This window comes from Phocoena phocoena, chromosome 17 (assembly GCF_963924675.1).
Source record: "Phocoena phocoena chromosome 17, mPhoPho1.1, whole genome shotgun sequence".
Lineage (NCBI taxonomy): Eukaryota > Metazoa > Chordata > Mammalia > Artiodactyla > Phocoenidae > Phocoena > Phocoena phocoena.
In genome coordinates this window covers 34,569,368-34,641,456 of record NC_089235.1, presented here as the reverse complement: position 1 = coordinate 34,641,456, position 72,089 = coordinate 34,569,368, and the positions used below count along the sequence as shown (strand labels likewise).

At 37.0% G+C, this 72,089-nt stretch overlaps 1 protein-coding gene across 1 annotated transcript; it reads right to left on the bottom strand.

The window, feature by feature from the left end:
• Positions 1-40,503: 40,503 nt before the first annotated feature.
• LOC136137093 (receptor-interacting serine/threonine-protein kinase 2) lies at positions 40,504-70,353 on the bottom strand. Its single transcript, XM_065895426.1, has 11 exons — positions 70,181-70,353; positions 65,372-65,525; positions 62,578-62,733; positions 54,568-54,725; positions 53,438-53,487; positions 52,436-52,597; positions 47,992-48,077; positions 44,552-44,659; positions 43,348-43,441; positions 41,626-41,781; positions 40,504-40,841 (listed from the first exon to the last, which is right to left on the bottom strand). The coding sequence occupies exons 1-11, from the start codon at positions 70,351-70,353 to the stop codon at positions 40,504-40,506; spliced, it is 1,635 nt and encodes a 544-aa protein (XP_065751498.1).
• Between the last annotated feature and the right edge of the window lie 1,736 nt (positions 70,354-72,089).

The window sequence follows — 72,089 nt, the reverse complement described above, 5'->3', positions numbered from 1 at the left end:
TTAGTTTGCAGAACAGCTTTCTGATTGCCCACCATTATTCTAGTCAGCTGTAGGCCAGCTAAGGTGGCCAATCAGGGATCTGAAGTAAACAGACAGATGGGAATTTCAAGTACTTTGGGGAAGCGGGTGTGTATTACCATAGATTTTTATTTTTATTTTTATTGCTGTACGCGGGCCTCTCACTGTTGCGGCCTCTCCCGTTGCAGAGCACAGGCTCCGGACGCGCAGGCTCAGCGGCCATGGCTCACGGGCCCAGCCGCTCCGCGGCATGTGAGATCCTCCCGAACGAGGCACAAACCCGCATCCCCTGCATCGGCAGGCGGACTCTCAACCACGGCGCCACCAGGGAAGCCCTACTATAGATTTTTCACAGCCTGTTTTGCTGTGCTCATTAGTTGGTTTCTTTCCCTTTGGATTCATTTGTATATCACTTTTCCACATTTGTACTTTCCTTTGCAGTTATCCTGACCAACAACTATGTGCAGTATGTGACATTACAGAGCTGCTTTCCCACAACCTGGAAAAGATTGACTCTTATTAGAGTCCATTTCAAAAGGGCCACATTCATGCATAACGAGTGAAAGACAAACTTGGCTAAACAGAGTCCCTATTTTAGCATTTGAAATCCCTGAACTAGGTTTATGATAAAAACAAGACCAAGAGGTAATCAAAAAGGCTTGGCTGTTGTTCATTAGTGCCACTGAATATAAGAAGCTATTAATTTCCCTTGGCTTTGAAAACATCAACAGACCACAGTGATTTGATTTCTAACCTGGATGCCATAATGACTGATGAGTTCAGTTCACTGAAACAAGACAAGGACACTATAATAAAGATTAACCCTGAACATGGCCAAGGACCTTATTACCAAATGTCTGGGGTAGGGAAGTGGAGTCAGGGAGAAAAAGAAAAAAAAAAAAAAAGACTTTTAGCACTAATCTTGAGGTACAGAGATGTGGAATAAAATGGAATGGACTTGGTGTTACCTAAGAAACTGACAATTTGTACAGATTATATCAAACTTTGTCCTGTGATTAAGATCCCTGTGGTTTGTGTAGAGAATTACCCATGAACTCTTAAGTTAGCTAATAAAAACCTGAAAGAAAAATAATTAATATATTCATCAAACATGTTTACAAACATTTCTCTAGATTCAGTTCTCCTCATATACCTAATGCTAAATTTGTAAAGGTTGATTAAGGCACTGTACTGAGGCCTAATATTAGGTCTCAAAATATTTTTCTTCCTTCTTTTTTTCTTGTTTTTACAGGGAGTTAGAGTATCTATAAATGTGTGGCAGTTTGGGAATCAGACCTAGGGATATCTAATCTGGAGTGTTACCAAAGGTGGAAATAAAAGGTTAAAAAAGAATAAAAGAGTAAAATCAGATTATATATTAGGATATTGTGGACACAATCAATCCCAACACAAGTCTTACTAGACAAACTTCTCAGATGAATTTGTTGTAGACACAATCTTAGCTCATGGAGCACATATTGGAGCAGTCAACTCAGGCCCCTTGAAAACCATTCATGTTACAGATATAGTAGCATAAACATAATTGAAATTTTTCTGTCTGGTCCCTAACCTTGGCTATGAGCAGGTTAGACCAGGAAATCCTATACCTATTTTTGTGGCTCCATCTTAACTTGCCATAGAGAATGAGAACCACTACTATTGATGTTGCCTGTTCTGCATTGTATGGTCTTTAACTGATAAGTATGACAGTAATTATATTTCCTTCTGATCTGTAGTTAGTGCAACAACAATAGTGGAGAATGAACTTTGATTACGATGACAAACTTTGTTGTAAACTTTCATGTATTAATTTACTTAATTCTCACAATGCTCCCATATTATTTCCCTCATTTTTTTCTAGCAACGAATCTGGCACAGAGAGGTGCAAATTGATCATAGTTATCCTTATGAAAAATATCTCAATTAAGGCAAAGAGCAGTGGACCATTTCAAATTTACCACAGCAACAGCGTCACTAGCTAGGAAAGAAGGCATACCTAGAATGACATAATAAGCCACATTTGTCAGCAAATAAATGATGGTCACGATAGGCACAGACACAGAAATGGCCAATGGTAGATTCCTTAAAAAAATGTAAAAGACATTTTACTGTTTGAACATTCAAAAAAGAACCCAGGATTATAAGAATTGCATCCAAATAGAAGATTTTCTTGTTGGTAGAGGTGGTGATTCTCCTCAGAGTTTAGGACACTTTCTCCAAGATATCTTTTCTCTCTCTTTCTCTATAATCCATTAAAAAACTCTCATCCTGAAATAAACTGATGTGGTCCTTCTTTTGAAAAAGTCAAGTATATTCACTTTTCCTATAGCATATTTACAGCTACAGAAAAGTCATTAAGCTTCGCATCATAGAAAATACATTTCATATCCTTGCTAGGTGATGAAAGAAGAAATTCTGAGGCATTTACAGTGCGCCAGGCAAGATTTTTGCCCTCATAATCTGAACCCAATGTTATGGCTGTGAACATGTCTCATAGGTGGCACAAAGGAATTAAGGTTGCTAATCAGGTGAGTTTCAGAAAAAGATATTACCTTGGGTTATTTGGAGGAGAGTCAGGAGAGAATGAATGTGTGAGAGGGATTCTACTTGTCCTTGCTGGCTTTGAACGTGGAAGAAGGGAACCATGAACCGAGGAGGTAGGCAGACCTTAGAAGCTGGGAACAACCCTTAGCTGACAGCAGCACAAAATGGGGACTTCAGTCCTACAGCTTCTAGGAACTGCATTCTGGTAATAAGCTAAATGGGCAAGTAAGTGAATTCTTCCCAAGAGGCTCTAGAAAGGAATACATTGGCTACATTTTAAATCCATGAGATCTGTGTCAGGTTTCTGACCTACAAACATATAATAAGCAAGCAAACAAACAAATAAATAAAAATATATATTAGGGCTTCCCTAGTGGCGCAGTGGTTGAGAGTCCGCCTGCCGATGCAGGGGACACGGGTTCGTGCCCCGGTCCGGGAAGATCCCATGTGCGGCGGAGCGGCTGGGCCCGTGAGCCATGGCCGCTGAGCCTGTGCGTCCGGAGCCTGTGCTCTGCAATGGGAGAGCCCACAACAGTGAGAGACCCGCGTATGGCAAAAAAGAAAAAAAAAAAAAAAAAAAAAAATATATATATATATATAATAAATAAAGTTTGCTTTTCTATGGTATACTATGCCCAAGTAGTGCCATAGAAATTGTTGAGGAGGAAGAAATTTTCCTCTACCCTTGTAGGTTCTTCTGGCTGGTCTAAGAATTAAACTGACCTGAGACAGATTAGCAGGAAGAATCAAACAAAATTTTAATAACATGTTTATGTGGGAGAGACCCAGGAAAACTGACTGAATCACCCATATTGCCAAAGACCTCATCTTAAATACTATCTTCAGCTAAAGACAAAAGAGGATTTTGGGGGTAGTGGTTTGGAACTTCAAAGGAGAAGAAGGCAATTGACATGGAGGTGGAAAAATAAATCCTTGGTAAATAAATATTTGCTGAACCATGCAGAGAAAATGGGACACAGAATACATGCTGATCTCTAGGCCTTGTCTACTCTCTCCCACCAAATCTAGTTCTGTTCTGGGAACAGAACCTCTACCTAGAACTTCAGGCAGCTAATGAGGGAGGTTAAAAAAAAAAAAAAAAGACTCCCCAAGTCTTCTGTTTCTTTAAAAAAAAAATCAGCCTAAAATAATCCATTTTGGGGTAGGAAATTTTGCTTTTCTACAAAATCAGCATGGTTATATCTCAAAAAATGTATGTTGAGAGAAAGCCTCAAATTGCAAATGTATATATTATGAAATGATACTTCTATGGATATACTCATATGAAATAAGATTTTTTTTTAAATGCACGGGACAATTAATATTTGCCTCAGACTAGTTTTTTACTCTGGGAAGAAAAAGGTGGAGGTGATGGGAGGGAGGTAAAGAGATGGGGATTTAGTTCTATTTATAGTATTTTATTTCTTTAAAAATGTCTGAAACAAATATGGTGCCTAGTATGTGTGGTACATGGAGCCTTTATTATATTCTGTACATTTTAGATATATCATAATTTGAAAAAAAGCAAGTTTGCTGGGAGGTATTAACATATCTAAAGAATAAACCAATTAGAATGGTGACAGAGGGTCAGAGAAGCAACCGTTGCAGTCTCCACTCCGGTATTTCTTGGATGAGACAGTACTCAAGTGTAAAGCCTTGATTATGTTTTCTCTGTTGGATCAGAAACCCTTTATTCTGTGTTCTTTTGCTTATAATTCATGTTTCAGCACAGATCTGACTATTGGAAAAGAATATGTTACTCAAAAATCATAGAAGCCCAGTGACATTTCTATTTCTCATCCTTAATGAATAAATTGGTAATGCATTCTCATTTTATTTAAGTCTTAGAATCTGTGTGTACCCATCTGATGGATGGATCCACTCTCAGCTTAATGCCAAGATCCATGTATGATTTTATAAAACTGAACATAGAACCTGAAATTCAATATGGTAATATAAAAACACTGTGTCAGGCCATTTGGGAAATAGCCAACTGGCCTTCTCCTGGCCATACTCTCAGTTCAACTTGTGTCAGTTTTTTTCTAATTTCCATATCGTGTTTAGTGAAGATTTTTCACCCTACCTAAGGCCTGACTGTTTTTTGTAGACCTGTACATTATGGACACTTGTTTATGTTTTGGTTTTTTCCTTTTATCCCTAATCTGATCTCTCCTTAAGGGCAAGAATGCTTCTTTTAAGTTTTCTTTTTCTCCTCTAAGAGTTAAATACATGTTTGTTGAAAAAATAATTTTGTGAAGGTTTTGGTTTAATTTGGGGGTATCCGAGTTTTGGGTGGTACTCATTTTCATGACTTAAGAGTACATTAATAATAAATAAAACAGCTACTACAATCGGGATGTTTTTAAAAAGTGGGTATCTTACAAAAGTAGCAAGCTCATAAGAAAAGGTATATTCATTACACAATGGTATTAATATTGACTTTAGACCTATAAATCCCAATTCTGAAATGCTCTTTCATTGAATTTTTGATATTGGTAGATCCTTAAAAATTCCACCTCAGGATCACTCTCATTTAATGGCTGAGAAAACTGAAACTTGGCATAGTTTCAGTAATTTTCTCAAGTGGCTCTCAACTACTAGAGTCAGATTAGAACCTAGGGCTCCTAACTTGCTATTATAGTGCCTTTTCCATAGTCTGTTACTATGGTGATTTTTTCATACATATCTAAGATTTCGAAGACTTGCATTCAAGATGGTGAGGCAGCTTCTCAAGGACAGGCACATGTCCTCTTGGTCTTTGTATAGCTAATAATGCTGAGCGTTGTGCCAAGGCTGGAACCAGCATTTGTCAAATGAAAGGTTTAATGATTGTCTTTCCTGGGTAACCTTGAGAAAATCACTTCATCTTCCCAGTTCTCATTTCCTGATCTGTAATGGGTTAACAACACTTGCCTTACTTATTCTACAGGTTGTTTATTTTTTAGCAGATATTTATGTTTGTTTATTAAGAAAATTATTATAGTGTTTCAAAATGGTAACTTTATTATGATATATATACATATATATCATAATTACCATTTAGGAAAATATATTTATATACATTGAAAACACATATACGCATTGCTTTATTTAATATATTTTTCAGTTACTATTTTAAGGCTTTATATGTATAAATTATTTATGTATTTATATACCTGTGTATGTCTAAATATATATGTATAAAAGTATATTGTTAAATCTTTTACTGCAAATCATTACATACAGGTACATAAGGAGTAAAGGAGTATTTTTAGATCTTGGGGTTTTTTTGTTTTGTTTTGCTTTGTTTTATTTTTCTGTAAAATGACTAAGCTATTTTAAGCCCCAAATCGTAGAAATTCTTTTTGGTCACAGACAACTGTTGATGCTTTTTGACATTCTCTCAAATCATGTTTTAACAGATTCCTTTTACTTTTGAAAGAAAATTTGTTTTAATAATCATTGTTAATTGTGTATTTTGACAATGTTGCCTGTAAATATTTATCTTTAAAATATTTATGACATAACTTGTCTACTTAAGTAAATATTCTTGATTTTGCCTATCCCAAATATAGACCTTACAGTCAGAATAATAAAAAAAAACCTGTTAATGATGTATTTTATGAATAAACTAGATTTCCTAAAATGTCTATTAGGTAACACAGGCAGATTTTGATGATTAAATGAGAAAATTATGCTGAAAAAGCTACTGAACAGTTAGATGAATTTACTTTTTTGTGGTCAGTACATTTCATAGTGACTACATCTGAGACTCCATAATATTTTCTTTGAACTGTGATATTAGTTAACTTAAAGCCTACAGAACATTCTAGCTTAGTCTCTAAGAATTACATAGCTGGTTAATATTCACGTAATATAGTAGTTAATATCCATTTAACTACTCTGTGAGTATTTAGTGGTTGTTTATTTACTTACATATGCCTAGCTTCTGATTTTACCTTTAAAAATGAAATAGCCACCCACAAATATAATTAAGATGAGGCTCAAGACCTTTGCATACGTGGAGATATCCTGCACCCTGGGGCCCCACTTCACAGTCATGCAGTAACAAATATTAAGGTGTCTGTAGAGAAAACTAATATAGTGACTGAAATACAGCATTATCCTAATTGCCTCACAGGAAGAAGTTCTTGCAAGAATCCGTTCAGGAAGAACTCTCAATAAGATAAAAGTCCGTTGCTTAAAAAACAAAAATCCTGTACTTAAGAAAATGAAGCTACTTTCTACCGATGAAGAAATAGATGTTACATAGCAGTTTATACACTATTTTTATTTTTTCTACCCTTCCTTACCTTATGATTCGAGAGACTTGTTGAGTTCTGAAAATGATCCTAAAGTATGTATAGAGTTAGGTCCCAATGTCTGATCTGGATCTACCAGTCTTCTCTTCTACTTATGTGGAAAAAATTAAGTCCACCCTGTCGCACAACTCCAGGCACACCATTAACATGGAATACATCTCTCATTTTCCTATCCTTCTACTTTTGCTTATGATGTTTTTTGCACATGAAATGCTCTATTGCATATGCCCTTATATTTCTGTTTGTCAAAATCCAAACTTTCAAAGTATGTCTTGATAGTCACCTTCTCTAAGAAACTTTTTCTGATCCCTAATTCAAATGTGAGCTCTCTCATCTTCGAAATATTATAGCACATGTTTATACTTTTCTGATGGAATGTCATTTTTGATTATGCTTTTATATGTATTTCATACTCTCAGTATAATATAAGCTAATTGAGCAAGATTTTATTTCTATGTCCCCACAGTTTTTAACATACAGAAGATTCATAACTGAATGGAACAGAACAGAATCAACTATAATTATATAGTTATAGTTTAACTATAAACTGTCAGTAGGTGATGAACCTGAAGTTACCAGTTATTTTTGATAGAATTTATATGTAAAATTGATATGAAATAAATGAATGCAAATTTCAGGGAGATAAAAACCTTAAGTTAAAAAATTTAATATTGGTTATACAGCAGAAACTAACACACATTGTAAAGCAATTACATGCCAATAAAGATGTTAAAAAAATTAATATTATCAGAACAACAAATGGCCACTTTCCACAAATAGACTGGCCCTCGGCTAAATTTGAAACATTAGGGACTTCCCTGGTGGTCCAATGGTTAAGAATCTGCCTTCCAATGCAGGTGACATGGGTTTGATCCCTGGTCAGGGAATTAAGATCCCATGTGCCGCTGGGCAAATAAGCCCGCATGCCGAAACTAGAGAGAAGCTCCCATGCCACAATGAAGAGTCAGCACACCACAACGAAAGATTACCAAAAGAAAGATTACCAAAAGAAAGATTAGCAAAGTCAGATGAGACAGTAAATCCGTGAAATGTTTCCAAGATATATGCATAGCTTGCCCTGACTTCTGGATGGATGATCCCAACTACGCATAACATAAAGCCCCAAACAGTAAAAAAAAAAAAAGTCCAACGATGACCCAAATAATCAGAGAAAGCCCAGCGGAGGCATTATACATAAGGACCCTCTTGTGGGAATACAAATGTGCCTGAACCAACCATATGCTCCACTATGAGACAGATGCCATTCAGTACAGTAAAGTTCTGTTTCATTTGGACTTTTTCTTCTTGGTGAGACATGTTTACCACAGCATATAGAAAAATGACCAGCCATTTTGTGCTGGAATCACACCTGTGGGTTGATGAGGGGGAGAAAAATATGCTATTCATAAGATGGTACAAGAAGATGGCAAAAACAGTTCTTGGCAACTGTTCTATCTCCAAAATATATCTTGACTCTGCCACTTCTCTCCATGTTCACTGCCAAGACCTTTGTCCAAGTCACACAGGCCCCCACCTGAACTATTGTACTGTAATAGCCTTCTAACTAGTCTCACTTCCTTCATTCTTAATTCCTTAAAAATCTGTATCTGCATGTAGTAGCCTGTGTGATTTTTAAAAATTCAAATCATTACATGACTACTCTTCTAAAAACTCTCCATAAAGTTCCCTTTGCATTTGAGATTATATGCACACACTCCCTCCCATGGCCTATACTGGGGCCCAGAGTAGGCCACCCCAAAATATGTCTCAATGGCCTGTTGGTTATTTTGAATTAAAGTTATTTAGAAAACGGCTGATGCAGGAGGAGCACTTTGACCCTCTTCTCTGTCTCCCTGAAAGCAGGAAATAGATCTCTCATGTGAAAAGTTTTCTCCCTGCATCTGGAGATGGAATCCCTTATCACCAGAGATCAAGGAATTCAGGGCAGAGAAGCCTGTATAAACAAATCTTTTTACTTCTTTACTAATTTGCTACCCAAGCACAAACTTTACTTAAATTCCTTACTAATTAAGCACTTAAAGCCTAAGTTTCATTGTCCTCATAAATTCATTGTTTCTTTTTCTGAAACATATAAATGCTGCCTGCTTTGGTCACTTCTTTTGTCCCATTTCTATGAGACCTCTGTGCACTTGATTAAAATTTGTTTCTTTTCTTATGCTTTCTTGTGTCAATTTTATTATTGTTTATTATTCTGCCACAAGAACTCAGGAGGGGCAGAAGGGGAAATTTCCACCTCCTTGACACTTGTAAAGCCCTGTATGACCTTGTTCCCCACTACTCCATCTCGTATACTGTTTCAGTCACACAGACCTCCTTCCCATTGCTCAGAAAAAGCCATGCTCTTTCCATCTCAGAGATTTTGCATTTCTTGTTCTCCTAGACTAAATGGTTATATCCTAGCAAGGCTAGTTCCTGCTTCTCATTTAGGATTCAATTTTGATGGCACCTCTTTATTAATTACTCTTTTTAAAGTAAGTCTCCCCTGCTAACTCACTATTACCACTTCCTCTTGGTCATTAAATCTCTTATAACAATCTGTAATTATTTAATACATTTATTTTGTTTGTTGTCTTTTTGCCCCACTATAAAGTAAGCACCCTAAGGACAGATATTACATCTCTCCTTATTACCATTGATACTACAGGACCTAGTAATAAATAACTGAATAAATATCTCTTGATAAATAATACTAATACCCTCACTTCACATCAAATCTTGTGTTATTTGGCTTGATTTTTCAGCACAGTAAATTTAATATGAATTTTCCAACATCTGCACATTTTCACCATGCTGTGTTTATATAGACAATACATATTCATCTCTTTTGATAATGGACTAAAGAATTTGTAAAATTGTCCAGAAAACTGATGATACGTGAATACATGAACATTTTAATTTGTACTGAGGTGGGAGATAGATGGGCCCCTGGGTGAGCAGCTGGAGTCTGTTCCTTATGGACTGATACTCCAAGATGAAGATAGGAGAGGCTGAGACCTGCCCAGATAAGAGATGAGAGACCACATATTCCTCATTGTCGAAGTCAAGGAGACCTTCCCAACTAAAAAGCTCTTTGGAGGTCAAAAGGGGAGTGATGTCAAGCTACCCATAGGCCTCTTCGCTGGAATCCATCTTGGCTAAGAGATGTGGGCACTCACGGGAGTGTTACCGAGTCCAAGCTTGCTCTGCTCGCCATACGACAGGCCAGTTAATCAGAGATGAAGTGTTGAGGCAAGGAATACGACTTTATTCAGAAAGACCGAGAAGATGGCAGACTAATGTCTCAAAGTAACCATCTTATCAGGGTTTGGATGCCAGTTTCTTTTATAGCACAGAGAAAGGGAGGAGATGAGGAAGTAAACTAAAAAGGTCATAAATTTTGCAAATATCATCTGGAATGGCCAACCTCGGGGATGGGATGTGTTAATTTCTTCTTTCTTGCAGCCATCTACAGGTGGACAGAGTCCTGATGTTACCCTGAAGAAAGCCACTTTGGTTTAACGTTCAGGTAGAGGCACAGGGCTCCCCGAGGCAGGCCATTATATATATAGACAGTATCCTTTTAGTGAACAAAAGCAGCAGAAAGCAAAGGTTAAAGTAAAAGAAAGAGATCCAATATATAGTCAGATTTAGCTCTTCCCTGTAACAGGAGGGTCCTGAGGTGTACCAAATACGAACTCAGAACCAGGCAAATCAAAATGATTGGCCAAAGGAAACCCAGGAGTAATGCCCCATATAAGTGATTTAAACTACCACGAGGGTGCGACTCTTTCTCTGAGTCTGCCCATGTGTCTATCCACACATACTGTACTCTTTTTACTCCTAATTAACACTTTACCTGTTTCACTACTTTTATATTTGTGGGAATTCTTTTCTGCAAAGCCAAAGGGCCAGGGCCTTGTCACTGACCACTGGTCTAGTAGCTAGGATTTGGAGCTCTCATTGCCAGGGTCTGACCTCAATCTCTGGCTGGGAGCCAAAACCCTGCTTTAAGCCACTGCAGGCCAAGGCACCCGAGATCAGTACTATTGTCTGATGAGTAATATTATTTTCGGTTTGAACATACAATATGCTTTTAATTTCATGTCCTGTGCAAGTTTACCTTTTTAATAATAATACTATGCTATTTACTCATGGTCAGCTTAAATAGTGTTAGAAATCTTTCTTCTTAAACACCATAGTTTTCTATTACAAAGAAAATATCTGTTCATTATAGAAGCAAACTTAAATACAGATAGTTTAGAAGCTTAAACAAAATAACTATAATCTCAACACATAGCGATTATTGTTATTAATCTTTACAAGTGTTCTAAGTACCTATGTAATTTATAAATTTTGAATTGCAGTGTAGAAATTTTAGGAAACACAATTTTCACTAACTGTATTATCACATTGTAATGACATTAAATATTTTTCTATAATTCCATGTTAATGATATATACATATTCTATTATGAAGAAATGCCATAATTTATTTAACAGTATTCAAGAAATAGCAATTTGAGCAGGTTTGCGGCAGGCATTCTGATAGGCTCATTGACAGCCACTGTGAATAAGACGTAATTCTTGTCCCCAAAAGTTAAAAGTCTAGTGGAGAACACAGACCAAGAGCTAGGTAATTGCTAGACAATGAGCTAAAACTGTGAAAGAGGTTGGTTTATTTGTTCCCTATTTATGTTATAACAATAAAAATTTATTCTTTTTCAGTTCTGGAGGCCAGAAGTCCAAAATCAGTTTCACTGGGCTAAAGTCCAGTTATCAGCGGAACTGGTCCCTTCTGGAGGTGCTGAGGTGAGAATCAGTTTCCTTTCCTTTTCCAATTCTAGAGCTGTATTCTTTGCATTTCCTGGCATTCTTTGAATTTCCTTCATTCTCCTTCCTCCATTTTAGAGCTAGCAGCATAGCATCTTCAAATCTGTCTCTGCTTCCTTGGTCACATATTCTCTTTCTTCTGTAGTAAAATCTCCCTCTTCTTCCCTATTTAAGGACACTTGTGATTACATTTAAGGCCATCTCCAAAATCCAAGATAATCTCCCTACCTCAAGATCCTCAATGTAATCACGTTTGCAAAGTCCCTTTTGTCATTTGAGGTAACATTCACACGTTCCAGGGATTACGATCTGGATATCTTTGGCAGCTATTATTCAACAGTGGGTAAAGAGAGCTAGGGGAGCACATGGCAAAAGACTTACACCTAGGGTCACGGAAAGCTGGGTGCAGTGGTAGATGCCAAAGGTGAGAGTTTTCAAAAAAGTCTAGATTAGCCAGTAAAGGGGAAGAGAAGAATGGTCTTTTTTTTTTTTTAGAACACCTTTATTGGAGTATAATTGCTTTAAAATGGTGTGTTAGTTTCTGCTGTATATCAAAGTGAATCAGCTATACATATACATATATGTCCATATCTCCTACCTCCTGTGTCTCCCTCCCACCCTCCCTATCCCACCCCTCTAGGTGGTCACAAGCACCAAGCCTGATCTCCCTGTGCCATGCGGCTGCTTCCCACTAGCTATTTCACATTTGGTAGTGTATATATGTCTTACTCCTCCACCATCTTGAAGGACCCCCCAGAATGGTCTTATTAAAGTAAAAAAATAAGAAAAAGCTGAGGACCAGAGGACAGCTGGCATTTATGGAACTGTTGATAATTCGGGTGGATCAAGTTGAACAAGAAGAATTTGGAGGGATGAGAGGAAGGAAAGGAAAGCAGAAGCCAGAATTTGAAGAGCTTGTATCCTGAGGTAATGGAAAGCCAACAAAGTGTTTTCAAAGGTGGAGGGACAGACCTAGCTTGTGCTCTAGAAAGATACCTCTGGTTTCAGTTTGGAAAATATATTGGGGAAGAAGCAATCATTCATGTATTCAATATTCAACAAATAATTTTTCAAACTACTAGGAGATGGTAGGCCCTAAAATACTTATGAGTCAGACATGGTTCCCACCTAAGTGTATGAAATCTATTTAGTGGAGGCAAAGCAAAAGATAATATATAGTTAAACAAAATGTTTACAGTTTGAGAAATGGTTCAAAAGGAATACATGCGGTGATTTAAGAGAGCTTAACTGGGAACCGTACTTTATATATGGTGCATAGGGAAGGCCTTTCTGAGGAGATGAGAGATGAGCTAAGATTGAAAGAGTGAGAAGATGCCAGAAGATTCCTGTCAAGAAAGGCACTATTTGTGAAAGAAAGAGAAAGGATGCCAGTGAACCCCAGTAGAGCCAGCAAGAAGGCTGTGTTACATGAGAGCAGAGAGATCAGCACACTCAGCCCTTGTAGATTTTTTTTCTAAGCATAATGAAAAATCATTGTGTGTTTTAAGTCAGAGGGTGACTTGGATGTGTTTACTTTTTAAATATCAGATGAGTATATAAAGAGATGCAGTTGATCTGAAGTATGATAATGAAACGGGGATGGAAAAAGTTGTCAGATTGAAAATATATCTTTGGAGATAGAGTTGACAAGACATGATTAGTTGGATATGAATGATGGGGAGTTCAAGAGTAGAGGGAGGAGAAGGCAAGGGAGAAGAATAAAGCTCAACTTGATAGATGGTGGTATTATTTGCTGAGATATGAAACATAAGAAGGAAAGCAAGCTTGGGGTATGTGTTGCAGTGAGGAATGAAAAGGTCAGTTTTAGAATGTGGAGTTTTCTGAGGAACATTCAAGTGGGTGGGCCTAGTATGAAGCAAATCTGGAGTTTAGGAGAAAGGGCTGACTTTGCGAGTCATTGAGGTCTAGATGACAATTAAGACCATAGGGGGGGATGAGGTAGAACAGAGAAAGGGTATAGAATAAGAAGGTAACAAGGCCTAGACTGAATTGAGTAAGAACTTGACAAGGAGAGGACCAAATGTAGCAGGAAAACTAGGGACGTGTGGTGTCACAAAAGGGAAGAGAACCATTCATAAAGGAGAGAACGGTCAGCCACAGCAAATAGGAGAAGGACTGAAAAACTTCCCCTGGACTTAGTAACTCAGAGGATGTGTTAGTGTTTTTTGGCAAGAGAAATTTCAGGGGAGTGGTTCAGACAGAAACCAGATTAACTGGGCTGAGGAGTGAAAAGAGAATGGCTAGGGAGGTGCAAAAATGAGAATTGCTATAAACAGTTCTTTTAAGAAGTCTGGCCATAATTAACTTAAGCTATTGGTGGGAGTGTTAATTGATACAAACTCTTAGGAGGGAATTTGCCAATATTTACTAACACTTAAAATGTTCCTATTCTATGATCCAAGTAGTTCAATTTCTGGACATAATATTTACTTATAAAAGTACAAAAGTAAATATACCTTTTCACATTGTTTCCAAGAGCAGAAAGTTGGAAAAATTAAAATGTCCTTCAATAGGGAATAGAATAAATATTGGTACATTGCATAATGGAATATCATACAGTGGTTTAAAATAATGATGTAAATTTATAAGTACTGATATAAAAATGTTTAAGAAGTAAGTTTCAGAACAGGATACGTAAGCGGTTTATGGAAAAACAAAATCTGGAAATCTAATACTAGACTGTGAATTGTGGTTATTTTGGTGGGGGTTAGTGATCATGTGTACTTTCACTTTGTATACTGTATATAACTGTAATTTTTATGTTATTACTTTAGAAAACAGAGGGGGAAAAAAAAGAAATCTGGCTGTAATGGAAAGAGGAAGGAGAAAGAGAGAGGTAGATGGAAAGAGGTAGATTAAAAAAACATGAGAAAGTCCTGAGCCGGTTTAATTACTACTGGAAGGAGCCTGAAGAGGTGAGTGGTTGGAGTGGCATGAGAGGAAAAACAGCACTCCAACAAGCTGGAGGAGAAATGGAGAAACAAAAAAATTAGTCTTAGAAGGAGGAAGTGCCTCTGTTAGCATAATAAGAAAGTAAGAAGACAAAAAAAAAAAAAGAGAGAACAAAAATTGTGGTTTCCATTCAACAAAGAATTGTGTGGTTCCTACCTAGTAGCATAGAGGATCATTTAATGATATCCTCTATTATTTGATATTTTTATGTTTCACACTTTTTGTTGTTTTAGGCCAGCATTTCTCAAAGTATGACAATGAGACTCCCTGTGACCCTTTCAGGGGGTCAGACATATTTTCATTATAATTCTAAGATGTTATTGCATTTCTTACTCTCACAGAGGAGATTTCCAGAAGCTACATGATATGTGATTTTGCAACTGATTGGATACATATATGGGAACCCAGCACTCTTCTATTTATCTTCTTTAAACATTAAAACATTTGCAGAAATGTAAAACAATGTCGCTCTTCTCATCAATTATTTTTCATTTTGGAAAATATAATTATTTTTCATTAAGAAGTAATGGGCATATTATTGTTATTTTAAAATGATTTTATTCCTCAGTTTTAATTTCCACTATAGCAAATACTATGGATAGATATAATGCCATATAAGCAAAAGGTCTTTGACTCCTCAATAATTTTTAGACAATGCCTCAGTGAACGTCATTGTGGCTTAATCTTCACACACCTATGATTATTACCTTAGAGTGATTCTTGGATGTTGAATTACTGGGTCAAAAAATGCGCAAAAGCCTAAGGAGACAAGTTTAAGTGTAATGTGTTATTCTGGATGAGATCATGGAGCAGAAAATGGACATTAGGTAAAAACTAAAGGAATCTGAATCAACTGTAGACTTTAGTTAATAATAATATATCAATGTAGGTTCATTAATTGTAACAAATGTATCATACTAATATCAGATGTTAATAATAGGGAAAACTGAGTACAGGATATTTGGGATTCTATGTACTATTTTCTCATATTTTCTAGAAATCATAAACTATAGTAAAAAATAAAGCCTATTTTTTAAAATGGAGTATATTAGGGCCATAGGGCTGGCACTAACACATTGCCAAAAACTTGGTGGTTTAGGAACAAAACAGAAATTTATTCTTTCATAGGTCTGGAGCCCAGAAGTCCAAAATTATGTTGTCCACAAGACCACATTTCCTCCAAAGGCTATTGGGGAGAATCCTTCTTTGCTTCTCCCAGGTTTTGGTGGCTCCTGGCATCCTTGGCTTATGCGTACATCACTCCAGTTTCTGCTTATATCTTCATATAGCCTTCTCCTCTTCCATCTGTGTCTTCTCTTACCTTTTATAAGGACACCTTGTCATTGGATTTAGGGCCCATCGAGTCAATCTAGGATGGCCTCATCTCAACTTTCTTAATTTAATGACATCTTCAAAGATCTTTTTTCAAAAAAAGGTCACTTGAACAGATTCCAGGGGTTAGGTCTTCAACATATCTTTTTTTTTAAGTCCACCACTTGGCAAAATTCATGAAGCAATAATAATAATAAAAAAGAGCATTCTAGTCAAAAGCTGGGGAATAATGCAAAAATAATAATTTTGGTTTTAAAAGGTACAGTCTGGGTCCTTCTTTCTGAATGTACTTTGCCAGCTGGGCTCTTTGCCTCTGAAGACCACTCTGAAATTGAGATCACACAGCGTGTGATATGCATGTAAAAGATCTAGGAAGGGTGAGTGGGCTGTCAGGGATTAAAAAGACTAAAGAGACTTGTGCGTGCGTCTGTCTTGTTTCCTGATGTACCTATATGCTAAGTCCTTGAACAGTGACTGGCACACAGAGGATTTCAGTAAATTTTGTTTAATGACTCAATGATGTGTCTGCCACCCTTTGGCATATATATCCCTACATTTATCTATCTATCTATCTATCTATCATCATCATTTTTTACTGTCCTGTATGTTTGTATTTTCCTCTACAACTAGAATATAGGTAACTTGAGAACACAGGTCCACACTGTAATTCTTTCCAGGCTGCATAGTCCCAACACATAAATTTCTACACAAGAGGCCTAATAAAGATGAATTAATTCTGATACCACCAATGACTGATTTATCTGTGAGTCTTGCTCATAGTTGGTATTCCCCTTTTGGTTGGGATGACATTTATTTTAGTGTAAAATAATACAATGTTGGGTTTCATTATAGCAGCTGCTCAAATGTGTCATCAAAGATTTTGCAAATGAAAGAAGAATCTATTTAGTAACAGAAAGGGTTCAAGAGCTGATTAAGTAGGTCAGGTGGTTCTGCTGTTTGATTCAGCAGAATTCTTCCTAGAATCTGCAAATTAATATCTGGGTGACCTAGGGAAAATCACTTACACTTCCATAACCTCTCCTAATCTCAATTTCCTCATCTATATTGTAGGGATAATCGTAGTACTACATTCCTGGTGTTTTCAGAATTAATGATATTTGCTAAAACATTTGATAATGTAAGCTTTGTAAAGAGTAAGCAGTCAAAAAAAATTAGCTGCTATGTTATTCTTAACCATTCCAGTTGAAAAGACCATCTCTCTGCTAATTATCTCTCTCACATTTAAATCTCTGGTCTGGTGCTCTTTCATGCTTTCTAGACAACGGCTTACTTGATATCTCCAAGTGGCTGTCCAAAGTCTTCTCAAATTTATTATATCTGAAACAGATCTCTTTATTCCATTTCCCCAAACCAAGCATTAACCAAAACCAAATCAAATCAAAACAAAATTTCTTCCTATTCTCTTTCCTATCTACTCAACTACTTAGGTTCAAAACCTAGTAGTAATCCTTAATTCTTCCCTTCCCTCATATATAATCCATCACTAAATTTTATTGGTTCTAACTCTAAAATGCATATTGAATCTATTCATCTCTCTGTCTAAACTGTCCCACTCTAGTCAAGGATTTCTGAGGGGAGGCTCATTCTTGCCTCTCCCCTCCTCCACAATCCACTCTTCACCGAGCCATCAGTGGGCATAAATTTTTCCTTAAAACTCTTCAGCCATTTTCCATCATGTTTAGAATAAAATTAAACTCCTAAATACACTTCACGTTCTGGACTGTATTTATCCTCCGACTATCTCATACCACCCTTCTCCATATTGCCCCCAGCTCTTCTTTTTGCCTGGAAAGCTCTTCCTCCACTCATCAGCATGGCTGGCTCATTCTCCTCCATAGTATTTCATTGTGAAGTGCCACTTGCTAAGAGATGTGTTTCCTACCACCCCGAGCAAATTAATTTTTTCCACCTCACACTCAAATTCTTTCTCACGAGACCTTGTTCATTTAATCTTTCACTCTGTTTGTAATCTGTAATTGTCTTTTGTTTGTTTGTTTGTTTGCTAGATCATTGTTTCACTCAGCCAGGAAAAAGTAATTTTTTTGAGGTAAGGTCTTCCTCAAAATGACATTATTTGTACATCGTGAAATAAGTAGCCCAGTTTCCTTGCTTTCAAAAATGCCTAATTTTGTTTAATTAGTGTCAAGACAAATACAGATATTTTTAAAAGGCTTAATTCTCCCTGTTGAAGATATTTTCCTCCTCTCATTTTTTTTTTTTTTGACTCAGAACATTTACTTTAGAAAACAGTATTGTAAACATTTTCTCGTCTCTTTCAAATGTACATAAATCCTTTTGGAGACTAAATAGGCCTTTGGTAACTATATAACCCAGAAATGTTTTTCTGAAGACCGGGGTGGGGGGGCATCTCTTAGAAATGTAATCATCAAAGAAGACTGTGCCCCATTTCTTAGTTTCTGTGAAAGGGTCAGGGCCTAACTTGGGAGAGGGGGGACACAGGGCTCCAAGTTGCAAAACTATCTTGTATCATAAGATATGAAAAGTTTATTGTTCCTTTGGAAATTAGCTAACACAACTAACAGAGAATTAGCTAACACAGAAGTTCACCCCAATTTGACCAGGTGGGTCTAGGATGAAATATATATGACAAACAGTGCTGGCAAGTTCTCTTACTTGAGAACTAGTTATTGTTTATCTTGAGGAGGTACATGAATAGGTTGTATCTGCTTGGCTACATAGAAGGGTAACATTTATTTTTATCTTTTAGAGAGCTGACTGTGATGCCTATCACATTGTAATTTAATGCTTATTCAATAACTATACTTTTATTTCTCTATTTCCTTTGTGGAAGAGAACTTCTGGGCAGGGAAAATATTTTGTTTTTAATTATATTTTCCCAACATCAGTAGTAAATATACTTCAAGTTTAAAGAAAAATTTAATTGTTAAGTGCTTAATAAAGTAATATCACTATGGCAAATAAAATTTCTAGTTAACTGATTTTTTAAAATTCGAATTGTCTTTAGTGGTCATACAATACACTCAGGGCAATTTTCAGTGTTCTAACCAATTTTCTTTTCTTTTTGCATTCTTTGATGGAAAATGCCTGTGCAGGTCTAGCTCCTTGATTTCATTTGTGAATCATTAAAATAAGCAAAAATTATTCATAATATCATTAGCAAAAATTGCTTTTGAATTAGTGACAAAATAAGCCTTCTAAGGTAGTTCTCTTTAAAGAGCATATTTACTAGCAAATAGATTAATACAGATATAGCTGACATTCTCCACATTTGCTTTCATCACAGAAATATGTTAGACAGTTGGTTTTCTTCATTTAACCCAGTGTAATTCTCTTTACACAATGACTGTGGCAAGAATGATAATATGACTCCTAATGGAGAAAAGGGAAGTAATCTAAAAGAAGTTTCATGTTGATCAATGCTCAGGAAATAGCATACTTCAGATAGACATTACTTTAGGAATAAAGTAACTGGGTTATCTCTTAGTACTTTGAAATACCTTGTAGGGAGGAAGGAAAAACTTTTCCTCGATCTTCTTAGGGTCCCTGGCTGGGTCTGAACATTAAACTGACAAGACAGTTTAACAGGAGAAAAGTATATAAATTCTACTAATTTTTTACATATACATGTGAACCTTCACAAGAGAATGAGGAAGTGAGCAAAACAGGGAGGTTTCATACCTTTTAGACAAAAAATAAATTTGTGAAGAAGTGACAATACAAAGGGGTTTGGGTTAGGGGTAGTAAATGATGAAGAGAGATAAGGGTTAGTTTAACAATATGTGTTTGTACAGATTTCTTGGCCCTAAATTCCCTGTCTCTGGTGAGAAGCTCTTCCTTCCTCCTTATACAGAGAGGGTACATTTCACATGGGAGTTTTATGACCTGTTTTAGCAAAGAAGGGTGAGGAGGCCTTCAGAGTGACCTTCTGCTGTTTTCTCAAACTCCTTCAGCTTAAGATATTTTATATGCCAAGATGCTATATTTTAGAGTAATGTGTCCTGTACCCCATCAGCCTAAATACAGAAGGCTTTGAAGTCTGCATCTCCTGCAGGTTCAGAATCACAAACCTGGTTTTTTCCTCCAAGTACAATATTTCTGGAGGGGAAAATACTCCCTGGAATTATGCTGTCAAAGACTGAGAAGGACCTGTAATAGAGGACATTTCTTCCCTGGCAATTCTATTTACTCCTAAAACTGTTACCGATATGAAAGATGAAACATTTCTTTCTTCAAAAAGCCTTTTCCCCAATAAGCTTGTGTATCAGGAGTGAATTTGTCTATTACACTTAGGAACAAGATGCATCTATTTATGTTTCTAAATTAATTAAACCGACTCAGGCCCTTACCTGATAGGGTTGGTGGGAATTCTGAATCTTACTCTTTCTTCAGGATCCTAAAATTTATGCCCAACCTGGCAGGCAGAATAGGGAGAATGCTCATCCTCCAAAGACCATACCTTTAACCCATGGTACTCACTGTCCTTCCACTTGCTCTTTCTGCTATATGCTGGTGCTATTGGGTACTGGTCCTGCCTGACCCGGGCAAGCCCAACTATCCATTGCTATCCACTCTCCTGCCCCAAACCCCCATCCTGCTTCCTCTGGAGTACTGTGCTTGCAAGGGTCCAGTCTTTTCAACCCAAGAAAACTTCCCAAACCACCATCTACCCTCAGAGCATCAGGAAAGCTGCTGCTCAATTAGAGCTGCTTTAGGACCTTCATAGGCTTCTCCATACATAAAAACTATTTTAAAATGTATATTTTACAACTGCTTGTATTAGTTTTTGTTATAGTCATTTTTTTTCCTCCTAATTTTAAAAGAAATTAAATTTAAAACATTTTCATGGGCCTTAGGCTCTGAGCCTTTTGCGCTTAACAGATAAGTGGGCCAGGCTCCCAGGACTAGTTTCCACCTTCCTCCCTTAGGGTAGATTCAGCTCCATTGCTCATAATAAGCCTAAAATTCTAAACTGTTAATGCACTTCTGGGAATAGAAGAAATTTAGAATTTTGAGTCATTTAACCTTTGTAGGGGGCCTGGGTGAAATATCTCTCCTTTGTTTGTGATAAGGTTATCCCCTCAATAATAGAGAAAATTTTTCAACCTTTTATTCCCCTTACTCCTTTAAACTTTGTGCCATTCTACTAAGGGGCAGAGGTGGAAACAAGGGTGGTGGTCATCCTGCCAGTTAGGGCCTTTCTTAGTGAGTGCATCCTTTTTTTCAACACTTTGAGTGTTGTAAACTACTTGGAGAATGCCTCAGAAACAAATATGAGGGAGGGAGGGTAAGGTGAGAGAGCTCAGTGATCTTAGTGAGGGGAAGAGACTTCAAACAGGAAATGAAAAGTACTTGCTGCTATTCTGTTCATAAGTTCCCTTAGGGTTTCTGAATATCTGCAAAAAGGAATCAACCAAAGGTGATGGAAGTTGGAACTTTGGACTGGTTATCCACCATAACAAACTACCTAGGTCAGTAGTTGAATAAGAAGTGGTACAGGGCTTCCCTGGTGGCGCAGTGGTTGAGAGTCCGCCTGCCGATGCAGGGGACACGGGTTCATGCCCCGGTCCAGGAAGATCCCACATGCCACAGAGCAGCTGGGCCCATGAGCCATGGCCACTGAGCCTGCGTGTCCGGAGCCTGTGCTCCTCAACGGGAGAGGCCACAGCAGTGAGAGGCCCGTGTACCGCAAAAAAAAATAAAAAATAAAATTAAAATAAGTGGTACAGTTTTCATGAATGAACAGTTTCTGGATTATTATTTTGAGGATCCTAGTTTAAAATTTTTCTAGTTGTTTCCATTTCATAGTAAATTCTAGTTTTAAAGATATATCCACTCAAATCTCTCTAAGAGTATTATTTATACTTATTTTTAAATTGTCTTCTGTTTAGCCTTTAATTTTCTTAATTTTTTTTAGATAAATTAAACTTGGGGATTCTTTATACAGTTGGTATCCTTAAATTGTGAGATTTTGGTGGCCATAATGTCTTGCACCTATATTTTATAAGCAGGGCCTGAGCAATACCATATTGTTTCTATGAAAGGAGAGGAGACATGTCTCTTTTAATATTTTAATGTACTCCTTGCCAATAAAAAAAAAGTGTGCTTACATTGAAATACACATTTATTTATTTAGTTTTAGCTGCTTTGAGTCTTCATTGCTGTGCACGGGCTGTCTCTAGTTGCGGCGAGCGGGGGCTACTCTTCTTTGCAGTGTGCAGGCTTCTCACTGCAGTGGCTTCTCTTGTTGCGGAGCACGGGCTCTAGCTGTGCGGGCTTCAGTAGTTGTGGTGATCTTGGAGAGGCAGCAATAAGTGGTGGCATGAAGTGACATCTTAATTCCCTGCCCAGGAACTGAACCTGGATAGCCTGGATGAAAACCAGGAATCCTAGCCACCACACCCCCTGGCTTTTGCCCCCAGTGAAAAATGCATTACTCACGGAGGCAAAGCTGTAGAAACAGGTACAAAGTTTATTATTAGAGACATAGCACAACAACAAGTGGGAGAGCACACAAAGAAACTGTTTGTTTAGTTAAGATAGAAGCAAGGCAGAGATGCACACCTGGAGAGAAAGTGTGTGGGCATCCTCCCTAATGAGGAGGAGTGCAGCAAACAGGCAGTTAAGTCATTTATATAGGGCAGTTCTTCCCGGTCTCTGTTTACCTTTGGCCAGTTATCTGGTTTCTTTTTCCACACCTGACCTACCTTAGGACCCTCCCCAACATGTGTGCGCAACATTTTTCCAAGATGGATTACAACCCAGAGGCGTATGGGATGGCCTTAGCATCACATATTATGGGGTGGTGCCCCCTCCTTTTTGGCCCCCAAGGAACCTTTCTGCAGATGTGCAATGTTTCCCTTGCCCCAAGGATGGGAAATGTATGACCTCTTGATCTTTGAACAGCGTTTACCCTCTCTCTGTCCCTGCCATAAAAGTGTCCAGTGTCCGGTTATCTACCCTATTCCTGTTGTTGTTTCTTATATCGAAGTGCAAAGCTCGAAATATAGACAGGAGTCTGGTCATAAATATGTAGTCTGGAGCCCGTTTGTCTCTTTCTTCAGGAAATGTAAACAGGGAGCTGGTAATGAATGTCCAGCCTGGAGCTCATCTTCTTCTCACCCCAGGAGGTGTGAACAGGAGGCCAGTTGTAAATGCCTAGCCTGGAGCCCATTTGTCTCTTGCCTCAGTGGCACGCAGGCTCAGTAGTTGTGGCTTGTGGGCTCTAGAGCGCAGGCTCAGTAGTTGTGGCGCATGGGCTTAGTTGCTCCGTGGCATGTGGGATCTTCCTGGACCAGGGCTTGAACCCGTGTCCCCTCCATTGGCAGGTGGATTCTTAACCACTGCACCACCAGAGAAGTCCCTAAATACACATTTTAGATTGAAAAAACAAGCCAATACTTTTTAAAAACTGACCTGGACATAGAAATTATTTTGATTAAACTTGTAGATTTCATATTCTTTATGATAAATAATATGTAAACACTAAAAGTATTTCAATTATGCTCATTAGTGACTATATGAATGGGTGTACCTAAATAGTGATGATTAATTGATCTTTGTCAAGTTAATGGGAGGAAGCCTGTGGCATTTTCCAGACTTTGGCCCAGAATCACTCAACATTTTAGTTAGTAAAATGAAAAGTTGATGGATAAAATTACCAAGAGCAACTTTGTGAAATTTGTGGATGAAAAGCTGGGAGATTCCAGATTTAGGAATCAAAACTATATTGAATGACTGGAACTAGGGATGAAGTTAGAAAAATTAATTTAAGAGAGATAAAGGCAAATTGTTATATATGGGCCTAAAAACCCAAATAGAAATAAGGCAAAATAGCATAGATATAAAAAGACAAAGGATTTTTAGGTAATAGTTAAATATCAATTCAGCAATGAAATGTGACTGCTAAAAATAGGTTTTTAGTATATTAGCTATAAGGGAAGAGATATCCCAACCGTGCCAGTAAGACCTAACTAGATTAGGAGCACTGTGTACAGTTATGGGTACCATACTTTAAGAGGAATAGAGATCATGCCTCTTCTTAAATAGCCATTGAAGGAAAGAGGGATTATGTTGAAGCAGGAAAAAAAAAAGTCATCAGGAACAGAAGTTGCTTGGAAACATATAAAGGGCTGTCATATGGAAGAGAGATTAGATTTATTCCATAATCTTAAATAACAAAATTCAGCTGAGTAAATTTTAAAGCTCTAATTGGTTTTATTAAATGATTCATAAGCCAGGCAGCATCTTATCTAGTGACTAGAGAGGGGCTCCAAAGGGCTACAGAAAGGGAAAGGTTTTTAAAGGTAGGACAAGGAAGTCATAAACAAACAAACAAAAGGATTGTTTTGGGTGAGGTCATTTTCCTTTTGGGAACAAAAAGGGTCTATGTGGCAGATTACCTCACTGGTGCTGACCAGATTATTCCATATTGACCAGTTAAGATTACATTCCTAGAGAAGGCTGAAACTGCAATTAGTTTAGGTATTAAGCCCCAGTTTGTTGATGTGAGCCTGGGTCAAGTGACTCCATTTTGGGCCTGTGGTTTTCTTTTTAACAATACTGTTCCAAGGTTTGGACCAATAGATACATACAACAGGGAAATAGATTTTTTAAATCAGTGTAAGTGTTGGTGTCATCGAAAAAAAATTAATCAACAGTCAATCTAAGAAAGAAATGGATAACTTTATTCTAGTCAAGCTGAAGATTATAACCTGGGAGACAGTCTTTCAGAAAGCTCTGAGGATTGTTCTGTCCATTAGAGGTGAAAGCACAGTTATATAAGCTTTTGAGACAACAAAGTAACATACTGACAGTTTACATAGGCCAACAAGGCAAATAGTGGATCATCATGACCCCTTACAGGATTGAGAAAGGAATGTTATCTTCTAAGGAGTTACCTTGCTGGCCCCAGGAAGATATTGCTTGTTTTTGGCAAGCAGGCATTCCTGTGTCTTCTAAGGAGATCTAGTTAATGTATAATGCAGATGTACAATGCACACTGCAGAGGAGGGAGTAGTGGCTTAAAAAAGGCAGAGAGAGAATTTTATGTCAAAATTTTCTTGTCCTGCCTTAACAACAATTTTATTTCATATAGGAAAGAACTATCTGATAGAATGGTCTGGAGATGAAATACATTGCCTCGATAGGTAATAAGGTCCCCCATCATCAATGAAAGTTTTTATTCATGATACATGTGTACTTAACATCTTCACTGTAGAGGAATTTGAGGAATATCTGAGGCATAATTTTTCCTTTCAACCTTAGAAAATCGTTAATTCTGACACCAAACTTAAAATGATTAAGGACAAAATTGGTAACAAGAGTAGAGGCACTTGTAGAATAATTTTTCAGGAAAAGGATTAGAAGGGAAGAACAGATCAAGTAAAGGAATTTTATTTTTAAGGAAAATCCGGGTTTTGGGGGAAAAAAAAAGGTCCAGTGGAGAGTGAGAGAAATGGCAGGATGTAGTGTGGGAAGTAGGCTCTATGAAAGATGGGAAGTGCAATTTTAGAGAAGAAACACATTTCTGAAACCAATGAGTTGCTTGTGAGAATGGATAAACATGGAAATTTTCGGATTCTCCTGTTCTCCCAATTGGTCCTAATTTTTCTTCATAAATTAGGAAATTAAGTATTTGACTGAGGAGGCTGAGGGTGGGCAGAGGATTAATGACAAAGGAGGGAAATATAAACCACCTCTTACTGCTTGGTACTGCTGATTCAACACCCTAATCTTTCATAATTATGCCAATTTCTTTAGTATAACTTTCAGCATAATTTAGTCTTGCATTTTGTGTTGTCCCACATCAGCTCTGCTTTTCTGCTGTCATAATTTGTTTGTCCCTTCTGAAGTTCTTCCTTAAAGGGCTGAGTTGTAGATTCTAATCCACTGATCTGATTATCATGTTTAACGTGAAGTGATCTTTCCAAAATGCAAAATATAACTAAAATTGTTTTAGGAATTCAAGATGGATGAAAAAGAAAGTAAAAATTTTAAGTTAAACCTCAGTTCTGAGATTACATTCTGAAGACAAGTGTGGCAATCAGACATAAGGAAAACAGATCTGTGATCCAAAGAGAAATTAGTTTATGCACAATTCTATCCTGTTTCTTTTTAAAAATTTCTTTTTATTGAAGTATAGTTGATCTACAATATTGTGTTACTTTCAGGTTTACAGCAAAGTGATTCAGATATATATATATATATATTTATATATAAATATATATATATACATTTTTGATTATTTTCCATTATAGGTTATTACAAGATATTGAATATAGCTCCCTGTGCTATACAGTAAATCCTTGTGGTTTATTTTATATATGGTATTGTGTGTCTGTTAATCCCATACTCCTAATTTATCTCTCCTCTGCTTCCCCTTTGGTAACCATAAATTTGTTTTCTATGCCTGTGAGTCTGTTTCTGTTTTGTAAATAAGTTCATTTGCATGATTTTTTAGATTCCACTTATAAGTGATATCATATACTATTATTTATCTTCTTCTGTCTGGTTTACTTCACTTAGTATGATAATCTCTAGGTCCATCCATGTTGCTGCAAATGGCATTATTTCATTCTTTTTATAAGTAATATTTCACCATATATATGCCACATCTTCTTTATCCACTCATCTGTTGATGGACACTTAAGTTGTTTCCATGTCTTGGCTATTGTAAATAGTGCTGCTATGAACATTGGGGTGCATGTATCTTTTTGATTTAGAGTTCTTGTTTTTTCCAGATATATGCCCAGGAGTGGGATTGCTGGATCATATGTAACTCTATTTTTAGTTTTTTAAGGAACCTCCATACTGTTTTCCATAGTGGCTACACCAATTTACATTCCCACCAACAGTGTAGGAGGGTTCTCTTTTTTTCCACATCCCCTCCAGCATTTATTATTTGTAGACTTTTTGATGATGGCCATTCTGACCTGTGTGAGGTGGTACCTCATTGTAGTCTTGATTTGCATTTCTTTAGTAATTAGTGATGTTGTGCTTCTTTTCATGTGCCTGATGGACCTCTGTACATCTTCTTTGGCGAAATGTCTATTTAGGTCTTCTGCCCCTGTTTTGATTGGGTTGTTTGTTTTTTTTATTGAGTCGTATGAGCTGTTTGCATATATTGGAAATTAAGCCCTTGTCGGTCACACAATTTGCAAATATTTTCTCCCAACCCATAGGCTTTCTCTTCGTTTTGTTTATGGTTTCCTTTGCTGTGCAAAAGCTTGTAAGTTTGATTAGGTCCCATTTGTTTCTTTTTGCTTTTATTTCTTTTGCTTTGGGAGACTGACCTAAGAAAATATTGCTACAATTTATGTCAGAGAATGTTTTGCCTATGTTCTCTTCTAGTAGTTTTACAGTGTCATGTCTTATATTTAAGTCTTTAAGCCATTTTGAGTTTATTTTTGTATATGGTTTGAGGGAGTGCTCTTACTTCATTGATTTGCATGTGACTGTCCAGCTTTCCCAACACCACTTGCTGCAGAGACTGTCTTTTCTTCATTGTGTATTCTTGCCTTCTTTGTCAAATATTAACTGACTGTAGGCGTGTGTGTTTATTTCTGGGCTCTCTATTCTGTTCCATTGACCCATATGTCTGTTTTTGTGCCAATACCATGCTGTTTTGATTACTGTAGTTTTGTAGTATTGTTTGAAGTGTGAAAAGGTTATGCTTTCAGCTTTGTTCTTTTTCCTCAAAATTACTTTTACAATTCTGGGTTTTTTGTGGTTCCATATAAGTTCTAGTATAATTTGTTCTAGTTCTGTGAAAAATATCATGGGTAATTTGATAGGGATCACATTAAATCTGTATATTGCTTTGGGTAGTATGGCCATTTAAACTATATTAATTCTTCCAATCCAAGAACATGGCATATCTTTCCATTTGCTTGAATCATCTTTAATTTCCTTTATTAATGTTTTGTAGTTCTCAGTGTATAAGCCTTTCACCTCCTTGGTTAGGTTTATTCTTAGGTATTTTATTTTTTGATGAATTGTTGAGATTTTCCCCTTTCCTATAGATTCTTACTTTTTTCTATTTAGAGAAGACCATTCAATATTTCCTTTAGGATAGGTATAGTATTGCTTTATTCTTTGAGTTTTTGCCTCTCTGAGAAACTCTTTATGTCTCCTTCTATCCTAAATGATAATCTTGCTGGATAGAGCTTGCTGGTATTCTAGGTTGCAGATTTTTCCCTTTTAAGACTTTGAATATATTTTGCCACTTCCTTCTGGCCCACCAAGTTTCTGTAGAGAAATCAGCTGATAACCTTATGGGGGCTCCCTTGTAACTGACTCCTTGTTTTTCCCTTGCTGCCTTAAGAATCCTCTTTTTCATCTTTAACTTTTGACATTTTAATTATGATATGTCTTAGAGTAGGTCTGTTTGGGTTCATCTTGTTTGGGACCCTCTGTGCTTTCTGTATCTGAATATCTGTTTCCTTTTTTAGGTTTGAGAAGTTTTCAGCCATAATTTCTTCAAATACAGTTTCGATCCCCTTTTCTCTCTGTTCTCCTTCTGGAATTCCTATCATGTATAGATTGACATGCTTTACTTATCCCATAGATCTCATATGCTGCTTTCATTTTTAAAATGTCCTTCTGCCTGCTGTTCTGATTGGGTGATTTCCCTTACCCTATCTTCCAGATCACTTACTCATTCTTCTGCATTATCTAGTTTGCTATTTATTGCCTTCAGCTCAGTTTTCATCTCAGCAATTTAGTTGTTTAATTTTGATTAACTCCTCTTTAAAGTTTCTAATTCCTTGTTACAGTGATCTGCATTTCTATTGATAGTCTTTCTTAATTCCTTCAGCATTTTTATTACCTCCTATTTGAACTTGGGATCTGGTAGACTGGAGAGGTCTGTTTCACGGTTCTTTCAGAGTATTTCTCTTCTTCCTTTAATTGGGTGTAGTTCCTCTGCTTTTTCATTTTACTTATATTGCTCTGACTCTATGAATTTAAGAGAAACAGTTATCTACTGTGGTCTTGAAGGGCTGTTTTTATGTGGGAGCAACCTCTGTAGACTGTATGAGTCCAATATTTTGGTGTGAGGGCTGTTTTTAGTGTGGATGCTTGCCACATCTTTCCTCAGGGTGTGCTGGCCCTTGTCCCCTTGATAGAGGGTGTGACTGGTGTCATGGTGACAAGTGCCTGCAATGGATGTTGCGCAGGGCCTCCTCTTTTCTTTGTGGTTGTCACAAACCTGTTGGGGGCAGTGTCTGCTCCCCAGTTGTTGGAGTAGAAGCCTCCAGATACAGTTCTAGGCTATGGTGTGATGTAGACAGGACTGGAGGGCTCCCTCTGGGAAAGAAGCTGCTGTGTGTTCTCTCCAGGAGCTGTTTGCTAGTAAGTGTGACTCTGTGATGCCACCTGCCACCTGGTGTGCATGCCAACAAAGATCACCATTGCTGGCACTGTCGTCCATGGCCACCTCCACTGGGGGAGTGTCAGTAATTGGCTTGGAGGTTCTTTAGGCAGGCATGTGCACTCACAGAGCCACTGGCATGAAAATCTGCAGAAGCAGGTCCCTGTGCCCACTGTGGGAGTGCCAGTAATCAGCTCAGATTTCAGCCTACCTCCATGTGTTCACACCCACAAAGTTGGCAAAACCTGCTGTGACTGGCCCCCTGCTTCACTGTGAGCAAGCTAATGAGGCTGCTATGGTGAACCCACGCCCCACCCCTCCCTTCCTATGTTGACAATGGGGCTCCTATAGCAGACCTATGCTCTGTCCTGTGCACAACCCAGGTTGCAGCTGGGCCACACTCCAGGCCCTTAGGCTGTTTCTGTGCAGCCAAACTGAGTATCCTCCCTGGGTCTGTCTGAAGCCTGAATATCAGCACTGAGTAGCTGTGCACGTCAGCAGGCGTGCCTCTGAGGCAGGGAAGTGTGGCAATGTGTCATGGACTGTCTGTGCTGGTCTCTCTTTATCTTGCGGGGCTGTAAGCCAGCTTCTGCACTCTCCTCCTGAGCTTCTGAAGCTCCCTATCTGTCCTACCAGACTTCCCAGCCAGTGAAGGAAGTTCCCAGGGTGAGGGAATCTTTCTTCTTTCACAGTTCCCTCCCAGGTCTCATCCTGATTCCTCTTCCTCTCCCTTTTTCCTTCATTCTGCCTGGTTATGTGGCAGTCTTACTTGTAGCTTAGGTTGTATGAGATTTTCTGCAAGCTTTCAGTAGGTATTCTGCGAGAATTGTTCCACATGTAGATGTATTTTTGATGTATTTGTGGGAGGAGGCAAGTTCCATATCACTCTACTCTGCCATCTTGATCCCCTCCTCTATGTGTTTCTTAAAACAAACTATAGCATGCATAATGGTCTGGAGAGTTTGTTAAACCAGATTCCTGGACTCACCACCAGAGATTGATTCAAAAGGTCTGGTAGGGGCCATGAGTTTGCATTTCTAACAAGCTCCAGGTGATGCTAATGCAGCTGCTCTGTGGACTACTCATCTGGGTAGCACTGCCTTAACATACAGTGCAAAGAATGCATTAGCATTACCTATTACTATCTAGTTAAAAAGTAGATTATTACAAAAGTTTAGGCCCCTTCTTAGAGTGAGTGAATCTTAGTCATTTTCTTATTAATTCTATTGTTCGCATTCATGTATACCACCTATAATTTAGTACTTCATATTGTCTTTTTATTTGAATATTATAAAATGAAATTTTTATATATTATAAGTAGAAAACCAGTGCCACTTGTCATATGTAATTTTCAAATGAAATATTATTTTTAAAATTATAAAAATTCGTACTATTTTTCCTGAAGCCTAGTCTTTTTCTTAACAATAAAGGATGATAGCACAACTGTAACATTCTGCTTTACTTAACTAGATGACTCAATAAAGAATTACAAAGAACTTCCTTTGTGACTCAAATGTTAATTTAGTGCTGTTTGTCTGGATACTACCTAAAACAATCCCATCTACTACCAGCTGTATTCACATTACATCCTGGGAAATGTGATTTCAAGGAAACATCTTCCTCCTCCCTTCTCCAGCTTTCATTCCGATGAACAATTCATTAAAGAGATATTTAGAAACTGTCTACGCCAGGCCCTGTTCTATACTGACAGGTCATACTCAAAATACCTTGTGGCACCTTCCCCTAAACATCATTGTATCAATTACTGGTATAATGAACATTGGTTGCTGAGACTGTAACAATTCTACTAATGGCTGAGAGCTCATCGTAGATTCATCTTGATCCTTGTCACCATCTTCTTCATTGTACATTGTTATTTGTGCAGAAAAATTTGCAGAGCTGCAATGATGGATGACTGCATCTGTGCCTCCCTAAGTTATGGAAGAAAGTGGCTGGTATGCACGGAGCCATAAGCATACAGACTGACTGGAAATCTTGAGTTTTTAGATCTACGCAGAAAATGAAAAAAAAAGGGCAAAGTTCACTTTATCAATCCAGATACCACATCATCAAGTGATAAGTCTATTTGAAACCATCAAAATTCTTAAAAAATTGTATACAGAAACAGGTAAAGCCTCCAAAAGATTTTTCCTCCATTTCCCAAATTAAATCTTTATCCAAACACTTTAAAAAATAAGATATAATAAAAGATAACTCACAAGCTTAGTTTCCAACTTTCCCTAGTAATTTCCATATTTCTCAAAGACACAGTAATGAGGCACCACAGGTCCAGCTCCAAAATGGAGATTAAAATACTTATTTTAATAAAATATTTAATTGCCTCAATGCCATCTAGTCATTTTACTCATTTTTTTCTTTTTTCAAACTGTGGGTCATACTGTATATCCCAACTTGAAAACTTGTACTTTCAAATTTATCTTGTATCACACTTTTTGCTGACACTGCTAATAAACATTTTCAGAAAGGGGCTATTATTACTTGAAAGTTTTCACATTAGTGACATAACACACTAAACAAAAAAAGAACTCACACTGTATATTATTGGTGTGAAAGAGTTAAGAAAATGAAAAGAGCATCCCTGATAATATTATGTGGCAATTACAATGAATGAGTTAAGCTTATATGTGATCTGGAAGGCTGCACCTGATGTACTATTAAGCGCAAAAATCAGGTCACAGTATGATGTGTTATAAGGATGATAATATTAAGAAAAGATCCATCCCCAAATGGGCATATATTTATTTATTTTTTAACCTTAATTTTTAAAAATTGAAGTATAGTTGATTTACAATGTTTTGTTCATTTCTGCTGCACAGCAAAGTGACTCAGTCATATATATATATATATATATTCTCTTTTTTAAATATTCTTTTCCATTATGGTTTATCATAGGATATGTTTTTTTCTTTTTAACATCTTTATTGGAGTATAATTGTTTTACAATGGTGTGTTAGTTTCTGCTTTATAACAAAGTGAATCATCTATATATACAATTATCCGGATTTCTCCTCCCACTTGCGTCTCCTTCCCACTATCTCTATCCCACCCTTCTAGGTGGACACAAAGCACCGAGCTGATCTCCCTCTGCCATGTGGCTGCTTCTCATACCTATTTATTTTACATTTGTGAGCATATATAAGTCTATGCCACTCTCTCACCTTGTCCCAGCTTACCCTTCACCCTCCTGTGTTCTCAAGTCCATTCTCTACATCTGTCTCTTTATTCCTGTCTTTCCCTAGGTTTTTTAGAACCCCCCCCTTTTTTTTTATTTCATATATATGTGTTAGCATATGGTATTTGTTTTTCACTTTCTGATTTACTTCACTCTGTATGACAGTCTCTAGGTCCACCCACCACACTGCAAATAACTCAATTTCGTTTCTTTTTATGGCTGAGTAATATTCCATTGTATATATGTGCCACATCTTCTTTATCCATTCAACTGTTGATGGACACTTAGATTGCTTCCATGTCCTGGCTATTGTATATAGTGATGCAATAAACATTGTGGTACATGACTCTTTTTGAATTATGGTTTTCTCAGGGCTTAGAACCAGTAGTGGGATTGCTGGGTCATATGGTAGTTCTATTTTTAGTTTTTAAAGGAACCTCCATACTGTTCTCCATCGTGGCTGTATGAATATACATTTCCACCAACAGGGCAAGAGGGTTCCCATTTCTCCACACCCTCTCCAGCAGTTACGGTTTGTAGATTTTTTGATGATGGCCATTCTGATTGGTGTGAGGTGATACCTCATTATAGTTTTGATTTGCATGTCTCTAATGATCAGTGATGTTGAGCATCCTTTCATGTGTTTATTGGCAATCTGTATATCTTCTTTGGAGAAATGTCTATTTAGGTCTTCTGACTATTTTTGGATTGGGTTGTTTGTTTTTTTGATATTGAGTTGCATGAGCTGCGTGTATATTTTGGAGATTAACCCTTTGTCAGTTGCTTCGTTTGCAAATATTTTTTCCCATTCTAAGGCTTGCCTTTCTGTCTTGTTTATGGTTTTATTTGTTGTGCTAAACCTTTCAAGTTTCATTAGGTTCCATTTATTTTTGTTTTTATTTCCATTACTCTAGGACGTGGGTCAAAAAGGATCTTGCTGTGATTTATGTCATAGAGTGTTCTGTCTATGTTTTCCTCTAAGAGTTTTTTAGTGTCTGGCCTTACATTTACATCTTTATTCCATTTTGAGTTTATATTTATGTATGGTGTTAGGAAGTGTTCTAATTTCATTCTTTTACATGTAGCTGTTCAGTTTTCCCAGCACCACTTACTGAAGAGGCTGTCTTTTCTCCATTGTATATTCTTGCCTCCTTAATCAAAGATAAGGTGACCATATGTGTGTGGGTTTATCTCTGGGCTTTCTATCCTGTTCCACTGATCTCTCTTTCTGTTTTTGTGCCAGTACCATATTGTCTTGATTACTGTAGCTTTGTAATATAGTCTGAAGTCAGGGAGTCTGATTCCTCCAGCTCCATTTTTCTTTCTCAAGATTGCTTTGGCTGTTCGGGGTCTTTAGTGTTTCCATACAAATTGTGAATTTTTTTTTCTGTTTCTGTGAAAAATGCCATTGGTAGTTTGATAGGGATTGCACTGAATCGGTAGATTGCTTTGGGTAGTATAGTCATTTTCACAATGTTGGTTCCTCCAATCCAAGAACATGGTATATCTCTGCATCTGTCTGTATCTTTAATTTCTTTCATCAGTGTATTATAGTTTTCTGCATGCAGGTCTCTTGTCTTCCTAGGTAGGTTTATTCCTAGGTATTTTTTTTTATTGTTGTTGTTGCAATGGTAAAAGGGAGTGTTTCATTAATTCCTCTTTGAGATTTTTCATCATTAGTGAATAAGAATGCAAGAGATTTCTGTGCATTAATTTTGTATCCTGCTACTTTATCAAATTCAGTGATTAGCTCTAGTAGTTTTCTGGTAGCATCTTTAGGATTCTCTATGTATAGTATCATGTCATCTGCAAACAGTGACAGTTTTACTTCTTCTTTTCCGATTTGGATTCCTTTTATCTCTTTTTCTTCTCTGATTGCTGTGGCTAAAACTTCCAAAACTATGTGGACTAATAGTGTTGAGAGTGGGCCACCTTGTCTTGCTCCTGATCATAGAGGAAATGGTTTCAGTTTTTCACCAGTGAGAACAATGCTGGCTGTGGGTTTGTCATATATGGCCTTTATTATATTAAGGTGGATTCCCTCTATGCATACATTCTGGAGGGTTTTTATCATAAATAGGTGTCAAATTTTGTTGAAAGCTTTTTCTGCATCGATTGATATCATCATATGGTTTTTATTCTTCAGTTTGTTAACATGCTATATGACATAGCTTGATTTGCATATATTGAAGATTCCTTGCTTTTCTGGGATAAACCCCACTTGATCATGGTTTATGATCCCTGCAATGTGCTGTTGGATTCTGTTTGCTAGTATTAGGTTGAGGATTTTTGCATCTATGTTCATCAGTTATATTGGCCTGTAGTTTTCTTCTGATGTGACATGTTTGTCTGGTTTTGGTATCAGGCTGATGCTGGCCTTGTAGAATGAGTTTGGAACTGTTCCTCTGCTATATTTTGGAAGAGTTTGAGAAGGATACGTGCTAGCTCTTCTGTAAATCTTTGATAGAATTTGCCTGTGAATCCATCTGGTCCTGGGCTTTTGCATGTTGGAAGATTTTAAATCACAGTCTCAATTTTAGTGCTTGTGATTGCTCTGTTTATATTTTCTATTTCTTCCTGTCTTAGTCTCAGAAGGTTGTGCTTTTCTAAGAATTTGTCCATTTCTTCCAGGCTGCCCATTTTATTGGCAGGTAATTGCCTGTAGTAATCTCTCACGATTATTTGTATTTCTGTAGTGACAGTTGTCACTTCTCCTTTTTCATTTCTAATTCTATTGAATTGAGTATTCTCCCTTTCTTTCTCGATGAGTCTGGCTAATGGTTTATCAATTTTGTTTTTCTTCTCAAAGAACCAGCTTTTAGTTTTCATGGTCTCTGCTATCGCTTCCTTCATTTCCTATTCGTTTATTTATTTATTGGGTTCCTTTTCTCTACTTGCTTTAAGTGTAAGGTTAGGTTGTTTATTTTAGATTTTTCATGTTTCTTGAGGTAGGATTGTATTGCTATAAACTCCCCTCTTAGAACTGCTTTGGCTGCATACCATAGATTTTGGGCCACCATGTGTTCATTATCATTTGTTTCTAGGTATTTTTTGATTTCCTCTTTGATTTCTTCAGTGAACTCTTGGTTATTTAGTAGTGTATTGTTTTGCCTCCATGTGTTTGTTTTTTTTTTTTTTTTTTTTTTGGTGGTACGCGGGCCTCTCACTGCTGTAGCCTCTCCTGCTGCGGAGCACAGGCTCCGGACGCACAGGCCCAGCGGCCATGGATCACTGGCGCAGCCGCTCCGTGGCATGTGGGATCCTCCCGGACTGGGGCACAAACCCGCATCCCCTGCATCAGCAAGCGGACTCCCAACCACTGCGCCACCAAGGAAGCCCATTTGTATTTTTTACAGATTTTCTCCTGTAGTTGATATCTAGTCTCATAGCATTGTGGTCGGAAAAGATACTTAATATGAGTTCAATTTTCTTATATTTACCAAGGCTTGATTTGTGACCTAAGATATGATCTATCCTGGAGAATATTCCATAAGCACTTGAGAAGAAAGTGTATTCTGTTGTTTATGGATAGAATGTCCTATAAAAGTCAATTAAGTCCATCTTGCTTAATGTATCATTTAAAGCTTGTGTTTCCTTATTTATTTTCATTTTGGATGATCTATTGGTGAAAGTGGGGTGTTAAAGTCCCCTACTCCGATTGTGTTTCTGTCGATTTCCCCTTTTATGGTTAGCATTTGCCTTATGCATTGAGGTGCTCCTATGTTGGGTGCATAAATATTCACAATTGTTATATCATCTTCTTGGGTTGATCCCTTTTTTGTAGGGTCCTTCTTTGTCTCTTGTGATACTCTATTTTGAAGCCTATTTTGCCTGATGTGAGAATTGCTACTCCAGCTTTCTTTTATTTCCATTTGCATGGGATACCTTTTTCCATCTCCTCACGTTCACTCTGTATATGTCCCTAGGTCTGAAGTGGGTCTCTTGTAGATAGCCTATATATGGGTCTTCTTTCTGTATACATTCAGCCAGTCTATGTCTTTTGGTGGGAGCATTTAATTCATTTATATTTAAGGTAGTTATTGATATGTATATTCCTATAACCATTTTCTTAATTGTCTTGGGTTTGTTATTGTAGGTCTTTTCCTTCTTTTGTGTTTACTGCCTAGAGAAGTTCCTTTAGCATTTGTTGTAAAGCTGGTTCGGTGGTGCTGAATTCTCTTAGCTTTTGCTTCTCTGTAAAGGTGTTAATATCTCTGTTGAATCTGAATGAGATCCTTGCTGGGTAGATTAATCTTGGTTGTAGGTTTTTCCCTTTCATCACTTTAATTATGTCCTGCCACTCCCTTCTAGCTTGCAGAGATTCTGCTGAAAAATAAGCTGTTAACCTTATGGGGATTCTCTTGTATGTTATTTGTTGGTTTTCCCTTGCTGCTTTTAATATTTGTCCTTTGTATTTAATTTTTGATAGTTTGATTATTATGTGTCTTGGAGTGTTTCTCCTTGGATTTATCCTGTATGGGACTCACTGTGCATTCTGGACTTAAGATTGACTATTTCCTTTCCCACATTAGGGAAGTTTTCAACTATAATCTCTTCAAATAATTTCTAAATCCCTTTTTTTAATCTCTTTTTCTTCTTCTGGGATCCCTATAATTCGAATGTTAGTGCATCTAATGTTGTCCCAGAGGTCTCTGAGACTGTCCTCAATTCTTTTTATTCTTTTTTCTTTATTCTGCTCTGCAGTAGTTATTTCCACTATTTTATCTTCCAGGTCACTTATCTGTTCTTCTGCCTCAGTTATTCTGCTATTTATTCTTTCTAGAGAATTGTTAATTTTATTTATTTTTGTTCATCAGTGTCTGTCTGCTCTTTAGTTCTTCTAGGTCCTTGTTAAATGTTTCTTGTATTTTTTCCATTCTATTTCCAAGATTTTGGATCACCTTTACTATCATTACTCTGAATTCTTTTTTCAGTAGGCTGCCTGTTTCCTCTTCAGTTGTTTGGTGTGGTCCACGTGTTTTTACCTTGCTCCTTCTTCTGCTGTTTATTTCTCTGTCTTCTTATTTTGCTTAACTTACTGTGTTTGGGGTCTCCTTTTCACAGGCTGCAGGTTCATAGTTCTCGTTGCTTGTTTCTTCTCCCAGTAGCTAAGGTTGGTTCAGTGGGTTGTGTAGGCTTCCTGCTGGAGGGGACTAGTGCCTGTGTTCTGGTGGATGAGACTGGATCTTTGGTGGGCAGGACTGCATCTGCAGGTGTGTTTTGGGGTGTCTGTGAACTATGATTTTAGGCAGCCTCTCTACTAATGGGTGGGCTTGTGTTCTCGTCTTGGTAGTTGTTTGGTATAGGGTGTGCACCACTGTAGCTTGCTGGTTGTTGAGTGGAGCTGGGTCTTAGCATTGTGATGGAGATCTCTGTGAGAGCTTTTGCCGTTTGATATTATGTGGGGCTGGGAGGCCTCTGGTGGGCCAATGTCCTGAACTCAGCTCTCCCACCTCAGAGGCTCAGGCCTGACACCCGGGCAGAGACCAAGACCCTGTCAGCCTCTTGACTCAGAAGAAAAGGGAGAATAAAAAATAAATAAATAAAATAATTAGAAAAAAAATTTTTAATAAAAAAAGGGGACAACCAAACCAAAAAACAAATCCACCAATGATACAAGCTCTAAAAACTATTCAAAAAAAACTAAAACAAAACAAAAAAAAAACCCAAAAAATGGACAGACAGAACCCTAGGACAAATGGTAAAAGTAAAGGTATACAGACAAAAATCACACAAAGAAGCATACACATACACACTCACAAAAAGAGAAAAAGGACAAAAAAAAAAAAAAATATATATATATATAAAAAGGAAGAGAGCAACCAAGTCAATAAACAAATCTACCAATGATAATAAGCTCTAACTACTAACCTAAAATAAACATAAAACCAGAAACAAATTAGATGCAGAAAGCAAACACCACCTCTACAGTTGCTCCCAAAGTCCACCGTCTCAATTTTGGGATGATTTGTTGTCTGTTGAGGTATTCCACAGATGCAGAGTACATCAAGTTGATTGTGGAGATTTAATCCACTGCTCCTGAGGCTGCTGGGACAGATTTCCCTTTCTCTTCTTTGCACAGCTCCTGAGGTTCAGCTTTGGATTTGGCCCCACCTCTGCGTGTAGGTCACCTGAGGGCGTCTGTTCCCCGCCCAGACAGGGAGGGGTTAAAGGAGCAGCTGATTAGGGGGCTGTGGCTCACTCAGGCTGGGAGGGAGGGATGGGTATGGAAAGCTGGGCGAGCCTGACTACCTGACTGGCAGAGGCTGGTGTGATGTTGCAACAGCCTGAGGCGTGCCGTGTGTTCTCCCGGGGAATTTGTCCCTGGATCATGGGACCCTGTCAGTGGTGGGCTGCATAGGCTCCAGGAGGGGAGGTGTGGATAGTGACCTGTGCTTGCACACAGGCTTCTTGGTGGCTGCAGCAGCAACCTTAGTGTCTCATACCCGCCTTTGGTGTCCGCACTGGTAGCCGTGGCTCGCGCCTGTCTCTGGAGCTCGTTTAGACGGTGCTCTGAATCCTCTCTCCTTGCGCACCCTGAAACAATGGTCTCTTGCCTCTTAGGCAGGTCCAGACTTTTTCCCAGACTCCCTCCCAGATAGTCGTGGATTGCTAGCCCCCTTCAGGCTGTGCTCACACAAGCAACCCCAGTCCTCTCCCTGGGATCTGACCTCCGAAGCTTGAGCCTCAGCTCCCAGCCCCCACCCGCCCTGGCAGGTGAGCAGACAAGCCTCTCTGGCTGGTGAGTGCTGGTAGGCACTGATCCTCTGTGTGGGAATATCTCCACTTTGCCCTCTACACTCCCGCTGCTGTGCTCTCTTCCATGGCCCTGAAGCTTCCCCACTGCCCACCCCCCATCTCCACCAGTGAAGGAGCTTCCTAGTGTGTGGAAACGTTTCCTCCTTCTCAGCTCCCTCCCAGAGGGGCAGGTCCTGTCCCTATTCTTTTGTCTCTGTTTTTCCTTTTTCCCTACCCAGGTATGTGGGGAGTTTCTTGCCTTTTGGGAAGTCTGAGGTCTTCCGCCAGTGTTCAGTAGGTGCTCTGCAGGAGTTGTTCCACACGTAGATGTATTTTTTTTTTTTTTGCTTTTTTTTTGCGGTACACGGGCCTCTCACTGTTGTGGCCTCTCCCGTTGCAGAGCGCAGGCTCCAGACGTGCAGGCTCAGCGGCCATGGCTCACGGGCCCAGCCACTCCGTGGCATGTGAGATCTTCCCAGACCGGGGCACGAACCCGTGTCCCCTGCATCAGCAGGCAGACTCTCAACCACTGCGCCACCAGGGAAGTCCTGTAGATGTATTTTTGATGTATTTGTGGGGAGGAAGGTGATCTCCATGTCTTACTCCTCTGCCATCTTGAAAGTCCCACCCCCCGGCATATACTTTAAGTATGAGCAGGAAGAAAGGGATAGAACGATACACATCATGCTGTTAACTTTGGTTGTTACCTTGATTGTTACTTGAGGCTAGGAATAGAAGTAGAAACACATGTTGAAGGATTAATTTTTTCTTTATACACTTTGTATTGTTTATCTTTGAAACAATTTTCTAAAGAACTCAATAAATAACATTTAAAAGTTTCTTTGATTTAAGTCTTCAGAAAGTCAAGCATCTTAAACAAGTAATAAATAATCCACAAAGAAAGTATATGTGAAAATGGGACACTGTTTTGTACAATAAAAATATAATTATTACATTGAAAAAATAGTTTCAATTAACCAAAGAGACAAAAAGAATTGAACTATGCAGCAAAAATCAAACTTTCTACTGTATTAATTTAAAAAATACTATAATGTCATGGAAGGAGACTAATATTTATCTGAAGAAGAAACTTCATTAAAGTTTCTAATATTCATATGAATCTCATAAAAACAACATTATCAAGGCAAAAGAAATATAAAATACCCTTTTATGCACTGACTTTTCTTCTTGAAAAAGAGTTACTTATAGGTTTTTATTGTGAAATAAATTTAAAGATGGAGATTGAGAAACCACAAGTATTTCTGGGTAAGGTTGAAGACCCATTTGCTTGTTATCTTTCAATTTTTGTACTATAACTTTGGCAAATTCTTCTCCTTGGATGTCACTAGTATCCAATAATTGTCTGACTTTTGAGGTCCTTGTAGGTTTGGTACTAATGAGTTCATAGTCCTCCTTCATGATCAAATCCCTGGACAGGAGGGCATCTAGAGATTGGTTAAGGCAGGCTTCAGTCATTTGGTTCACAATATCTTCCCTTTTACTCTGGATCCACTGTTGGGTTATACCAGGCTGAAATTGCTCTGTAGAAAAGCAAGGGATGACAAGTAAGAAGGTGGGGACAGATATATAGCTATGAGTAAAATTAGATGAAAAACAAAATAATAAGGCATAAAACCTAATTTTGCTGTGATTGTTCTCATATGGAACACTAGTATTTTGAGGGATGCTATTTATTTTCAGGAAACATTCAGATATTTGGGTTATCTCTTCCCTTTCTCTCCAAGAAAAAGCACTGCATTTTTTTTTTTTTTTTGCGGTACGCAGGCCTCTCACTGTTGTGGCCTCTCCCATTGCAGAGCACAGGACACGCAGGCTCAGCGGCCATGGCTCATGGGCCCAGCCACTCTGTGGCATGTGGGATCTTCCCAGACCGGGGCACAAACCTGTGTCCCCTGCATTGGCAGGTGGACTCTCAACCACTGCGCCACCAGGGAAGCCCAAAGCACTGCATTTTTATACACTGTAATTCATGGGGGCAAATGTCACTTTTTCTCAGATTTTTTAAAAAACATAAAGAATACCTGCATATTTGATAAACAAAAATATATTTACCTTTAGTAACATATTGTCACACCTCCTCTTAGCAATCCCTCCCTAGATAGATGTTCATGGAATACTATTTTGGCCTATTATTACATATCAACACTCATGTCTTTGGGGATTGGAAGTGCTTTCCTACTTATGGTATGTATATATCATACTGAAGAAATAGAGACAAATAAAACATCGTATAGCAAATCTACTGAACATATGGTTGCAAGATAAATGGCATCATTTACAAAGTGTCTCATAGTACATATTTACCTGAATTTCCCTCCACTGAGAGTGGATTTATTATTGCTAAAGAGCATGGAGCTGCCCTGTGATCATAGAATGTTGCTCTTTGAGCCACAGAAACGTTACTGTCACAACTGTGATTTACTGGACATTGACGCATCACAGAAAAGTCTTGAGTTTTTCCTATAAAACACAACATCTTCATTAGGGGTAGAATATTCCTTAGCTCTTTCTATTAGCTAAAATATGAACATCCGGGTCATAGAGAGGGTAGTATTCAGTGTCTCTTAATTTTTCACTGCATAAGCTGGTTCATAAATCTAATTCCACAAGTTAATATTTTTTAGATAAAAAAGGTTAATGCTTAATGTTTTTACCATATTTCCGTCTGTCCTATGTAAATTATAAATCATAGAATTTTACTTCTTCATGTGGTACCATATTTTTTCTTCTGTGTCATCTTCCTCCTTCTGCACTTCAAATGTGTCCTCTAAATTACATATGATGTGTCTTTCTACACTCTCCTTTGGTAAACTTATTCAACCTCAGGGCCTCAATTGTCACCTCCCTTCCCAAATCCATGTAATTAAATTTTCTGTCTTCAGTGAACCCTACATTTTCAACAGCTCAAATTAAAAAAAAAAAAAAATTAAAAACTTAATTATTCATCTTAACTTTAAAACCTGTTTCAACTCCTATTTCTGTTAATAGCACCAATGTTCTTCCAGCTAAACTTGTTCAGCTTTATCTTTTTTTCTCTCTTCCTTCCTGCAAGTGAAAAGTGTGTCCTCTGTAACATCTCTCACACTATTCTCTCCTTCACACTCTGGAGCAGGTATCATAATCTCTCACCTGTAGTACAATAATAGACCAATAGTCTCCTAACTGGTCTCCCCACTTTGAATCTCCTTTTCCCTTCCAAAATATCCTACATATTCCAGCCAGGATAAATATTCCTAAAGCGAAAAATTTTATCATGTCACACCCTTGCTCAAAAATTTGCAGTAATTGTTCCCTACCCAAGCAAAAGAGCCTGAATGGCTTAGCATAGTATTAGAATTCATCATGATATGACTCCACCCTCCTGATCTTTCATTCACCCTCTTCACCAGCTAAACCCAACTACTCACTGTTCTCTGTTTTCTTGCTTCTTTGCCTCTATGCTGTTCCTTTTGCCTGGAATGCCCATCCTTTATAACTATAGGTCCAACCTTCAGCCAGAAATAATTTCTTCATGATGATAACATGGTGTAGTAGTGACATGAAAGTATTTATCAAAAAGACCTGGCTTCGAATCTTGGATTTGCCAGCTACTAACTATGTGATCCAGAAGTCTTGATCTTAAGAATCTGTAAAATGAGGAATATCTCCCTCACAAGGTTGTTGTGACAGTGCTTTGTAAAAAATGTTACTCTTCCACTATACTACCATAGTTCTACATCCCTATATCTTTTATAATACATTGCTCTTTGTCTAATATTATGGTGACTTAGAAACATTTCTCCTCTTTCTTACAAGAGATTTTTAAAAATATCTTTCTGTAGTGTCTAACATAATGCTTTTAATACTTAAATATATTTGTTTAACATCCCACTACTATTTTCACATCTTTAGACTGTCACTTTTAAAAAACGAGTTATAAATGCAAATGAAAGACATGTTCCATACAAACCATGACTGCTTGCAAGAATATGATCTTGAAAGAAAATTGAAAACTTGCAAGTAATACTGACTGAAAAATTTACGTACTAGATAAAAAATCATTGTCTTGAGGAGCTGACAGGGTCCTTGAGGTTCCAGGAGAAACACTAGTTTTATGGAGCTGAGAGGATCCACACGATTCCTAAAATAAATAGAAGATAAATGATTTAGGTTAAAGAAAAATCGTTTTAAAAGTTATACAGCTTTAATTTCTAAACAGTTCCTGCTTTTGGCTTATTATAAATAAAGAATCAAAACTAATACAAATTACACTTTACAAAATTAAACACATATGTGAAGTAACAAAACTGTGAACTTGATTTCTTTATCAGGTCAATTGGATGGGGGGCAATAGTTAAATATATTAGAAATCATTATTTTTTCAATATTTTGTACATAATCTCAGAGACTCTGTCCAGCTCATGAGAAATTTGAGATCTGCAGCTCTGATTACCTACTGATTTAGAGCACATGCCTATTCTCAATGCCTCAGGTTCCTTCAACATGGAGAAGTGGGAATCCATGGAAAAAGTAATATAGAAGTTGGATCCAATCCTAGCTCTGTCATGGAATTACTACCTAAGCTTCGACAAGGCATTTAAATAATTTGGCTCTCAGGTTCTTTTTCTGTGTATTTATCTAAAAATAAGCATGTATGGGCTTAAAGATCCAAAGATGAGATAGTGAATATAAAGGTGATTCAAAGACTACATACTGTGTTTTAAGATTCATTTTGAAGGTATTATTACTTTTCTGAATCTGTAAAGAGAACATATCTTATATATTCTTAAAAGTAATCATTAATATGAAATAATTCTGAATGAATGCTACTAAAGAAATCCTTCTTTTTGGATAGCCATACAAATGGCATTTTCTTTTTATTAATCATTGTAAGAGGTTAAGAACAAGGCAGGTATTATAGCTCTTTTACATTTGAATAAGAAGGTATAATAAGAAATACAGTGGCAGAACTGTACCAATGATTTGTCTATGTACTACCCTGGAACACCATCCATTACATAAAACAAGGACAGGGACAGAAGTCAATGCCCAAGAAAGAAAGGACTGTGATTTGATGAGATGAACAATGAACTAAGAATCAGAAAAGCTGGATTTCAAATTGGAGATTCCCATTCTAAAATCCTAAAACCTCCCTGGACTTTAGCTTCCCATCTATAAAAGAGTGAGATAGACTAAATGATTGCTCAGATTCTTCTCACATTTTGAGTTTAATCAACGTAATTATTTTTACCTCCTGTGGACTATAATTTACAGGTATGTTCAGAGATAACTCCATTTTCTTCTTGTCACATAAGTGAATGGAACTTGAAGCACTCTGTAATAAGAATGAATATATGTACTTGAATTAGAGATAATTAGAAAATTATATGAGTAAAATAAAATCTACTTAACATATTTTATATGTTTATCTTTATATGTTCATACAAAATCAATAGAAAGAAAATCTCAATCAGTTGAGAATATAATATCTAACTTAAAGGTAGAGATAGTGTAGAATAGGGGACATAATTTTAGAGACACAGGCTTTGAATCCTGCCTCATATTAACTGGTTACCTTGAGCAAATTCATCCTTTAAAATGGAAAAATATCTACATGCAGGATCATTCTAGAGATTGAGATAATGAATATAAAGTATCTGGTTCAAACTAGGTACTTAATATATTTCAATTTGTGTGTGTATCTATCCATAATTATTAAGCATTTACTATAATTTAGGCACCATGATTCTAAGTACTATCATTATTTTCATTTTATAGATAAGAAATGGAGGGCTGGACTAAGTAAAGGAGGCAGAGTGCCCTAATGGAACGATCGGGGCCAATAAGATCTAGTTTAGATCCCAGGATACCTGTTTGACTTTGGGCATGAGACTTAAACTTAGTTTACTTATCTGTAAACTGGAGACGAGAATACCTATTTTGCAGGATTACTGTAAGAAGGATTAGAAGTAATATATGCAGAGTCCCTAAGATTACTTTGTAAGCATTCAATAAATAGTAGCTATTAAACAGATGATTTATTTAAACACTATGCCTTTGTACTAAAATTGTTTAGTGATTCACTCCTGTCTCTCTCTCTTTTTTTTTTTTTTGCAGTACGCAGGCCTCTCACTGTTGTGGCCTCTCCCGTTGCGGAGCACAGGCTCCAGACGCGCAGGCTCAGCGGTCATGGCTCACGGGCCTAGCCGCTCCGCAGCATGTGGGAGCTTCCCGGACCGGGGCACGAACCCATCCATGTCTCCTGCACCAGCAGGCGGACTCTCAACCACTGTGCCACCAGGGAAGCCCTCACTCCTGTCTCTTTAAGCCAGACTTGGATTAGCTGCCATCACTATTGAGTGATTTAAAAACAAAACCATGGGTCTGCTTTTCTTCCCCAAACCAACATAACGTCAAATGCTCTACAGAACTTTAGAAATTGGTGGGATCCACACCCAGCCCTTCATTATTCATACTTAACAACTGTCTGCTCCATAACATGTCTAAGAAGTTTTAGGAGAAAAAAAACTGCTATTCATCTATGTATATAATCTATGGGGCATAGTACTTTACACAAAGCAGTCCAGTGAACATTTGTTAAATACATTTTTATATGAACCTTTAAAATTCATCTTTGGATCCATTTCTGTTATGTAAATTTCTTCTGTTCTTTTAAATTTATTAAAATATTTATTGTTATACAGTATCATTAATTACTAACATCACTTTTCATAACCGATCAGTTAATGATAATTCAAATTATTTATGAATTGGGGCTTCCCTGGTGGCGCAGTGGTTGAGAGTCCGCCTGCCGATGCAGGGGACACGGGTTCGTGCCCCAATCCGGGAGGATCCCACGTGCCGCGGAGAGGCTGGGCCCGTGAGCCATGGCCACTGAGCCTGCGTGTCCGGAGCCTGTGCTCCGAAACAGGAGAGGCCACAACAGTGAGAGGCCCGCGTACCGCAAAAAAAAAAAAAAAAAAAAAAAAAATTATGAACTAGTGAGTCAGTCCCTAGAAAGAAGTAAAATGACATATCAAAGAAAAACTTTTTTTGATTCAGTTTTTACTGCTCAAGACATAAGAGATACTATCTGTGAAAACATGAATTATAGGAGCCAGTTCAAAGAACTGAAAAAAATGTAGGAAGCTCAAACAAAACAAGTCACCCTAAATTGTGATCTTTGTTTTCAGAAATTTCTTTATGAAAAATCTTATTATCTTAATAAATTTGTATTCTACCCTTGCCCTGACATTAGTTAGCTGTGTAGTGTTATGTGACTTACTTCCCTATACCTCAGTTATCTCATCTATAAAATGGAGATGATATTCTTTCCCTAACAGTTTTACAGAATTAATACAAGGATTTAAAAAAAAAATAACAACTCTGAGTGAAAACAATACAGCAACTTAAAAACAGTGACCAAAGAAAGTAATGCTATTTAAATGATACTCAAGTATTTAAAAATATACACTAAATTACTTTATTTAAGAAGCAAAAATTTCTCCCCCAAATTAACAGTTTTAAATATAGATCCTAGTATTTAAGTTTGTTGGGGACAAAAAAGGAACTGAATTGGTTCTCTTCCAGTTCAGTTTCTTAGAACCAAGAAAACAGACCCTTCTATCCACCTTTGCTTGGCAGAAGAGGAGAAAGTTGTGAAGAGAGAAAAGGGAACTGAAAAGACAAGGCAAAAATAAATGTTAACAGAAGTTTGTATCTACTAAGAAGCAGAGAGATTGGAATGTTCTGGAAAAGACTACCTACTCAGAAGCAGAGAAGTCAATGAAAACTTATCAAAAGATTAAAGCACAGTTCCTCCTTAGTTCCTTAAAAAACTCAGGTACTAATACTGCCACCATCAATTTTAAGTTTGGTTAAGGACAGTTGTTTCCTTTATGCACTTCCCTTTTAAACCAAAGATTATGTTAACAGATCCAGCAAACTGGATTATGCCTGTTCACAACCTAAGACATTGGCTAATAAATGATGGTTTTTATTATCATATCTCAAATGCAACTTAATGAAACCCAGAAAGTGTTAAACTAGGCTAACTTTGTCCCTAAAGGACTGTAGTTGCTTTCTAAACAATTTTTGATAGCAGCAAGAAAACCTTGCAGTAATGGGTCCCTTCAATTGTTTTTCTGATCTACAAGAGCAGAATGAATAAATAAGACAACTGTTCTAGGTAATTCATAACAACTGCTACTTTGGTCTATGCAACATGCAGTGTTTGAGTGGGAAAACAAAAAGATACAAACAAGCCACAGAAAATACACATTTGGGCCTCAATTATTAATAAAAATTCTACAGCTTAACTTGGCAATAAAGTGCAATAACCCAGACATCTTTTACTCTTTATATATCAAAACTTTAGAGAAATAAACATAGAATTAAAACAACAACAACTGTAGTAATTTAGGGCATTAACTGTATACAACTGGCACACATTACACATTTTAAATTTACATTTGCTATATGAGAGGTCTGAAAATCCCTTTGAAATCTGGAGGAGGCTGTTTAAATGAAATGGAAAAGTTCTTTGGTGACAGATTCAAGGCAGCATTCATACTCTCTGCTAACTACTGCCCCAGTACTGTAGCTTGTATCTGTGGAAGGTATGTAGAAAAAAACTAAATTAAACTAAACTAAAACTCTCCATGATTTAACATCCTAATTTCCAGTATTTACCTTTGTTTTCTTTAGTTGAATAACAGCTTCAAGGAAAGTTATCTCTTCAAATGTTCGCAGAACTGGTTCAAGTTCTATTAAACATTCTAAATAAGAAAAATAATGAGCTCAGGTTGCTTATAACCATTAAAATGAAAAACATAAATGCTAATATTTAACTGATAAGGCCCTAAGTAAATTTTTCCCCAAACTGATGACATTCAACTGTCTTAAGAGCATTTAGTACAGGCTTAAAGATAGGCATATCTAAAGATAGATCAATAGAACATAATTGAGAGTCTAAAGCCCTTATAAGTATGGGCAATTGTTTCTTGACAAAGTCGCTAAGGCAATTCAATGAGGAAAGGATAGTCTTTTCGACAAATGGTACTAGGACAGTTGGATATCCACACAAAAACAGAAAAATTTAGATTCTTACCTCACAACATACATAGAATTAACTTGAAATGGACTATGCACCTAAACGTAAATATAGGTGAAAATCTTCATGACCCTGAGTTAGGCAAATAATTCCTAGATATGGCATCAGAAACAGGATCCATAAAAAATTTTTGATAATAGGACTTCAAAAAAATTGAAACCTTTGGCATTTAAAAAGATGCTATTAAGAAAAACAAAAAGACAAGCCCCAGACTAGGAGAACACTTTTACCTATCACGTACCTTTTAAAGAGCTTGTATCTAGAATATAAAAAGAACTCTAATAACTTAAGACAAACAACCCAATTTAAAAATGGGTGAAAGATTGAATTTCACCAAAGGAGACACACAAATAGATAAAAAGCACATGAAAATATGCTTAAACACCATTAGTCATTAGGAAACGCAAATTAACACTAAAATGAGGCATCACTCCATACCCACTAAAATAGGTAAAATTAAAAAGACAGAAAATAACAAGTATTGACAATAATGTAGAGAAACAGAAAATGTCACACACTGCTGGTGGGAATGTATCATGATGCAGCCACTGTGGAAAACAGCTTCACACTTTCTTAAAAATGAAAGATAAATTTACCATACAACCAAGCAATTCCACTCAGTTAGTTACCTGAGAGAAATGAAAACGTACATGTTCACACACAGACTTGCACATGAACAGTCATAGCAGCATGATTCATAATAGCCAATGAGTAGAAACAATCATAATTACCACTATTACTACAATAATATATGTACCTGTTGCTTAAGGGAGAGGCCAGGGCTCTAGATACAAAACTGAGCATCACTAACATATAGATAGTATAAAAGCCATGATCTGGTCTGGATCATCTAGGGGGAAAGTACAGATGGCAGACAGTAAAGGACCCATATTAGAGCTCTGAGGCATTCCAACAGTTAGAAATTGAGCAGAGGAAGAAAAAAAGAGATAGAGGAAGAGAGGATAATAGGGAGTATGGTCTCTTGTGTCTTGGAAGCTATCAGAGGGAAAGTTTCAAGGAGGGAAGAGTCAGCAATATCTAATCTGCTGAGAGGCCAAGTAAGATAAGCAGTATTTTCCAAAATTGCCATCCTTAGTAACTTGAACAAATGCAGCTTTAGTGGAGATATGAAAACAGAAGACTGATGTAAGTTTGTTAAAAATTGAATTAGAGGTGAAGAAGTAGAGACAATAAGTATGGACAATTCCTACAAGGTGTTTAGATCTAAATGGGAGTAGAAAAACGAGGTGGTAGCTGAAGGATGATTTGGGGTCAAGAATTCTTTTCCTATATAAAGATAGGATATAATAATAGCATAGATCTGTATGACAGATGAACGATCCAGTAGACAGGCAGAGATTGGCAACACAAGAGCAGAGAGAGAATATAAACAACAGAATGCTGGAGAGAGTAAGGGAATGGCATCCAGACCACAAGTAATACTGTTTACTGTTGTATAAGAACACTTTTTTCCCACTGTAAAAGAGATAAAGCAGGAAAGACAGGTCAAGTACAACTAAGTTTATAGATCTGGTAGTGGAACCATGAGGGAGTTCTCTCTCATGGTTTCTACTTTCTCAATGCTCAAAAGAAATACGGAACATAGGGTGTAGGAGGTTTAAGAAGGGAAGATAAGGTACAATATGCATTACCCCTGTCTTCTCTTCCTAAGTTCAGAATCTATTAAGAAAAGCCACACAATAATGATAGATGATGATCAAAACATCACCTTTATTACTGATAAAGCTAATTGGAATATGTCCCTTTTTAGATCTGTAGCATACGGGCTTAGTAATACTTTGTCCCTTCAGTTGACAGTTTTACTCACTCAGCTACAGGCCTCACCTGCTTCCATATGAGGAAGCACAAAATGTGTGCATCCTTTAGACAAGCTTACTTCTAAAAGGAGGAGAAAACTGAGAAGGGACTAGATAAGTACACTTGCTTTTTCTCTAAAACTAACAAATGAGGAGGAGGAGTGCTGAGGGGTAGATAGGACTAGAAATGTTCCTCCCATGCTTTCCTTCTTAGGGATTGAAATGGAATTTCATCTTCACTTTGGAAACATGAAGTATGGGACTTACGCATCTCCTACAGTAGTACAAGATGATCATCTACGTCTGTAATTCGCAAACTTTTGGGTCTCAGAACTCTTCAAAATTATTAAGAGCTTTTGTATATGTTGGTCATATCTATTGATATTTACTACATTAGATTAAAACAGAAAATTTTAACACATCAGAATATATGAAAACACATTCCATTATCCGTTGGAGCAATGATATCATCATAATTTAGTCTCTGGAAAGATTTTTCCAGAGGATGAGAGTAAAAAGGGAAAATAATACCTTAATATTTATTATTTTGAAAAGTTTTGATTTTGTGAACCACTTATAAAAGTCTCAGGAACCAACCCCACCTCCAGAGGTCCCTGCACCACAACTTAAGAACAGGTGATATATGAGAATGGAATAGTAGATGTATTTGAGAAACATAACAGAATTGCTAAGTAGAGTTTAGTGCCTAGTTTTAGCCATTAATTTAAAGAGAAACCAATGAATTCCATTTCTGGCCAAGATGAAGAAACGAGGACCAATTCACCCTCCTGCCTTAAACAACCATTAGCCAGATAAAATGCATGAAACAGTGGTTTTCAAGACACTAGATATCAGGTAACAAAGGACAGTGATCTCTAAGTGATAGGAAACAACTGAGGTCAGCCTTATGACAGCCTGACTACCCAAGCTTACTGCCTTGGGAGAGTTTCCAACTATACTACAGGGTAGGGAAGTAAGACGGGGCCCAGAGGAAGCTCAGAGTTGAAGAGACAGGGCTGGGAATTAGGGTAGACGGAGGCAGATAGAGTTTATAGGACAGAGCACCGAAGAGGAGAAGTACACAGACAGAGAACTCCAGAGATCCGCAGAGCACTCCTCTCAAATATTCAGCAGCACTGATCAATGCAGGATGTAGAAGTAAGTAAGCCAAAAGCCATTGTTCTGCAATGAACAATAGGGAAAAACCAGGAAGTTTGTAGAGAAGTACTGCCTAATGGCATGATCTTCAGACGAGCTAGAGTCTTTAGGGAATGGAGAAGAAATTATAGTTTGGAAGTGGCACTGGGGACAAAGGAGATATATATTGGGATGGCTAAAAAGTTCGTACAGGTTTTTGTAAGATCTTATAGAAGAAGCCAAACAAACTTTTTGGCCAAGCCAATACATACATACATATATATACATACACACACACACACACACACACACACACACACACACACACACACACACCCTATTACATGGTTCTGGGAGATAAGAGATAAGATGTTAATCCATTATTATAGCATCTTTTGATTTTATTTAAATACAATGCTGATGAGCACTAGACATAAGTTTTGAATGGAAAATATATTTGGTTTTTTTTTAGTTGGAAAGAAGATTCCCACTCTACAGCTTGTCTTTTCATTTTCTATAGCATCTTCTGAAGTGTAAAATTTTTCAATTTTTTTGAAGTTCAATTATCAAAGAATTTTTTTAGTAGGTCTTGTTTCTGATGTCATATATAAGAGCTCTTTGCTTCACCCAAGATCATGAAGATTTTCTTCTATGTTTACATTTAGGTGATGATTCATTCTACTTCTGAAATAAATCTTAATTCTATCTGATTTTTCGATCTCCAGGATTGGTCTGGAAATTCTACTCTTGCCCTTCTCCAATCAAGCTTATACATAGCAGTGAGTGATATCTCCTAAACTTAAATTTAATCATGTTATTTCCCTGAAAAACGCACTTTAATGGCTTTCCATTGTACTTGGAATAAATTTCTAACCTTTTTATGATGATAGTCAACAGCTTCTCCTTACCACTTCAATCTCATCTCATAAAATAAAAACAACTTTGAATTAGAAGAAAAAAAACTTTGATCTTGTCAGCTAACTTTTGTAGTTGTTCAAGGAATATTTTATTTACAGCGTATTTGTTATTTTTGTAATTCAAAAGGCCCAGATTAAAACTGTACACTAACTTAAGAAAGACGGTCTTTCATCTGGATTTTGTGCCCATCCACTTTCTATAAGAGAGATCATAAGTGCTCGATGAGGTATATCAAATGGCAAACTTTCTTCATTAGTGTCAGGTCGATGTCCTTGTGACACACTATACATAATCTGCAAAGGATTGGTGACTTCTGTCAAAACAAATATATTTCATTCATTAGAAATATATTATGATTTAATATATTAAATACATTCTAAAGCCAACCAAATGAACATGAGGGAATCTTAAAATCTTAGGAATAATTCATTACTTCCCTTTCTGTCAAAGGAATATTTAGATCCCAGCTACTGCCAGACTTGCTGCCTCTCGTGGGAGGAGTTTATATCTTCACCTCTTTAATTCTGAGCTTGGTCATGTGATTTGATTTGGCCAATGGAGTATGAAGAGAGCAGAGTAAAACAGAGCTCAGCAGAGCTGAGCAGAACCTAGCAGAGCCAAGAAGGGCCACAGCAACTAATAACCCAATGTGAATGAAAAATAAATGTTTAGTTTGTAAACTACTGAGATTCTGAGGTTGTTACACAGCAAACTGACCTAAATGAAACTCAAAATAAAGAAAGAGACAATATTATCAGAAAATTTTTAAAGTATTCTTCAGTATTTGCTGGTCTTTAGAAGAAGCACTAGTTAAATTTTCATACAAACGATTTTATAGCTGGAATGAATCTTAGAAATAAGAATTCAAAATTCTTATTTTGCAGATTAAAAAAATGAGGACTTAAGAGATTTAGTGGCTTATAATAGAGTTAATTACTATCAGAACAAGAAGAATCTACACATTTTTCTGATCCTTAATCCAGTACTTTCCAACATACAGTGGATTCACAATGACAAATTGTTGTTTTTCTAGTGTGTTTTCCACAAAATGACTGTTAGGCAGATTTAAAATAAGTGATCTTTATTCAGATAGTGCTGAGTATGACTTACCAATATGATGTCACCTAGAATAAGGAAGCCAAAGTACACTTACCTTCAAAAGGCTGTTTTCTAGATAAGACTTCCCATGTGATAACTGCATAGCTGTTTAAGATAAAAATATACATATAGTACTTTATAAACTATTCATAATAAACTAAAATGGTACTGATTTTAAAAGCTGACTGTGAGATACCATTTTTTAAAGTAATAATGTAGTGAAATGCTGCTTAAAGAATCACTGTATAGAACCAAGATGATGACTATTCATATACAGTTTTGTTTTGAAAGGGAATTAATTCAATTTGAAAAATTAGGAAATTACTGTAATAAGAACTTGAAGTTATAGGCAAGGATAACTTGTGGATGATTCTTTCACACCTAGATAAGCTATGCCCTTTAATTACATGATTCCATTATTCACACAAAATAAAGAGCAATAAAAAAGGCTGTCTCATGTAGCCCTATTCTATTGACTCTTTTTCTGGTGTAAGTACTGTCTCTTTTGGTACTGTTAAATGTTAATTGCACTGTTTCCCTCCCCCATCAAGGTCACATATGATAAAAACCCTTGAATATTATAAATTGATAGGACAACAAGATATGCTTTAATAATTTTTAAGGATGGAGAAGTAGCTTAAAGCGAGGCATCAGGACTTCCCTGGTGGCGCAGTGGTTAAGACTCCATGCTCCCAATGCAGAGGGTCCGAGTTTGATCCCTGGTCAGAGAACCAGATCCCACATGCATTCTGCAACTAAGGAGCCTGCATGCTGCAACCCAGGAGCCCATGTGCCGCAACTAAGGAGCCCACCGCCGCAACCAAATAAATAAGTAAATAAATATTAAAAAAAAAAAAAGCAAGGCATCTTTATTTTCATATTTTTAATTTTTAATTTTTTTTTTTTGGCTGCACCACACAGCTTGTGGGATCTCAGTTCCCTGACCAAGGATTGAACCTGGGCCACAGCAGTGAAAACCGGAATCTTAACCACTAGGCCACCAGGGAACTCCCAAAGCAAGGCATCTTTAATATGAAAAACATTAACCACTGTCTCTAATTTATTTTCACCACACTTATGAGAGAAGCATAAAAATCATACTTTTAAAATGTAGCTTCAAAATTCGGATTGATTAATCTTGTTTTTTAGACAAAGTTAACTCTGAGCAAAAGTAACATGCTGTACCTGTATATATCATGCTTGATAGTAGCCCTTGATTTTTGTCCAGGTTCATAGTTTTCAGGTGGCATATAGATAATTGTCCCTCCTTCTGGTGCAGATTTACTACTTCGTGATTGTGAGAGGGACATCATGCGCCATTTTGATAAGCCAAAATCTGCAATCTGGAAGGGAAAAGAGTAATTGAATATTGAAATTTTCTCTTTAAAAAAATTAAAGAATTGTTTTTGTTTATATTTATTATATTTAGACATGAGACCAGAGTAAATGCTATATATATTAATATGTTATTTCTATAATAGTCTATTAGTTTCTTAACAAATTGGATTCCATAGTGCTGAACCCAACAACTCTAAAAGCAATATAAACTGACTTGAAGTTCAGCAAAATATTACAAATTTTAAAAGAGACTAAGTTTTGAAAAACAGGAGTATTTTTGCCTTTTATTCTGAATGAGTATTTACACTTCACTTTTTGTGACAAGTAGCTTTGTATCATGTGCTTTCAAAATTTACCTATACCTCACAAAACTGCTAAACTAGTCATATCTAATACGAATGTCACTGGGTATTGTTTACAACTCAGGTTTATATGTTCTTATTTATAATGTGCTAAAAACAGTATCCTTAAATTTTGAAATAAGTAAAATTCCAATATAGTATAACTCATTATTATATGATTTATGCCTACCACTAAAAGAATATCTGTTGACTATAGTATAGTTAGCATATAAAACATATTTATGTCCATGACAAGGAGTGCCTAAAGCATTATCAGTGACAAACATTCTGTACTTTTGATATGTCCTTTACAGTTTTACTTCACTTGTAAATTTTGTGCAGATACTATCAATACACAATATCTTATAACTAAGTATATAAAACGTTCCAATGTTTTTTTTTTTAAAGGGAGACAAAAATATAAGAACAGAAACAATATTTAGTGAACAAAAGAGTATAGGAAAACTCTGAAGACATTTAACTTAAATCACTTAGACCTTCACACGGCACAATTTAGGAGTCAACAGAGTGGAATGAGCTCTATCCAGCACACCATCTGTGGTTCAATCATTTAACTCTTAAATTGTTGACTAGCTTTAAGAGAAGAAATAATTTATTTAGTGTTTAGATGAATTTGAGATTAAAAAAAATTATGGCCCCACTCCAAAAAGGAAGGGGGTAGCCTATATGAATCTTTCATACATTATCATAATAAAAGGGTAAGTCTAAGAAAAAAAATTAGAAAAGACCAAGAGGGAACGTGGTGCCACTACATGAAGATAAGCTGGATTGATTTCTAAAGGCAATATAATATGTGTTCTGGAACATGGGTTGTAGAGCCTTGATTACTTAAATTTACATTCCATTTCTACCCCATAATTAGCTGTACAACCCTGGACAAGTTTTCTAATTTCTCTGTGCCTCAGATTACCCATCTTTAAACTGGGGATAATAACATAACACAGGGTTGTACTGAGGATATTAAACTAGTTATTCTAAGTGAAGCACTCAGAACAGTATCTGACACATAGTAAATGACCCCTGTGTGTTAGTATTATTAATGTCTTGTACATGGGAATAAGCCTCTAAAGATTGCTCTTATTCATACAATACTAATAAGCACAGTACATAGTTTCAGGGCCTTTAATACACTTTGAGGTGGTATTAAGACTCTGGGGAACCGTATATCCTACTTACTTCTACTTGCCACTACAAACTCTTATTCCTCCCACTCATTCTCTAAAAGCAAAAACAGTCCTCCAGCTGCACATCTGCTAGGATAATAAGCATTACTATGAGAAGCAAAGTTTATTTCTGTGCCACAGTGAGAAATGTTAAAAAAAAAACAAAAAACTGGGATGTGGTCCATCTTATACCTGACCCACAAATTGCAAACTACTGGGCTAAATACTGGTTTGACTACAGTGCTAGAGAAAATGTATTCTGAGCTTGCTTCCTTATGTGCTCCTTTTACTTCACCTAAGGTCTTCATCTATGTTTTTAAATCTCACGTAGAAAACTTAATCAGAATTCCCTTTATCAGCTAATTTAGTTTGGCTTTCACATGGAACCATATTTGTCCCCCTTCTCTATTACAAACACCATATACCAAAGACACTATTCATTAAATCTGGATCTTCCAGAGAAGAAAAAAAAGTGAAGAATATGATGAGAGGAATACAAGTTCCATGATTTCTTGAGGGTCCTGGTATCATTCAGCAATGAAGACAGAGAATAGGAACTTTTCTATTCTATACAAGATCTTAACATGCATTTCAAAGGTAAAGGTTCTTTTTAGCTAAAAAAATGACAAAAGCAACAAGAATTTACTGTATTAGCACAGGAAACTATATTTAGTATCTCAAAATAACCTATAAAGGAAAATAATCTGAAAAATATATAAAACTGAATCACTTTGCTGTACACTTGAAACTAACATAATATTGTAAATCAAACTATACTTCAATTTAAAAAAAGATTTAAAAACTAGAGGAAATGAAAACACACTATTCATAAAAATCATCCATAATCTTATTACCCTACCAGAATAGCTATTTTCATTTATATAATACTATCCATGTCTGTAAATTTATAAAGTTATCAGTAAGAAGCTATGAGGAATAACTTTAAGTATTCTTAGAAGTTCCACACATGATGGACAGAATAGTTGAGAAATCAAACATGGTACATATAAACATTTATTTCAAATAAGCCTACCACAGGTTCATTTGTATTTAAGGTGCACTAATTGATACTGACCAGCAGATAAACAAATCGAATGTATTCTTTTTAAAGTAGAAAAGTCCTGGTTGATCTTAATTGGTAGTATATGTTTTTCTTTTAGATACTATGTCTCTGGTTAGCATTCCAGTATAAAAATTTACTTCAAAAAACTGTAGCAAGGTGTGTTTCCATTTAATTTCATTAAGTATTTTAAAAGATTTTTTGCACTTCATTTAAAGGCCCTTCCAAGAAGATAGGTAGATCAGGTAACTGTTACTTTTTCATGAGTCACTGATAAACTTTGACTTTTAAGGGACATTTATAAAATAAAAAGTAGAGACACACAGGATGCATATAAAAGAGTGTCATAATTTATAAGAATAGTATTAGAAAGGTCACAGTTTTGTATGTGCTAAAGCTAATAAAAGTTAAAAAAAAACACACAAAGCCAAACTATTTTAAATTCTATTTATTTCAAAGAAAGACCATGGGTACCCTACTGATCAATGAAAAAGAGAAAGTAGGGATCATCATCACCTATTAGTTTGCTTCTGTTTTCTGTATCAAGAATAGTTTCTGGACTGAGATGAAGAAAATAAAGTCCAAGGAGGTTGAAAAGTTTATAAAGTACAAATCTCAGGTCATTTTACATATATTTCAGGTTTAGTTAGAATACTCGCAAATACCTCCATGGTGATGGAGAGGTATTACAGGATACGAGAAAAGAAAATGTCATTCTGATTTTTAAAAAGGGAAAATAATATTGATTTTGCAGATCTATATATTGGCAGAGACTATCCTTAATCCCAGGTCTAAAAATTTAATGAAAGGGTTACTTTATGAGTAATTGATAAAAGAGCCAGAAAGAGCTAATGAAAAATTATATTAGCCCAGTGATCAATTTCAGACCTCATGTGACATATCCCAAGTACTTGGGATGTCTAGCACAACACTGTTGCTCCACAAATACTTAATTAAGGAATGACAGACTTCATTTCCTTTTTTGTCAGCAGTACTACTGTCAAAGAGTAAACGTTAAAACAGTTTGTATATTATAATACATTCTGAGGTACTTTAATAATATCCTTGACTATTAAATTATCAGGCCTATTGGGTATATATAGAAGATCTGGAATTCATTCATTTGTTCATTCAACAACTACTTATTGAATGCCTCTATACGGCATATGCTAAGCAGGCGGCAGTGAATAAAACAGACTACATTTTAGTCTTTGTGAAGCTTATTATATTATAATTGGGGAAGATGGTCAATAAACATATTAATAAAAAATGTTTTGTAAGATGGTGAAAAATACTATGGAGAAGCATTAATCAAGGTATGAGGATACAGAGGAACTAGGCGGGTTGTCAGGGAAAGCCACTCTGATAATGAGGAAGAAAAGGAAAGGGAGTAAGTCATGAGTATGTAACAAGGAAGAATAAATCTGACTCCATATTGGATCTGTTTCTTTTGCTTTAATCTTCATATTCTATTGCTTTTGCTACTAGTTAAGAATGTTGCCTATAGCCTGAAATATACAAGACAGCCCATTCTCAAGGCTCTGACCTTTAAGGGTATAACACTTTTCTATTCATACAGAGATAAAAAGTTACAGAACAGACAATTACATTTGTCTTGTTGGAGGTTTACAGGAACATCAAGATCTGACCTACATGGACTGCTGCAAGAACAAAGGATTCCAAGAAATTTGCAACAACCAACCACACCCTCTTCCCATTTTAGTCTGAATTCTAGCTGGGGTAAGGTGGTTCTTTGGGACACGAGTCCACCATCTTCTCGGTCTACTGCCTTTCTGAATAAAGTTGCTATTCCTTGCCCCAACACCTCGTCTGTTGATTTACTGGCCCTGTCCTGCAGTGAGCAGTATGAACTTGGACTTGGTAACAAGGACACCTGGGAAAGCAGTCAAGCAAGGACTTTTGTAATATTCTAATGGAAAAAAAATGGAGAAATATGGGCTGTATAACAGCTCTTTTAGGAGTATTCCAAACAAAATGAATGCTTATTCTCCAAAAGCCCTAATTAATAAAAGGATTGATATTGACCTGAAAGGAGGTTTTCAGACCATGTTGTGTAGCTCTGGCTTGAGCTCTGTACTGCTTAATAGTTAATCATGACTTGAAGATACAAAAAAGCAGCTAATTAAATTTGAAGATGACACAAACCTGGAGGACAAAGTTAAAAATCCTTGGACTACAGAAAAAACATTCAAAAAGGTCTTAAGAGCTGAAGTTATCACCCAAATCTAACAAGATAAACTTTGATGATGTCCAGAAAATATTCTGTAAAGTACATGACAAGGAGACATGACTTAAGTAACAATACATTAAAAAAAAAAAAAGAAAACCTCTCAGTGTTTTTTGTTGACACTGAGCCCAATTTGAATGTTGTTATAGGACTGCCCCCCAAAAGATGAATTAGTAAGGAACTATGAATACGAAGTAAAGTATTTAAGGACGATTCTACATTTATCACACCACATCAAGGGTGTAACTGAGCAGGACCCTATGAGGCCTTCCTGGGACAGACCTCCCCCCACATATTTACTGCTTTAGCTCCTCTCTAAAGTACCTAGATAATAGTATCTGATGCATATTTCCTCAGTTTTTCAGATGCTAAAACCACCAACAAATGGAAGAAATTAACTACTTGATGATCATGGGCATGTAATCCCCAGACCTTCTAGCACCTAAGGATTGACCACCATCAACCAATCAGAGAATTTGTGCAAGAGCTGACCACATACCCAAGGTGTGCCCCTTCCTCCCCTTGCCTTTAAAAATGCTTTGCTGAAACCCTTTGGGTAGTTAGGGTTTTTTCAGCATGAGCTACCTCTTCTCCTTGCTTGGCCCTGCAATAAACCTTTCTCTGCTCCAAACTCTGACATTTTGGTTTGTTTGACCTCACTAATGTGTTGGCCACACAAACTTGTGTTAGGTAATATGGGTATTTTGATTAGTTTTGAGGATCAAAATTTAAGAGAGATTTAAACACAGATGCATCTAGATAGCACCTGGGATTAAAACCTATGTAATAAGGAAATTGGCTGAATAAACTAAAGATATGTATAAGGGAAAAGTGTATGTGAGAAGTAAGGGGATTATGGCTAACTTCAAATCTCAGAAGGACTGTCAGGTGGAAATAAAATTGGACTTTGAACTCACTTTATCACTAGGACCGATGAGTGGAAGCAACAGAGAAGGAGTTTTGACTGATCGTATAAAAAAATGTCAGTCATTCAGTTACGGATCTTAAACACTCTCTTGTCACAGGGTAACTGCCTTGGGAGATGAGGGATTGTTGTAGTGAGGATTCAGAGGACCAGCTGATTAGGGGACTAGAATAAGTCACTTCTACCTGTATGGTTCTATAACTGATGTAATAGATTTGTCTCTTTTTTTTAAGTAGTATTGAGGCAGCAGCTTGCTTCTCTCTTCCTTTTCCTTCCATTTTATTCTAGGCAGAGGGAGTGCCTTCAATAAAGGTTTATTTTTTCACTTAACTTTTCTCACACTTTTTATATTTATTTTTCTATTGTTCCAACTTCCTTATTACTTATTTGAACATTTTTGGATACTTATAATAATCTTCAATTATGTATATTATTTGAAGTGTAGCAAAATACTATGTAAAAATAAAGCGAGTTACATTTAGTATTAATTTCTCAGCAACTACTTTTTATTTGCTGTCATCAGTTACATATAGGGTAACTGAAATCACTACTCCTCTGGTGCCTTTAGATATCTAAATCTTATGCTTTATGCAAAAAATTAATTCAAAACAGATCACAGATTGAAATGTAAAACATAAATCTATGGAACTTTTAGAAGATAACATAGAAGTAAATCTGCAATACCTTAGGCTTCGTGAAGAGTGCTTAGACATGACAGCAAAAGCATGATCATAAAAGAAATAAATTACAACTTTTGCTCTGTGAAAGACCCTGTTAAAAGGATGAAAAGAACAAACTTTGGATTGGCAGAAAATTTTTGCAAACTACATATCTGATTAAGGACTTATATCTAAAAAATATACAGAACTCTTAAAACCCAATAGTATAAAAGCAAAGAATCCAAGTAGAAAATGGTCTTAAGATATGAAGAGATGTTTCACTGAAAAGGATATAGAGATGGCAAATAAATAAATAACAATATTCAACATTATAGGAAAATGAAAATTAAGACCATGGTGCTATATCACTATACATCTATTAGAATGCTAGAATAAAAAACTATGATAATACCAAATGCTGGTGAGGGTGCAGAAAAGCTGGGTCTTTCATACATTGCTGGTGGAATATACAACAGTACAGCCACTGTGGAAAGTAGCTAGGTAGTTTCTTAAAAAGCTAAACATATGCTTACCATATGACCAAGCAGTTACACTCTTGGGCATTCATCTAGGAGGAATGAAAACTTATGTTTGTTCAAAAAGTTGCACAGGACTGTTCCTAGGAGCTTTATTGTAATTGCCAAAGACTAAGAATAACCAAAATATCTCTCAATAGCTGAATGGTTAAACAACTTTTGTACACCCATACCATGGAATACTATTCACCAATGAAAAAGAAACCAACTGTTGACACAAGCAACAACTTAAATGGATCTCAAAGGCATTATGCTAAGTGAACAAAGCAGTCTCACAGTATCACACACTGTATGATTCCATTCATATAGTATTCTCGAAATGACAAAATTATAGCGATGGAAGACAGGTTAGTGGTTGACAGTAGTTAGGTATGATGGAGGGGAGAAGGCATGACTATAAAGGGGTAGCATAAGTGATATCTTTCTTGTGATAGAGTAGTGCTATATCTTGATTGCTGTGGTGGTTACACAAATTTACACATGATAAAGTGATACAGAACTATATACATGCATTGTACCAATGCCAAATTCCTGGTCTTGAAATAGTACTATAATTATATGTGATGTAACAACTGGCAGAAACTGGGTGAAGGGTACATGGGATCCTTTGTATTATCTTTGCAACCATCTATGAATCTATAATAATTTCAAAATAAAAAGTTAACAAAGGTATAATCGACAATTTAAATTAAGAACAGAATGACTGTATTTTGAACCATAATTTTACCAATGTCTGTAGTCTAGGAATAACTAACTCACTGCAGCAGGAAGAAGTGGCACTGAATTAGGGGCTATGGAAAAGGCAGAGATATTAAATTGGTAAGATAGAAGAAATAACTAAAAAGTCTTTAAAACTATTAAACACAAGGATGCAGATAAGCTTTTTTTTAAAAAAAGTAACTACCTTAACGTGAAATTCATTATCCAATAAGATATTCTGAGTCTTCAGGTCATGATGAAGTAGAGGAGGATTCATATTGTGCAGGTAATTTACACCTAGTGCAATTTCATGCAGAACACGAAATCTTAATGGCCAAGGAACATCAGGATATTCATTTTTCTTCATATATATGGAAAGAAACAAAACTAAAATTAGTGGCCAAATTTATTTCCACTTAGAAAATGAAATATTCTATGAGGAAATACAGTATTAAACTAAATATCTGGTATAACTAAATTCAGGGCAAAAAATACTCATTTTGTTATATTAACAATTTGACGTTATTTAACATCCTTGTATCTTACTTTCCTCAATTTTTAGAGAAAATACTGACTTTACAGTACTGATATTTCCTTTTAGTTTATACTGGTAATGCAACTACATGGTATGGGGTCTTTCTTCAGTTGAGACAGTTTTAAATTATTTTTTATCTGTATAATACCCAGACATAGATTTATACTCATACCCATCTTCCCATTCTATGGCTTCTTATCAAATAACTTGTGCCCATGAATGTGTACACACACACACACACACACAATTTGTTTCTATTCAAAATTTATATTTTAAATTTCCTATTAATATAAAACCATACTTGATTACGATGATAATCACTGCATCAATTTAAATTATGACCATAATATATTTACTTACTAAGCATTAATACTTCATATTTTTAAATCATATATTTACTTGCATTTCAGCTTGAAAAATTAGCATTTGGGAGTTTTGCTTTTGTTAAGGAGACAAAAATCATCTTCATTTCTAAGTATATATAACATAGAAACATTAAAAATGTAATGTTTTCTATTTCCTGGTCCTTACAAGTGACAGTCATCTGAACTTTCTTAAATGTTTTCTGAACATAAAAGTTAATACAGCTTCCCAGGAGAATGAACATACTCAGAAAAATTAGATAATTTGGGAAAATCCAACAATGAATCATCAGGTACTGGGTACATTTTACTAAATGCCACTGGGTACATTTTACTAAATAATATGAAAAAGTATGCTTCCACTGAGCTCAAAACTGTTCTGAAGAATTTTTTTTCTGCAAATGGGTCAGCTTATAGTTCATTGATTAACTAACTTGGCAGGAGAGTGGCTCAAAATACTTGTCTTTACATAGTATTTTGATTTTTTTCAACAATCTTTTGTGAGGTTGGGGGAACGTGCTTCAAGATAAATCCTGACCTAATAATACAGGACACCAAAAGAAACACAAAACACAAATGTTCAACATTACTTCCTCTTGTATACACAGATTCCCATCCCCTTGAGTAACTAGATCTTTTAATCTTTAAAAAGGTAACTTTTTCTGAAAATTATATAGTTTAAAGAAGTAACAAGGCCTCTCTGCAGTATAGTGGTATATGGAAGCTTTTGATCATGGAGAGGAAGGTAGATGAGTGCTCACTATGTATTTTATGATTCCTTCCAGGAGTCAGCAATCCCCCTGTAGGAGGCTCTAGAATTTCTAATGGGCTCCAAATTTGGGTACCAGAGCATCTACTGTGGTGCTGGGGTATGGGAAGACAACATTAGAATTTATGCTTATACTCATGTAACAAAAGGAAACTGTGTTTAATTAGTATTTGTATCTTACTTGCTGTGTTGGTTACACAAATCTTATGCACTGACACTAGTTACTTTACTCTGCCCTTGTTTCAGATGGTCCTGTCACAAACAGAATGTGTTGTATCCTGAAATAAAGAGGAAGTCACTCCATGAGTGGTGACAGTGGCACCCATTCTCTCTTGTTTGCTTATAGAACACTGTGATGTATCAGAATTTAGGAGTGTTCAGTGACTAGATTTGACAGATTATGTTACTACTCAGTTTTAACTAAAGCACCCCTCACAAAAGAGACCGAGTTCTTTAAAAATATTTCTTGACAGAAACTGCAGGCTAGAGATAATCTTAGTAATATGAGATCAAGCAAACAACAATAGATGGATACACATATTTTGAGAATGAGGACACCCCCCACAACCGGGCCATATTTGTTTACTGATGGGATTCACAATTAAAGCCAGATAACTGATACCTTGAGAAAAAGGTACATGGCTCATGCCATTGTCTATTATTGGAAAAGCTCATGTATTTGATACTCAGACTTATTTGGTCTATTAATTCAGAACTTTATGAACTGGTATTATTAACATTTAATTTGAACCCTACATTGTCTTTAACATAAAATGAAATCTGGCTTAAACTAACAATAAATTGTATGGTGTGCAGAGTTTATCTTTTCTCTCTCCTGTTCCTCTCTTACATATATATACATGTGGATATTAGAATTCAGTGTAAACCTCAGGAACAGTAACCTAAGCAAAATAATCTAGGTCACTTAGAATGTAGGGTCTAACTCCACAGTAGTTTTCTTTTTTTTCTTTTTTTTTGCGTACCCGGGCCTTTCACTGTTGCGGCCTCTCCCGTTGCAGAGCACAGGCTCAGGACGTGCAGGCTCAGCGGCCATGGCTCACGGGCCCAGCCGCTCCGCGGCATGTGGGATCCTCCCGGACCGGGGCACGAACCCATGTCCCCTGCATCCGCAGGTGGACTCTCAACCACTGCGCCACCAGGGAAGCCCCACAGTATTTTTAACAACACAAAAGAAGCCATAAATGGTGAAGTTTTTCATTATTCTTATTTTGATTCATCTATATATCCCCCAATAATCTGATCATTTGTAAAACGAAAGTACTATATAGGTTGAATAACAGAATTATAACGACTGAAAATGTATAATACTTACCCTATGTAGGAGTTCATTTAATGACCCATTTGGCATGTATTCAGTAACTATTCCCAAAAATTCAGGCTCATTGCAAATTCCCAAAATTGGAAGAATGTAACTAAATCTAGCTTTGTGTAAAATTTCAGCTTCTCTTAAGACATCATTTCTTTCACTAAAGAAAGAAAATGTATAATTATTTCAAAGTAAGGAAAAATACACAATTATCAAGCCCATAAATATTAATTAATCCTGGATTTTTTCATTCATTAGCTTTTGACCTCATGTAAATTATGCAGCTTCTCTTAGTTTCTTCGTGTTTAAAGTTGGGATAACATCTACCCTATATATTCCATAGGTCTGTTTAGAGACCAAAATACCTGTATAAGCCACTGACAGAAAAAAGTGCTACATACAGATTATTACTGTACTCTTCTCAGGAAAGGGAAAGAATACCATGTTTAAGTTTATAAAGTCTATATTAGAATGATAGGTGCTTGAACTAATTACATTAAGTTTATGTTGTATTAAAATGTTCAAATTTGATTAGACTATTATATTAAATTTTATGGTTGCATACCATGTAAAAATTTTCTAAATATCCTGAATATTAAAACACTTAAATGTTGTAGATTTTAATGACTAGATGATAATAGTTGCATAAGGGTCAATAATGCTTAGAAATTATATACTGGAATACAGGAAAAGGACACTGAGAACAGGTAAATGCTTATAATGGATCCCTGGGCTAACTCTGGATCCCAGGTTCATTTGATTTTTCATTCATAAAACAAATAAATATTGAACATTTATTATGAATAAAGAACTGTGCTCAGCATTATGGAGACTAGTAAGTTTAAGAAAACCAAAAAACAAAACACATAGTCTGTGACCTCAAACTGTCCAGAAATCTTTTTAAGAAAAATAAGTACTCACTGTGGTCTTGATTTACACTTCTCCAATGATTAGTGATGTTGAGCACCTTTTCGTATACCTATTGGTCATTTGTATGTCTTTGGATGTGTTAATTATATTGATATTGGTAATTATTCCATGATGATGTATATGTATAGCAAATAATCATGTTTTGCACTTTAAATATATATGATTATATTTGTCAATTATTCCTCAATAAAGTTAAAAAATAAGAAAAGCAAATAAAAAAAGAAAACCAAATACTTAAAATATAAGGCAGAATATGATAAGCGCCATCAAAAACAAGTAAATAAGCAAGCAAATAAATAAATAAATATAGGGAGCTCAGAGAACTAGTAAATCTGGGCTAACGGAGTTGCTACAGCCTTCAGAGAGAGATGTCAACAGTACTTTAAGGATGGATAGAATTTCAACCACTGGAAAAAGGGCATCCAAGATATGTGGTCCCTCTCCAAGATGGGAGAGATTTTGCCTTTCTTTTTCATCTGTGTATCCCCAGGATCTGGAACAGTACCTGGCACACAGAATTTGTCTAATAGATGTGTATCAAATGAACTCAAGGAAGTTAAAGTACAGGCTATATCTGGAAAATGACAAATTGTTTAATATGAATCAGGATGTGTAACAGCGTGTGTAAAGGGAGTGAAGGTGAATAGGGTAGGGTAGGGCCTCATCTCAGAGCCTGAAAGCCAGGTGAGAGCATTTACACTTTATTTGGTAGTCACAGAGCTGTGACTACAGGTTATTGAGCACAGGAGTGACAGGAGTGGAACAAACTAAATAGGATGATTAACTTGGCAGCAAGGTGTAGGATCAGCAGAAGGAGGTAGAGTTTGAAAGCCAGGTATTAGAAGATTATAATACTAGTTAAGATGTGAAGCAATGAGAGTCTGAAACTATAAAGGTTGCAGTGTAAACAGAAAGAAAAACACTAGCTGAATAGAATACCCAGGCTCTGGTGGCTGACTGATAGACCTGATTGACTAAGGGAGGTATATACATATATATATGTGTATATGTGTGTGTATGTGTGTGTGTATATATATATGAAGGGAACTGGATTTGTCACCAATTTTTTCCATGGATGATTTGGTATTGGTAGCAGCAGTAATAGAAAGAGAACTGTCTCTAGGAGAAGCTTATTAGGTAAACAATGATGATTAGTTGGTGCTTAAACCACCCAAGCTCTTGATGAATGGCTGCTGAAATAAGAAAAGCAACAGACATTCCAGACCAGACTATGAAGCCTCCTTTAAAAACAAACAATAAGCAAAATAAAGCAAAAAAATCTTAGTCATCTATGTTTTGAAGAGGTAATATACTTACATGTTTCAAAATTCAAGAATTACAAGAATGCATAAAGAGTTTCTCTTCTTCTCCCTGTTCTTCAGCCACTTAATATCCCAACTGTGAGGCAACCAATTATACCAGTTTGTGAGACCTGCTTTAATTAAATTTATATTTCCTAAGCTGAAACAGGTCTGTATTTGCCTCATGAAATGTAGGTCAACATGACAGTTATTGAGTAGCACCTTTGCTGGGAAGGTTCCTGGATACTCTAAGAAAGAATTATAGAGAGGGCATGCTAGGGGATATCTTATTGGTACTTAATATACTAATTCCCCCTCCCATTAAGAGTATGATGCATTCTTCCTTCTCTTGTGATCCTATTATGTGTTGGCCACTTTACTACAGTTGGTTTCATTATCCCTACTTTATATACGAGAGCATGAAGGCTCACATAAATTAATAATTTCTACTGGTCATGCCAACAGTAAGTGGCAGATTTGGAGTCAGATTTGAATTGCAATTGTGGGACTCTAAAGCCTTTGTTATTTCCACTCACTGCTTAATCAGAGAGGGAAAATTCTTGAAGTCAGATTTCAGGAAGAATGAGTGGAAAACAGAAAAAGCCAAAACAGTTTAAAAATAGGTTTTTGTATTAAAAAAATTAAAATGTAAAACAGCTTTTATAGACATATTACCAAAATTACCCATAGCAAATTTCAGTTACAAAACAGTTACACTGTTTACACAAGGTATTTGAACAAGCTATCAGACTCATCTACGCATAAGGAGTTGGGAGATTGTTGGGGAAGGTCCACTCGTTGGGCAGAAGTGAGGTTACAGAAAATAATTCACCAATCACTGAAATAAGAACATGTTACAGCACATAAACTTATTTTTCTTTTGTGATCTCAAAGAACAATGCAAACATTATCCACACCAGAGCCCAAGAAGTACATGTATCTGTTATTCCCACTTCATAAGTGAGGACATAAGACACCCTGTGAGTCAACTGCATAGCCCAGTCCTATGCTCAGACTACATAAATACAGCTAATGTTAACATTCTAGGAAACAAGTGGAAGAAAAAATGTGATGCAGTAATGCCAGAGTGTTGCACTGTTTCTTATGGCTTCTTTGACGGCAGAATTAATTTCCTACCCGATTTAGTGAAAAATTTTAGATGATGAAATTGTTAATGAGCATGAAAGGGAACTTCCTTCATTTCTTGGCCCCAAATGGCACAAAACTTAGATAAATTAAAATCTTGAGAAGCAGCATCCAAAATGCGAGGATCAATCTCCTTTAAAATACCTAAGGAGTCCATCAGTGCTAGATTTCCATATATTTTAATAGTTGATTCTAAAATACATCTACCCTCTCTAATCAACCACCACCCTTCAAAGTTGACTACATACACATAATTTCCCAGTAATTGCTCCACAGAATTCAAGACCCAGGGTAAATATACCCTGTATATCACTAAATCAGGATTATGGTACACAAAAAGCGGGAACAATTTCTAGAGGTGTCTCAAACTTACTGTGAGATCTAGCCCATCCAAGCCTGATCGCAAGAGAGCAAGTAAAAGCCACAGGCAGATGAAAGTCAATACCATTAGCAGGGCTGAAGCTGAGGAATTTATCTGCTGTTGGATACTGACAGCCTCTGGCTAATCAGGCATCTAGCATGATGTATTTTCCCTTTAGATAGAGGGGGAGGAGAGGAGAATGTTGCAATCATGGATGTTAACTCACTAAGAATTGAATGCAGGGGCTAGTTAAATTCCTATTGGAAGGAAAATACACAAGGCTAGTGACTAGACTCACTGATTAATATATATGGTTGAAAGGTTTTTCTGGAAACAGGAACTAATCTAGCCTTCCCTTGAAATCTGGACATTGCACTAAACTTGTTCCAGGATGGGAGAGACATTCAAAAGTTCTGGTTATTTAACAGCTTTCTGATTTCAGTTTATTGTTAGCAAAAATAATACAAGTTTCCTCTAGAGACAGGCTTCCTTCCCTGCGACGGTAAGAGGAGAAACTAAATTGAGTTTGATATCTAAACTTTCATGCCTACATGTGTAAACCAAAAACAACAAAAAGCCCAAACCAAAATGTTCCAGACTCTACAGCAGTGCTGTTCAATAAAAATATAATGTGAACCACATATACGATTTGAAATTTTCTAATAGCCACCTGTGGGTAACAGCTACCTATTGGGCAGTGCAGCCCTAGAATTCGACTTCAAAAAAAAAAAAAAAAAGGGAAGAACAAAGCAAACAGAACCCAATTTCAATAAAGAGGACGTTTAGAGTTGGGCTGTGATCGCTGACTTTTGGTGTCTGGAGAAAGGAGGCCCAGGAGTAAGAAACAAAGGAGAGGGCAGTGAAACGAAGCGTGATTGCTTTATCTCCAGAGAAGCCTGCTCTCCCCACCATGTTAGCCCAAGCGTTGAACGGCTGCCTAGAGGTGACGAGGTGTGCGGCCGATCCCAAGTGGTCACCGTCGCTTGGGCTTCAGAGCCCGATTGCCGGGGGTTAGAGCCAGTGGGGTGGGGAACGCAGATTTCGGGGCTCCGCGGTGGAGCCGCCAGGGCGCCCTACCTGTCGAGCAGCGGGGTGTGAATGTGCAGGTGTTTCACGGCCACCTGAACGCGCCAGTCTGCGTGGCGAGCAGAAGACACGGTGCCGGACGCGCCGCGGCTCAGGTAGCGTAAGTCGGCGAGCTTGTGGTACGGGATAGTGGGCAGGGCGCTGCAGATGGCCTCCTCGTTCATGGTAGCGGGTGGCGCGGGCACTCAGGCAGCCCGTCGATTCCGGAAGTGCCCGCCGCTCCCCGGCTCCACCCCCTGCGCGAGCCGGGTCGGCAGGCCCTACAGCCTGCCGGACATTAGGTCACGAGGCCGTCCATTCTCCGCGCAGCCCACGCCAAGCCGCTGCTTATCCGGAGCCGGAGCGGACTCTTCTCTTCTAGAGACTGGTCAACTCTGCGGCGGCGGGGCGCACAGGGGAGGAGCTTCCTCTCTCCGACCTGGCCCTCCCAGGCGCTGCCAGCCACCCGAGCCCGCCTTTCGGAGCTCCTCCCTCCCCAGACTTCTCAGGCAACGTCAGCGGCGGATGCCGAGGCGGGGATGAGGGCCACTGGCCCGCGATCCTCCAAGCAAGGCTCCGGCCTCGGCCTCAGGCCCGAGATCTCCGCCTTGTGGCGACCAGACGACGTGTGCCACACCGGCGGGGCTCGGGCGGGGGCTTGGGAGTAGGGAAGTGAGCCAGGGGCGCTCAATTTGTCTTCTCTCCACCCAACCCACTAGGTTGGAAAGGTTTTCTTTTGGGGAAATTTCCTCTTCGCAGCTTCACACCCAGTCAGCGAACCCTCCCACCCAGGAGGAATGTCCTCTGGTCCCATCGGCGCGTCTTCCGGGAGTCGCCAAACACCAGATAGAGGTAGCGTGGTGGGTGTGGCAGCTGCCGTTTCCTGACTCCGCGCCTGCGCGGAAAGCCCTTTGAGGATGTGCGGTGGTGACCTACTAGGGCTCAGCACTTCTCAGCCCGGTGAGTCAGGTAGGGGTGTAGATTCACTTGCTTATCTGGACTCCAATCTAACCTCACTTCCAACTACTTCAGTCGTGTCGGGGTGGCTGATAAGCCCTGTCGGAATTTAATCCTGTCTAAACGTTCAGATGTTTAGTTCCTGTTGAGTGCTTCTCTACTAGGGACGTATTTTTCTCTTTTTTTTTTTTTTTTTCTCTCCTGACGTCCATAATTACAGACAGAGATTGAAAAGTAACCTTGAGAGAGTCCCTCCCTTGATTCCAGGTAAGACTGCAAACATTTCTTTCTTATAGATCTGGGAAGAATGCGGTGTTTAATGCCAACCAAAAAAGACTGCAAAGATCTTTTTACCTTAAACAAACACTTTTCTACACCAGAAATGACTATTTTGCAAAGTGTGGTGCAAATATTATACACAATACCAAGTCCATGCTAGGCATTTAATGAATTCTAAAGCAAAGTAATAGGGAATGCCTGACTTCAGTCAGGGATTTCTGCCTACAGAAAATCAGTGCATCCTGTATTTTTGTATTGCCTGAAATGAGAGTAGCAGTGTTACATTTTACAATAAATGGAAGCTGTAATGAAAGAGTGTGTTTTAAAATTTGATAATTTAAAATAAAATACTTAGCTTTAAAGATATGGTCTGATAATCTGTGGTTCATTCTTTAATAAGCTTTTTGCTACAAAAAGTGCTCAGAAAACTTTTCCCATTCATTCATTCATCCAGTCAGTTTACAAACAGAATTCTAGAGAAGGAGAACAAACATTAAGAAGGGAGGAAATGATCAAAATAATAATTCAAGAATTTTTTCCAGGACCAAAAGACAAAGATCTTCATAGTTAAAGGACCCACCAGCTACCCACAGTGAATGAAAAAGGACCTATGTTAAAGCACATCATTAAAAAGATCAGAACACTAAGAATAAAGAGAAGATTCTAAAAGTTTTCAGAGGGAAGC

What these genes read in the sequence shown, in the direction of transcription:
- LOC136137093 (XM_065895426.1), bottom strand. Translation starts at nt 70,353, where the DNA reads ATGAACGAGGAGGCCATCTGCAGCGCCCTGCCCACTATCCCGTACCAC. An exon ending in CACACCCCGCTGCTCGACAG is followed by an intron (nt 65,526 to 70,180) that starts GTAGGGCGCCCT and finishes TTCTTTCTTTAG; the next exon opens with TGAAAGAAATGATGTCTTAA. An exon ending in ATCAAGCATGATATATACAG is followed by an intron (nt 53,488 to 54,567) that starts GTACAGCATGTT and finishes TATCTTAAACAG; the next exon opens with CTATGCAGTTATCACATGGG.